The following is a 60,948-nucleotide window of genomic DNA, read 5'->3' as shown; positions in this document are numbered from 1 at the left end:
TTTCAAACATCCACCGACAAATACATTAAAAATGATTACATATCAAATTAAATATGATAAATAAAAGCATATTTACATTTTTTTCCCTAAAAACCAAACTTAATAAATTCAAAGTGTGCAAACTGAAGAACATCCAACATTCAGATGTTAGTCCTTTAAACTTCACGTATTACCAATCTTACAAAAACCTAATATTTAAAAATACGCATTGCATCTATTGAGACGTAAAGAAACTGCAAAAATGTTTTAAGACTAGGAAAAGAGTTATTACACAGGCACTTCACAGGTAAACAATCTACAGTACAACTGAAAAATATTTTGGCACCAATCTAGAATACTGGGGGGGGGGGGGAATCACACAATTTGTCCTTTATATTGTATACTATTCTGTTATCGCCAGCATACACCCAACTAAAATATTGGAAATGATACATTGGTAAGTGGTGCAAAAAATGAAGGATGCAAATCTTCTCAAAACTGGTCAAACTGTTTCTGTGATGCTCGTCCGGATTTTCTACTATGCTAGAGTGATTTCTGATTATTTTGCAAATGTACATGGAAATGATACCTGTCAAAACATTAATGCAAATGCCGTATTAAGAGCTGCCTTGCTCCATCGCGTCCATGAAAGGAAAATGCATGTCTCCCCAGATGCCACCAAAAAGCCTGCAACGGGTTATGCTGCCCCACCGTCAGCCTTTCTCAAAGCTCCTGTGCCTGGTTTCCTGCTTAAAGGTGTGCTGCGAAATCTAAGAGGAATTGGGATGCAGTCAAATGCTCCTTTAAAAAGTCCGTTAAAAAAAACGAAGGCTTGACGGATGGTTGCGGGGCAAACGCAGGACGGGTTCTACCTGGGAAGAGAATCTGACGGCCTCAAAATCTCTTATGGCTCTCGTGGTAAACAAGAAAATAGGATTTTTTTTTTTTAACGCTCCCAGGGAATTGTCAGCTGAAATCCCGGTTCCCAACATACAACCCAGGAGCCCTGGACAGCCCTCACGGCGAATGGCTTGGGAGGTTCCCCTGGACGGAGTCGAAAGGCCTGGGATGGGTCCAACAGGCGCAGTGGCGGCCCGTTCCTTCCGCAGGGGTCCCGTTACAGGCAGGACAGCTGTGAAGCTTTGGAAGAAGGGATCTCAAGCAGAGCCTGAACCGTGAGTCCAACTTTGACCAGTCCTCTCTCTTCCAAAATGTGATGGGGCAAGCAGAGTCTTTCCTGGAAAAGGAAGAGACCCCAACGTCAGATTCTCACACGGAAGAAAACCCGAAGTCAAGCGACATAGGAAAAGAGCTTCCTTTAAGGGGGTGATTCAAAGACCGAGGTTCCAAAGGAGGAGGACCCAAGGCACCCTCTAAAGCAGGGGTCTCCAACCTTGGCAACCTTAAGCCTGGCGGACTTCAACTCCCAGAATTCTGAGAGTTGCCAAAGGGCAACATGCTCTAAAGGGCATGACTTTCTTTGGGACACAGATGTCCACCACTACTGGCGTTGTTAAGCACCTCAGCAATTTACCTGTGCCACGCCAAGTTTTTTGCAAGCGTCCAGGAAATTTTCAACATTTCTTCGGCATTTTGCCATACTGAGCTTAGGCTGTTGACAGAGAGAAAGAGAGAGAGAGAGAAGCAGAACCGTCAAGAGAAATAATCCAACCAAGGAGCAGAAGAAGAAAATCAGCTCCGTCTAGTCCTAAGATTAAGAGAGATTTACTTCAAAGCAGGGGTGAAATCCAGCAGGTCCTGGAGAACCAGTAGCAGAAATTTTGAGCAGTTCAGAGAACCGGCAAATACCACCTCTGGTTGGACCCAGGAGTCGGTAGGGAATGGGGATTTTGCAGTATCCTTCCCCTGCCACACCCACCAAGCCACACGACTCCCACCAAGCCACGCCCACAGAACCAGTAATAAAAAAAATTGGATTTCACCACTGCTTCAAATGCTGGTCTGGAGCTCGTCTGGACTTAGGGAGGCAATGCACGCAGCTCACTCACCACAGCTGGTGACGGGACGTGAATGCTGGCCACAGAGCGTGGTCTGATGTGGTTGGCCAGGTGACAGAGAACCACCCCATCCATGAGAGCGGCTCCGATATCGTCGGGCAAGCTGACCTTCAACCGCGACTCCAAGTTCTAGGGCAAAGGAGACGCACTCAAGGTCAAAAGCCAGCTCCCCCAGGAAAGCCACCTGCAGCCTCAACACCCATCCCACTGAAGGAGGACTCTCCAGCTTTGGCAACTTTAAAATCCTGTGGACTTCAACTCCCAGAATTCCCCAGCCAGAGTTGCTGGCTGGGCAATTCTGAGAGATGAAGTCCACAAGTTGCCAAGTTTGGTGAGGCCCCTGCATGAAAGGAAACTTACACTGCGCAGTTGTTTAATCTGTTCCCTTTCTTCCCGCAGGTGCTCCATTTTCCTCCTCATGGTGAAGCCGGGGTCCACAGTGCTGTAGTCTTGACGAGACCGCCCGAACGCTAAAAAGGGAAGCAGACCGTTGAAAACGACGCAGAGAACGGCTCGCGCACGATGCTTCTTGCTTGCACCTCCCTCCCTCCCTGGGCAGAATTTGTGCAAAGGAACAAAAACAGGCATTCTAATCGATAAACTCCTTTTCCTTGTGTTGAAACGAAGGGCTCTCGTTCGGTGTGGGAAGAGAAATTTCCAGCTGGACGTGATTTAGGCCATCCACCCCAGACTAGCCCAACTCCCTTGATCCAGGAATGGCAGTCCAACATCCCGCAGCGTCCCAGGGGGTCTCCATGCTCAGGCGGTGGGGGCTGCAAAGCAGGGTCTCTAGAACCGAAGGACTGGCCCTGCGATGCCCTGGCCCAGTTGGCAAGGCAGCTGCTTGGTCTTCTCTTGCTTTGTTCTCTCTGCCCTGCCCGTCACTTAAGAGTCTTCCCTTTCTTCTAAACTCAACCTCTCTGTCCTCCGACCCTCCCAATCTCTGTTCTAACCCCCACCCCAAGGCCTGGAGAACGGTTGCAGGATTTGGGTTTGGCTAGTCTAGAGAAAAGAAGGAATAGGGGTGACACGATAACAGTGTTCCAGTATCTGAGGGGCTGCCTCAAAGAAGAGAGGGGCTCAATCTATTCTCCAAAGCCCCTGAAGGCAGGACAAGAAACAACGGATGGAAACTCATCAAGGAAAGACGCAACCTGGAATTAAGGAGAAACTTCCTGACAGTGAGGACAAGTCACCAGAATTGAGGAACAGAAGTTGTGGGTGCTTCATCGGTGGAGGTTTTTAAGAAAGGACTGGACAACCACTGTCTAAAATGGTATAGGGCAGTGTTTCTCAACCTTGGAAGCTTGAAGATGGGTGGACTTCAACTCCCAGAATCCCCCAGTCCACCCATCTTCAAGCTTCCAAGGTTGAAAAACACTGCTATAGGGTTTCCTGCTTGAGCAGGGGGTTGGACTACAAGATCTCCAAGGTCCCCCCCCCCTCCCTTCCAGCTCTATTCTGACTGATTGAATTACAGTCCTCACCTGATCGGGGCTTCAGTCCAAAAGGGCCATGAGGACTCCCGTCTGCCCGGTCATAATCCTTGAAAGGAGGGAGGAGAAGCAGAGCTGTTAGATGCCACAGAGGGCACCCCAAGGCATGCAAGCGTCAAGAATCCAGGGACTTTGGGCTCAGCTGGAAAATCGCTATGCAGGGAAGATATTTTGCCATTTCCCAGTATGGAGAAAAAGAGCCTGGATGCCCACTGCCTTTTGGCCACAGCAGGGGGAATTCCTGAGAAAGGGGCACTCACTGCTTATAAAAGTTCAATTTAGTGCCAGGACCAGAGAGCTTCAAGGAAGCGGGAGGGGAGACGTTCTCTAGAAAGGTCCCTCCCAAAAGCCCTTTGATGACATGATTCTTAAAGATGGAAAGAGTTCAGAAACTTTGCTTCTTCTTCCAAGCATACGTTACACCCCTTCCATAATATATTTCCGATCACGCTTGGAATGAGCTTCCATTCTACAGGCAACACCAATTACACCAAAACTGCATGTCGCGGTTAAAATCCACTTTGTGATACTAACAAAAATAGACAGACAGACAGACAGACAGAGAGAGACTTGTACCTCGGATGACACAGGAGACTGTGGAGACACATTAGCATGATCACTGTCTTGCTACAAAAACAAAACAAAACCAAAAAGGTGGAAATTGTAAGATGAAATGTTTTAAAACGAAAAGTTTGGTCAGACAATACATTAACGTGTGTGTGCGCGTAAAAACACATATTTTCCCAAACAGAGACACGCGGCTAAACTTATGGAGATGCTTCAGACTTCTCAGGCTTGGGGATGCCCAAAGAGGGACCTCTGAATGTGATCTCCTTGCAGGAGGGCAGCTCTCTGGGCTGAGATCAGAGGGACCTCTGGGGCAAACGGGATTCCATCTTCGGTTAACGATCAAAAGGAGTCCCTGCCTTTTCCCTCTCATTGGCTAATCAGAAAAGGGACTATTAGCCTGTCTCTGTTTTTCTGCTGCCGTAGCCCATAGACGGCTCTCGTAGCATCTGCTAAGAAACTTTGCTGGCCCAACATCTACATCTACACTTGTCCTTGCTTACATGATAAGTAGCTTAAAATGTGAGATCAGTTCCTCCCTCATCCGCCTAAATTTCTCCCAGATTTATTTCTGGGAGATAATATCTAAATTTCTCGCAGATCAGATCTTCCTTATTTCTATGCCTGGTTATTTATTAAAGTATGTATAATCTGCCCTTCAGCAGACCCCAGGGCGGCCCCCATTTCATAGAAACCAACGTTTAAAACAGGGCAGAGCACTGTAAAAACCAAGAGATCATTTAAGACCGGTTCCTGGCTAGGTCAAGGGAGACATTCAGGAGACTCCATGCATCTACGAGATTATCAAGCCGTGTTGAATTCATGGGCTGTTGATGTAAATTATGCTCAGGCATTATTTCTTCGAGAGGGAAAGGGAACAACTTTGCATGGGAACATTGGGAGGAGAATTTAAAGAACAATGTTACAGAATCCTCCATTTCCACCATTAAGTTTCAGTTTGTCTTCCACTCCTCACTTACCTCATCGTTTTCATTTCCACTGGAGCTCTTCCGCGAAGACTTGTACTGAAAAAGAGACAGATTTCGGAGCCTGTTTGTGTTTAATCACTTCGGACTCTGAGTTTCATCCTCTCGCCACGTAACCAATCCATCCTGAGACAGAGACCATTCCGGAGCCATTCTGGCATGGCTGCAGAATCTTAGGGAGCTCTCTTGGAGGCTTAAAATGCTAGCTAAGAGGCAATGTGTAACGCTTAGGCTCGGTGACCAGGATAATAAAACTGGATTTGGCTTCCCAGAGGAGGAACTGCCTGGCTGACAAGCTCTCTAGAGAGAAATGTTTATTTCCAGAATAATCCCAGCTGCATTTCCTTAAGGATAAACTCTGCTACGCTCCAAATAATGCATCCCCTAGCAGGCGACCTTAGTTTACGCTCTTCGCCTATTACAGCAGGCCTGTATCTCGAGGCTTTGCAGACCCCACCATAACAAGCTCTCTGTCCCTTATGCAAAGGACCTGCAGAGGCAGAAGGCTTCAGCCAGGCTCCCCAACCACTCGCTCTCTAGATGCCCTGCGGCTGCAAGTTCCAGAGTTCCCACTGGGCCTGGCCAGAGTCAGTGGTGGGTTTCTACCGGTTAGCCCTGGTTCGGGCGAATTGGTAGTGATGGCAGTGGGAAGCTCCGCCCATCCGCCATCAGGGATGCTCTGTGCATACGCAGAAGCACCGCGCACACGTGCCCCCAGTTCCAAACCGGTAGCAAAGGTAAGAGGAACTCACTAACTGGCCAGAGTCCATATTTTTGCTACCCCTGTAAAAAAAAAAATTCTGCACTAAACTCCAGGCCTTCTCTGACCCTGAGGAGAAGGTTCCTGAGCCAGGTATGGTGAATTCTTCCCTGGCTTCCTTTTACCCAGAGCAGACTTTGCCCTGGGGGGCCAAACTTAAGAATTTCATGGGAGAAACAGATCTAAGGATCAAAGGATCACAGAACCACCTTGGGCAAAAAGTGGCTTGGATCAGGGGTGTCCAACCTCAGTGACTTTGTGGACTTCAACTCCCAGAATTCCCCAGCCAGCTTGTTGCCCTTCACACGCATCCTCCCTGCGTCAACTGTCTTCAGCTCAACAACAAGGCTGGGCTCACAAGGCCTTCTGTTTTCCAGTTCCTCTGTCGAAGCACGCAGCCGCTGTACTCAGCCAGAGACAAACAAGCGGAAAGGGCTCCGTGCCCAGAGAAAAGAAGGCAGGGCTGCCCCTTCGTGGGAGGCTTCTCCTGAAGGCTTCCTGCTGCTTTCCCTTTCTCGTGGCAGACAGAACCGCAGTCAGAGGCTTCTCAAGGATGCTCTGGACAGGAAATGCCAAGACAGCTGTGGGCGCTGGGGATGGTTGTGCCAGGGGAGATCAGACACACTGCAAGCATCGCTCAGTGGCTGAATCCAGATAACGTTGATCCAAAGCCAGACCAACCGAGACCAGAGATTCACAGGAATTCGAGTAAGTCAGAATAAGGCTGTGAGAGAGATCTCATGAATGTCACAAGCACAGAGCCATCCATTGGATGGATACGGCACTTCTGGCCTTGGTCAAAAACAGCTGATGCTCACCAACTATTATCCCTACAGCCCAGGGATGAAATCCAGCAGGTTCTGGAGAACCGGTAGCGGAAATTTTGAGTAGTTCAGAGAACCAGCAAATACCACTTCTGGCTGATCCCAGAGTGAGGAGGGAATGGGGATTTTGCAGTATTCTTCCCCTGCCATGCCCACCAAGCCACACCCACCAAGGCACACCACGCCCACCAAGCCACGCCCACAGAACTGGTAGTAAAAAAATTTGGATTTCACCTCTGCTTCAGCCTCCTCCTAGACCTGTTTCTATTGTGTGTATTATTCTGTATGCCAGAGATCGATCTGATCTTTCAATGTAAATACTACCCTTAAAATATTTTGAGGTGCTTCCTCTTTTACAATAATCCTTGGAAACTACCTTCAATTCCATTAAGGCTTGGCTTGCATGAGAAAAAAAAAAAAAACCCTGCCAGACAGATTTTTAAAATTTCAGTTATCAGGTCTAACTGAGCTTGCTGTTCAAGGCAGAAAAACTAGGTTGCTTGCAGGCATTTTAAAAGGCAGGATGTGGTTCTGTCTGGGACTGGAAACCTTTTATGGACTGAAAAAGTCAAAAAAAAAAAAGTACAGTACGTGAATTGTGGGTTTGATTATGGGAAGAGGGGAGTTATGATGTAAACTCAAAAGAGAGAAGATAAAATTCAAACACATTTGTAATTGCTGTAAAGAACACTGTAGGCCATTTTTCTCTTTTACTTCTCTATTCTTTTCTCACCAATTCCCTTTTTCTTTTAAAAATTTTTATTCTGTTAATTTTTTTTCTTTAGGAAAATAATTACAAATGTGACTTAAGTTGCTTTTAGAGGTTTCTGACACTTTCTAAGGGCAGAAATGGTTTTATTTTCTTAGGCTGATATTTGGTTAGTTGGCACGCAGAGAAAAAGGGGGGCCTACCTTGAAATACTCCCTCCTGATCTGCTTGCTTCGCCGCCTTTCCTCGTTCTGCCAGATGACCGGCTGCACATCTGGCCAACGTGGGCCGTCCGGGTGGCCCTTCTGATTTTCCAGAGACTGCAGAGAGAAAACAAACTGTAAGGCTTTGAGTCTATTAAGTTTACCAGGATCGCCCCAAATTTCCAATGAAATGAGCAGTGCTTTTCCTAAACTAGCCTTCCGGCTTTTTTGCCATCAAGGCGATCACAAATAAATAAAATCCAGAAGGCAGGGGAGTCACGGATATTTTGCACGCGTGGCGTTCACTCAGGTTCTCTGCTAAACTTATTGCTCAAGAGCGATTAAGAGCTTTCACTTCCAACCAAGAACAGGAGCAGCCCTTGCAAAGAGTGGAAATGGAATAAAAACATGTCCACAAACCAATCAGCATTTACACTGAGCGTGTTATACAGCTGGCAAGGCTTAATTCTACTTCACTTTATTATTAAATCAAAGTACTGACATTTACAGGAAAAACTAGTGACTAGTTGATATATTGTTCCATATATTGATCTACCTATTCGCTGATAAATTGATGCAATTCATGAATTCACCCATTTAATAAACGTTATACTGCGTAATTGGTTTGAATTAAAAGTCTATAAATGCCACAAAGAGTATGACTCTAGAGGCAATCTGCAGAAATTCCACTGCAGATCTCATTGCTGGCACAGGACACCTGTGGTTTTTACCTGGAGCACTAAATGGCTGAGGGGAAAATGCATAAATGCCATGTTTCCCTGACAATAAGACCCTGTCTTATATTTTTTTGAACCCTGAAATAAGCACTTGGCCTTATTGCCATGCACTCAAAAGCCCGACTGGGCTTATTATCAGGGGGTGTCTTATTTTGGGGGAAACAGGGTATGTTCAGCAAAATAAGGCAAATGGTGAAGCATTTCGGGCTGCATTTCTTCATCCAACGTTATTAAAAACTGCTGGACTTGACAAGCTTCCCTCATAGCAAGCTGATCAGAATTTGGGGGCAGTTGTTCAAATGCTCCACAACGGCAGAACGTCACGCAATCTGTCACAACTACCGCACAGCACAACAGATGGCGCAAAGGAATCCCACCCAATTATCTGGCGCCAGGCGCACTTTCAACAAGCGAAGGCGGCTCATTTGCAACCAAAGCTATAAAGAGCGATCACACATGGTAGCGAAGAAACATTTGCGATGAACAAGCCGAACAATTACGGCTGCCCAGGGAGAGACGCGGGAGGATTTCACGTCTCTGCCTTACCTGCCAGCTGCAGGGGGAAGACGGAGAATTTGCTTCGTCTGCAGAAAGGCTGCACAAAAAAAATAAATAAAAATAAAATATAACAAAACATAAAAGTTGTTAGCTTAAAAAAAAACCACCCATCTTTCTTTCTTTCTTTGTTAAATGCGTACGGATCTTCACTCAAAATGTACAACTTTTCTCACTCTTTCCTGGGACCAAAGGAGCCAATTTCTAATATGAAATGAAATACTACCAATATGTATTTATAACCAAATAATCTGTGCGTTGTAGGACTCATTTTAAAAAAATCCCTAAAGAAAAGCACAAACAATGTGGGAAATTATAAACTTTTAAACGCTTGCAGTAAAGGAAGTATTTTTTTAAAGAGATCTGCGTTTCTTCAGATGTAACTCCTGGGAGGTGTAGTTTTTCTCGTTTCCTCCTTTTCAATAACGACAGGATCTCAGGGTCTCCCTCAGGCCCACCAGGGTTGTTCCGTGGCCCCTCTAAAGGCCAACGTCTCCCCTTACAAGCTTTGGTCAGCCAAATTTTCTATTGCGGGGCACAGGGAGTGCTCTGCTACAGAAAAACACCTCTTAATCCATGTTATTTTCGCAGGATTACTTCTCTTTGGGGCATCAAGAGATCTGGAAAGGTGGAACACAGGTGCGTTCCTCCGGATGAATAAACGGAGTGAGGCAGCAACGCTAATTGTTTTCTCAAACACTCCAAAGCAGAGAAAGGTGTTTGAAACGTGGCAGGAATTCTTAAATTACGAATGTTTAAGCAAAGGTTCTGCCCAAAGGGCGGGTCTCTCAAAGGAGGGGAGAAACCGGAAGGAAATTCCAACTTCCCACCGAGAGGACCGAACCCTTTCCTGTCAGCCCCAAACCATAAAAATCTGCTTCCTTTAACACAGTGAAATCTTATTCAGACCATTTGTGTGAAAGGATTTCTGGGCTGCACCAACCTCACCGCTCCGGATTCCCTGCAGTCGGATCAGTTTTCAAAGAGTAACGGGGGGCCCTCCAGACCCCCCACCCTTTGTTTCGGCCCACCTCTGCAAAATCTTTTCACACAACAGGTTCACACAAATGGCTTCAATCTATTTCCCCCCCACTGCCTAAAGCCCCGTCCATACCTTTTTTCTGTGTCCACAGTCTGTTTTGGCCGGTTTCTTGTGCTTGTTGGGGTGGAGTGATTCAGAAGCCTAAGAACCAATAAAAATGCCCCCGAATGACACACAGGCTCACGTCAGCAGCCTCAGCTCTGGTCTGGTCTGAGGTTTCCTTCTGCTGAGCTGAGCTCCTGCAGCCTTAGCTGAGGACGGCCCTTCTCCCCAGTCTCTGGTGAAGCCCCCGGCTGGGCTGCCATTCCCTGGTCAAGCTGAGGTTGCAGGGGCCGTCTGGGAAAGGGACTCGAGAAGGAGCAAAGTCACGAGCGAAGGAATAGCAAGGAAAGACAGTCTGGAACCAGGAGTGTGACAGGAAAGGCGGAGAGAAATGAGAAGGAGCTCCCTCAGCAAAGGTTGTCTGAACCGGATCCCACCCTAGTCAGGGCAGAAGAGTGGCAGGAGGGTTGAGTGTCTTCCATCTGGGCAGGGGGCTTCCCAGATGACTAGCAGGGTCATTCTCTCCCCCCCCTCCAGGAAATGGCCCAGAGTGCATCACTGACCCCCGTGTCTCCTTTTCTTTAAATAACGCCAAAGACTCTTTTACACAAAAGCGACTTTCATCTACCATGGAACAGCACCTTAAGGGTCCAGAATTTGGTTTCCAGGTAACCATTCAAGAGAAACGCATTTCACACTCTGGGCTGCAGAGCCCTCCAGATCCTTCTCAGAGGTGGGCGTTTTTCCAAGGTACTGTTTAACCGGGGAATCCCTGAAACGGGGATTTCCACAGGTGTGGTCACCAAAGTTAAGGCGGCCAACGTGACGGGGCAATTGAGGCCCCTGACTGTATTGTAGCGACTGCCCTTTTGACCGCACACAGAGGAGGATCCCGTTCTTATGACAGAGGCAGACAAATACTTGGAAATAAACAAAACAAGTTTGCCTCCCCAGAGTTGTGGTTGCGCCGTCACTGGAGGCTTTTAAAAATAGACTGGACAACCCTTTGAGCGGGTTGGCATAAGGTCTCCTGCCTTGAGCAGGGGGTTGGACTAGAAGACCTCTGAGGTCCCTAGCAGTCTATGTTCTAAGATGGCCACCAGGCTTCTGAGGGGAGTTTAGGGCACCCAACTTTGGGGCTTTTCTTCCATTTTCCTCCTCAGACTTTCCCGTTACACCAAAACTGTTATCCAAAGGGTTGTTATGGGCTGGGCTCCCACACGATTGTGTGACATCCCGAGGCCTTGAGTCCCAAGTACCTTGAGGCGCGTCCTGCCACCCTGGTCCTCTGGAAAAGCTTTTCACTGAAGGAAGCTCTATAGCTTAAGGGCCTCCGTCTGAATTCGTGTGCCACGTACCCCAAGATGGAGGAAGGGAGCCGTGAAGAGTGACAGGAGAGCCGTTAGTAAAGTCAGCGGAAGAGAGAAAGAGGAGAGTGTAACACAGTTAAGACAAGAGAAGACAAAAAAAGGTTTTACGGCCAAGCTGTGGAAGATAATCCTTCGAAGAGGCCAGGAGCTTTTTGAGTAGGGCAAATGTCACAGGCTTTCGGGATCCATTTCAGCAAAGGACCGAGGTGCTTATTTTAAAAGGTAGAAGCCAGATTAGCCCTAAACCAACTTTTCTTCCTTCAGATCATCGTCTCCCAGCTTGGACGGCACAAGTTTTCAAGATGTCATGCAAATAGTGGGTGAGGGAAGACCCCCACCGATGTCCCCTGCTTCCGGTGGGACCCACAAGCGTCCTACCTGTTCTTCTGCTCCTGTTGCAAAAGCTGGGCTGCAATTTTCCTCAGGTCGGTCACCTCCTTCAGGTCATCGTCTTCTTCTGCCAGGGCCTTTTCTTTCTGAATGCTAATCAATCAATCAATCAATCAATCAATCAATCAATCAATCAATCAATATATCTCGTTGGATAATGTTAGGCTTTCCCAACCTTGGCAACTTTTAAGATGTGTGGACTTCAACTCCCAGCATTCCCCAGCCAACATAGAATTCTGGGAGTTGAAGTCCACACATCTGCCAAGGTTGGGGAAGCCCGATTAAATACATCTGCCAAACAGATCGTGAATGGTCCCCAGTAGATCACCCGCAAACCCTGCCGGGGTGACTGTCAGGGACCCACCTCTTCTCCTCTCGCCAATCTTCACGTGGGTCACTCTTCTGTGGCTTCTCAGCTGACTTGCCTCGTTCCTTACACAGCACATTGGAGGTAGAGGAAAGAGGGGAAAAAAGCATAATGTGTGAGCGCGCAGATATCACTTTTTTAAACTTTAGATCTAGAAAGTCTCCATGACTCATTCACTTTGCCTTATTACTTTTAAGGCGTGGCTACCTTAATGTAAGAGACGGATGATCCGGTCTGGGGATCTCCTTGGTCACATGCAGCCACATCCTCTGAGCTGGGATCCAGGTAATCACACACATCGGGGTCTAGGGATTTGGTTAAAAAGGAAAAAGGATATATGGTTAGATTGACTGTATAAAAGCTTCTAAGGCTCTCAAGCAGGTTTTTCTCAATCTTTGTAACTTTTAAGACGTGTGGTCTTCCTCCCCAAAACCACCTGGACGTGGGATTTTACCTTTATGCAACTCGGGTTTGTTCCCTAGCAACTGATTGTCATTTCGGAGCGTCTGTTCCCTTGTCGATTCCGACACCTGAGAATGGAGGCTGACCGTGTCATCATCGGATGGCTGAGGAAATACAGTGGAATAGGTACATCACAAATCCTTTGCATTTGTCTTTCATTGCAAAACCACCTTCGTCTGACTCTGGGATCCCAACCAGAGCCCTTCTGAGGAGGAAGTGCCCTTGTTCCTTTCATGGAGCATCCAAGTCAGACATTCATTCAGTTAGTAAATAGTTGTCACAACTCACAACACATCCAGAAATGCTTCAGTTGGGTCTAGTTTCATGTGCCTAACGAATAAAAAAAAAATTCAGGGAAATTTGATTCTTTTTTCTTTTTTGCTATCAAATCTGAAACTTAAGTTAAGATGGCATTTCCCAGCAACTTGCTCACCAATCATGCCGATGAAATTCCTGCACAAGCAGGCCACACAACTGAGAGCTGTGAAATCACAATACACTTGAGGCCGCCAGATTAGGGAAGCCTGAGGTATACAATTTCACTGTGCTTGAGAGTAACTTCTAACACCGTGATGGCAAACCTATGGCACGCGGAGCCATATCTGTGGGCACGTGAGCATTGCCCTAGCTTAGTTCCACCGGGCATGCACACGCTGGCCAGATGATTTTCGGGCCTTCCGGAAATTGGGAAATGGGCCGTTTCCGGCCTCTGGAGGGCCCCCGGGGGGTGGGGAAGGCTGTTTTCGCCCTCCCCAGGCTCCTAGAAAGGCTCTGGAGCCCAGGGAGGGTGAAAAACGGGCCTACTGGGCCATCGTGTGCCAAAAGTGGGGGTCGCAGGGGGGGGTCGCGCACACATTCGCGAGGTGCATTGATTTATGGATTTTGGCAAGCACGCACGCGACCCCCCCACGCTCCCCCTGCTTTTGATACACAACAGCAAAAAGGTTAGCCATCACTGTTCTAACACATCATGTTAATTAAATGGACTGCAAAGATTTATCAATTAATTATCATGTAGTTCAAGGAAAGAGAGAGAGAGAGAGAGATCTCCATCCAAAACTGATAGTAAAAGGAAAGAAAAACATCCGTTTCTTTCTTTTTCAACAACGTAAAAAAGAGCTGACTTACTTCCGTTGTGGATAATCTTTTATCCCCATTATCACTACCAATTCCAGAGTCTGGGCCGTGGTTTTTATTGGGGTAAAAGTCTTCTATACTGTAACAGAGAAGAACATTGGTTACGGACACTAGGAAACGATTTTCAGTTCCCTTGTTCTAGTCTGCGATGGTAATAAGAGACTGATTGAAATTTTTAGTTCCTCAAAGAACAGCAAACAATTTCCCAGAGACAGGAAATTGAGAGGGGGAAATAAACCTATCCCAAAAGTTCTTTGCTGAAGAGAAGATGTGCTCTGATTTTCTTCGCCTTTGGACTAAAAATATAATGAAATTGGTTTGGCAGTAGATGGCAGACTTCTCCTTCAGTTGAACTGTTCTGGTTACAAAGAAGAATCCCAAGATCCATTCAAGCCTTCAGGCTATGAGGAAAGCAACACTTAAGTGATATTTAACTTTGGGTGAAGGTAAAGGTTCCCCTCGCACATATGTGCTAGTCGTTCCCGACTCTAGGGGGCGGTGCTCATCTCCGTTTCAAAGCCGAAGAGCCAGAGCTGTCCGAAGACGTCTCCGTGGTCATGTGGCCGGCATGACTCAACACCAAAGGCGCACGGAACGCTGTTACCTTCCTACCAAAGGGGGTCCCTATTTTTCTACTTGCATTTTTTTTTTACATACTTTCAAACTGCTAGATTAGCAGAAGCTGGGACAAGTCACAGGAGCTCACCCCATTATGCGGCAGTAGGGATTCAAACCACTGAACTGTCGACCTTTCGATCGACAAGCTCCCTGTCTTAGCCACTGAGTCACCGCATCCCTTTAACTTTAGGTATAGTTAATTCCTGGCTCTGCTCAGAGGTGAGCAAAGACCTGACCCTCCGTCTATGGTTTGGGCCCCCATTCTCTTATTATGGACCCATTCCGTCTTGATCGAGATCTAACATTATTGTATTCCATTCACGATCTCCAAGGAACCCAATCCAGATCCAAACCTATGCTGATTTAGCAGACAAGAGTAAGTCAGTTCAAGACCCCAAAGGACTCCCTTTCTCGCGTTTTGCTGCAGTTCTGAAGACGAGTGGAGCTCCTGGCCCCAGCCTGGCCTGGCCTGGTTCATTTCAACCGACCGTGATGTGGAAGCCCTCCAGTGCAGGGCCAGCAGTGAGAGATGACCCAGGCCAGGACTGAGCAGCCTGTGAACCAGTTTAGACGCCATGACAGGCTGCAGCTGGCGGTGTAGGGGCTCTGCTCTCATCCACACAGAAGAGAACAGAGAGGCCGTCCCTGATCCCAGGCCCAGCAAGCTCACTCAGCTCTGTCTTAGCCTGACACGCAAGGGGAAGAGAGAAGGCAGGCAGGGGAGGGGAAACTGGGAAGACAGCCAGAGGCAGGGCCAGGAATAGGACATTGGATGACGTTCCTGGCGTGACGTGGGACTCAGAAGAGACTCTCGGCGATTACAAATGCTCAGTTTTGAGAAGGAAAGGCAGCTTTACCTGTCGGTGAGCGGCTGAGAAGGGATCCTTCTCCCCAGGGAAGGCAGATCCAGGGAATCCGGCTTCTTATCCATTCTCAGGCATGCTTGGACACTGAGGAACTTAAAAATGTGCACTTTGCCCTTTAAGCAGATCTGTTAAGAAGCAAGACAGGAAAGAAACCAAAACAAAATTTGAGTCAGGTAGGTTGACAAGAAATCCTCTGGAACTCCTTCGCTGCCTTTGATGTGTCTGACTCTGTGTGTGTTTGCGTGAGTGCATGTGTTGACTGATAACAGCTTCACGTAAATCTCCCGAAACTACCAGCCCAACCTGTTCACCAACTACATCCAGGGAGATGGTGAATTAGGAAACAAACAAGGCTGATTTGGCACACAAGATTTGGCGGTTCCAGGAAAGACCTTCCAGGGCCCCAGAAACAGAGGCCGGCCCCTCTCCGGCTACCCCCGAGGGAACCAGGCAGAAAAGGTGCTTCCATCTGATGACAGGAGCTGACTGAAGGATGAAGCTGAAGGTCCCCGGGATTGAAGAAAAGGGAGATCAACACACCTGGGCCGGCGGGATCTGCATTGGGTTATTATCCAGAACGATGACTTGCAAGTGTCGCAATTTCCGAAAGCCGACGGGGATCTCTGTGACCTTATTACAGGAGAAGTCCAGCTTGACCAAAGGAAGGTCTCCTAATTCTGTTAATTGTAAAGGAGGAAGACATTACGAGACGCGTGTCTAAATCAAAGGTCTCCAATCTTGGCCACTTTATGACTTGTGGATTTCAACCCCCAGAATTCCTCAAGTCAGCCATGCTGGCTGAGGAATTCTGGGAGCCGAAGTCCACCTGTAGTAAAGTTGCGAAGGTTGGAGACCCCTGGTCTAAATGGATTCAAAGGGAGTCTGGAAGAAGATGGAAAACTGCTTACCGTCAGGTAACATGTGGAGATTATTTCTTCTTAAATTGAGTTCTTTTAACGAGTGCAATTTTCCTATCTGTTGGGGAAGGACCTGGATCTCATTGCAGCTAATGTCCTAAGGTAAGAAACAGAAAACCAGAATGCCCAACAGTTACAACAAGCATTTTCTGACCTGAATGGCTTTACCAAGGAAAGGGGCTTCTTGAAGAGAGAAATGCCTGTTTTGCTAGAAAGGGAAGAAGGAGGATTCTCTTAAAACAGATTTTTGTTCCAAAGGAAAATGGTTTCAAAAGGCATCTCTCTGATGCAGCCAGAAATCAAGCGACGCGGGCTTTGATCACGCCTTAAGCATGAAGCCAGTTGGATGACTTTGGGCCAGACATGCCTTCTCAGCCCTAAAAAGAAAACAAGGGCAAACCACTTCCAAAGATCTTGCCCAAAACCTGTACGGACACGTCTAGGCATTCACAAGGTTAAACTCAATAGTACCCACCCACCCCCCCCCTCTCTCACACACACACCGAGACAAACCAACAAACACTGACTCAACCAAAGTGAAGAAATCAATCAGGTGAGATTTATGAACCTGGGGCCACCGGACTGGAAAGCTTGAAGCTTGCCCGTTACTGTTCTAGGCAACTAATTTTTCTACACAAGGTGTAGTTCAGTGTTTCTCAACCTTGGTAGCTTGAAGATGGGTGGACTTCAACTCCCAGAATCCCCCAGCCGGCAGCTGGGAGTTGAAGTCCACCAATCTTCAAGCTTCCAAGGTTGAGAAACACTGGTGTAGTTCGATTTGTTGAGTGAAGCCAAACGCGTTCAGGGTAACAAAGGACAGAGCAATGGCACGTACCAATTCCATTAAGTCTTTCGACTTCCCAATTTCTTCGGGAATAGACACCAACTTATTATTGCTGACAACCAAAACCTTCAGTGGCAGATCGAATAGGTATTTTGGCAATGTAGATAGGAGATTTCGGCTAGGGAGAAAGGAAGACATTGGGGGTTAATATCCGGCAGCTATGAATTGTTCATGTTCAAGAGATGCAGAAGCCATTAAAACCACTCTGGGCTCCACTTAAAAAGGACTCAGCGTTCAGCTCTTCAGTTACAAGCCCTGCTGGTGGATCACAATACCCAAACGGCCTTCCCAGCAATGCGTTTCTTCTCGTGTGCGTTCGCGGAAGCAGAATAACTCAGCGTCTACAAAAGCTTGAATCAGGGGTTTAACAGGTCTTTGTAAACTCTTCCCACGTTTTTTTTTCCTCTCTCCTCCCTGAACAATTTTTGTGGAGCTGAGGGGCAGCTTCACTTTTCTCTGATCCTTTTTTCCTGCTTTAATTTTTCCTCCTCTGGTGCTAATTTATCGTCTTTGCCCTGCTGTTAAGATGTACAGAACCTGAGTTGAACCCATGCACGTCACTTTCTGGGCCTCCTTGCTAGCCTAACGGGAAAGGAGGCACTGTGCATGCTCTAAACCAAAAATAAAACACAGTGGATCTGAGAGCAGCCGCCACAAAACGGAGCAACATTCCTTCCACTGAGGAAAAAAAGCTGTTCTCCAGTTCTGTGGCCAGCTCAGCTGCTTTCCCACCAGAAGTCAAGAGTAGCAGGGTTCTTTTCAGTATTCACCGAACTCCTAGAAACCGAAACTGAAATGTAAAGAGATTACATCCGCATCTCAAACTTCATATTGTGAAGGAGAAATATCAGGAACCAAGGAAGACTCCCTTATACACATTTATCTTCTGGCAATCTCTGGGCTGCAGGGAGCAGCAAATATTTTTGCAGTCCTCTTGAGCAAGAAGGAGCTCTGACGTGAAACTGGGGGAAGAAAAATGCGCCTACCTGATATTAAGATATGTTAACATCTGTAGGTTTTTAATGGCTTCGGGGATAGATTTGATGCAGTTGTGATACAGGTTCAAGGTCTCAAGCGGAGCAAACTGCCACACATCTGGAGGGATTTCAGTAAATCTGTTCCTGGAAAGATCTGAAAAGGGAAAGGAGGAGAAGGTGCTCATCCTGAAGGAGAAGACAACGATACCCAACTGGTCATCGGCCGTTGCACAATTCTACAGTTGGAATTAGAGGCTATAAGTTGGAATGGGTTACTTTCTGCTAGGATGCCAAACCCAACACGCAGGTAGAACTAGACCTGTGATGACGAACCTATGGCACACGGAGCCATATCTGTGGGCACGCGAGCGTTGCCCTAGCTCAGCTCCAGCGCACATGTGTGCACCAGCCAGCTGATTTTTGGGCCTTCTGAGCCCACCAGAAGTTGGGAAATGGCCATTTCCGGCCTCCGGGAAGGTGGGGGAGGCTGTTTTCGCCCTCCCCAGGCTCCAAGAAAGACTCTGGAGCCTGGGGAGGGCGAAAAACGGGCCTACCGGGCCCACTGGTAACTTCTTTGCCGTTGCGTGCCAAAAGCATGGGAGCGTGCGGGGTGTGTGTGTGTGTGTGTTGCGCACACATGTTCAGGGAGCATCGAATTATGGGTGTGGGCACGCGTGTGCACAACCCCTTCACGCGCTCCCACTTTTGGCATGCAATGGCAAAAAGGTTAGCCATCACTGAACTAGACGCTCACCAGGATCTGCCCTTCTAGGAGAAGACAAGAATCCACCACGGTCCACTGCTTTTCCCCAACATTCCCCTCCAGGAGAAGAAACTGGTCCCTCCTGACCAGCAAAGGCCATCTCCGTCCTTCCAACTGAACGGAGCCCAACCACTTCGTTTGGCCTCTCCGTTTCTGCCTAGCCTCATCAGCCTCCTCCAGTTGAGTCAGGGTCCCATTATCTTTTTTGAAATAAAACCTTTTGAACACTGCGTGCGCACGGATGGCGCCGAACAGACAATATTATGAAAATCTGCTTGCTGCCGCTACTGTTCTACAACAGCCTCTCCCGGCAATCTGGAGCCCCATAAAGCCAGCCTGTGAAATAGCCATATTGCCTTTGGAAGACATGCATTTCTTTTCGAGCCTGCTGGTTTCCTAGGCCTCCCGCAAACAAAGGTAAGAGGCAAGAGCAAGAAGTAGAGCCCCGGTGAATGCCAAGCATTGCAGAGACAAGACGCAGAGCGGGCAATCTTCGCCTTCATCCCTTTGTGTCCTTTGTTGTCACATGCGCAGCCGGCACAGAAAGCGGATTAATCCTTCCCAAAGTCACCGCTTCCCCTTCCTTGTCTGCAGGCCCATTTCATTCCGTCAGGGGAAAAAAAGGGGAAGCTGCTTCCCCCATTTCATCTACCAAGGGGCCTTGTATGGGCTTAGAAATCTCATTTACACACAGAAGACACAAAACTTTATGCAATAAAAATACCCTCTGGTAACCCTCCTATTGAAATACTGTCACACCCCTCGAGATATTTCGGTGGGAAAGGTTTATTGGCCATGCTTGACTCTAGCTGCTCTAGTTAGAATAATTTCTAAGAATGGACAAAAACAATGTTCTGACTATATTAACATCAAACCTAAGTATTTTAAAATGCTACATAGAATAAGGAGGCCCTCCAATGGCACGTCCAGAGGCAGACTGAATGCCCACACTGTTGAAGGACCAAGCTAATCTCCAGTTGGGGTCTTTGAATGCTGGCAGTTCCATGGGGAGAACAGGGCAGCTTCAGGGACCCAGTGCAGGCTCCTGTGGGACACAAACACAGTTTGCTGTGTGGGCAAGTGGCTTTCTTCTACTGTTGGGTTCCTCCCATCACTGGGGGGGGGGGGGCGCTGTATTTATTCAACTGCAGGCAACTGTTGTTGAGTACCATTGAGTGGCTAGGAAAAAAATTTGGAGAAGAGGAGAAGCTAGCTGAGGAAAAAGGGTTGCTAAGGGATGTTCACCCACCTAGTCAAACATTCTCCTCTGAGAGCTTTCTAGTGTATGCAGAATAAGAGGCAGAAGCCCTGAACACACAAAATAATCTGCATTTTCCCACTTTGCCTGAAGGAGATCTCGGGGAATTCTTCAGGGATTGAAGGGCTGTTTCTCCTGCTGGACTTCTTCCCACAATTCTGAAAAGTATTGCAGGTTAAAAGTAGAAGTACCTGGGAACAAAAATTCCTTAATTCTTCAAATTCTACATATTATTGTTACCGAGATAATAGCCAGGGGATCAGGGGAACAAAAATATAGACATGAGCGGATTCCAAGAATAAATGCCCTGAGTATCTTGTTGCTGCTATCGAAAGATCAACTGGATCTTTCACTCGAGATCCACCAGGTCGACAAAAACCTTCAGCAGGTATTACTCTGCATTTCTCACTGGAGAGACAGCCTTCAAGCTTCCGCCTGTATCTGAATACATCTTTGTCAGGCTCAAGGCTAATTAGCTTGATCGGGTTTTCATTCAACCAATTAAGTTCAGATTTATTCCTTTGCATGGTGCCAAACCTATGAGCCACCAGGATCAGAATCAGAAATCCGTTTAATCTTAGTACTTCTGCAGCGATGAGCAGAAAGAAATAAAAATAAACCACCAGCAATAATATAATTAGGTGCAAACGTTTAATGGGAAGGGGGGAAAAAGATATTGCACATTTTTAGCACAATGCCACGTGCATGTAAATTCAGGAGAAAGTCACATGGATTCAGTTGGGTTCCTTCCTAATAAGGGTGCGTAAAATTGCAAATCACATGCAAATTTGTTGGGAGGTTCTATTTAATATGGCCAGGCTTATTTCTGAAAAATAATATGCACATTACTGATGTTAATCAGGAAAGGCTCGGCTCGCTTTGCATTGCATTGCACGACTGACATTCCACACACAGCAATTTCTGCAATCCAAGTTCCAAGCATTAGTGACACCGATATTATCTTTGTTAAGCAGCTGAATGAAAGCTACTTAGTGGGAAACCGCCACAATAGATTAGGGTTAGGCAGGATGAGTTTGTATCAGTTGTGCCACTCACCCTTCCATGGGACAAGACGTTTGTAGTTGAACAACACAAAAAAGCTGGCTCTACCACCAGCTGCAGAGCTACCTTCCTTCGGCTGCAGTTAAATTAAAAGCGCCAAAGTTACGAGGATCACAGGTTCACTAGCAGTCAACTGGCCAGGATGCCAGCCCTCCCCAAGTCACCAAAGCCTTCTAGAACTGCCCTCCATTTCTCTTTCAAACGCAGATCCTCGGGCCCTGCCTCACCTCCCCAGGACAGATACGGAGACCTTTCCATCCACATCCATCAGCAAAGTTCTTGAGACCCTGATGCGACCTTTGCATCTTTACAGCACGCAATGAGAAGGGATGCGAGGTGCCTGCTACCCACTTCGGATGGAGCTCCTTTCCCGAGAAGCCTCCCTCGCCTTTGTTCCAGAGTAAATCCCCCCCCCCCATTAGTAACAGCTCTGCCATCACGTTCCTAATGCAACCTGACATGCTGGCAAGCAAAGCTTTATAATCCCAGAGAAGGCCTCTTTGCTGCAGGAAGGAACAGGAAGGAAGCGTAATTCTGCACTTTCCCAGATCCCCAGCACGTTTTCTTCCAGATCAGGCCTTAAAGCGGAGGGAGGCTGGGAACATTGAGGGCAAGCAGCAATGAATGGCCCATTTCTGGGCAGTTTTTGTAATTCTACATCAAAGTAACATTTTTGGTAAACAGTCCAGCACATTGTTTCCTTTGAAAGCAAAAAATATCACCCCCTAACTCTAAAATTTGTCCACCCTGAGTGAAGAGGCAGATGTCATTTCCCAAATCTGACATTTTAATTACAGAGAATAATTGTTGTTCCGGGTGCAGATAATGCTGGGAAGCTTCTGGAGTGTGAAAGGAGCTTAAGCAGCTAAATTACAGCTCAGTGCATTAAGTTCAAGGTTGCTTCTCCCTCTTTTGAGGAAGCTAAATTCAGGCTGGATTCTCCCTGGGGTTCAACTGAAGTCTCCCATTGTCAGTTAACACAAAGGGAGGAGAGGCATTTTTAATCCATATCCAGAGGAGAAGCTACCTTAACTCCGAGAAGAAACAAAGAATCTTGTGTGTCTATATGTTCTCACCATGGGCAGCTGAAGCCAGGATTCATTTTTTGGCAGGTGGAGGCCCAGAATCCCAGGACAAACACTTAAGAAAAGCCATAGAGAAGCTTGTCTATTTCTTGACTGTAGAAAGAAGTGGGGGGGGGGGGCAGGTGCCCCAATTCGTCTTTGCTCTATCATCATCCTGAGCTACAATCTCGACTTACTGTGATCTGTGAAAAAGCTTCAAGGATTATGCAGACGGGAGGGGGGGGGGGCAAGCCGAGATTATGGCCCACAGTCTCCCTAACAGAATTATTTAGGAAATTGCACCTGTCGCCCTGAACGGATCTCCTCCTGGAAATCGAAGCCTCTTAGATCCCCAGGGCTCTTTGCAACCTTTTCGCCCACATCCACTATGCCATCTTTGGGGGCCTCCCTTGGAGAGGCCCCTTTCTGCAGAAAGTCAGCCTCCTTAGGAGCTTTAAACCAGGGGCTTCTACCCTCTGTCCCCATGTCATTGACAATGCACGTTTGAGCTGAGATGCTGCTTGTTCTCAGCAAGCTTGCATGCCACTAAAGATCACGTTTCCAAGGGCTCAGCTGGTGTTAAATCACGGCGTCAGGCATTTCTTTCACGTTTTCTTTGGACGTCCTTCTACCAATCTTTGGAGAGACTCTTTACAGAACTGACATTTTGACAGTTTGGACAGCAAAGGCAACATGTATGACGACCGATTTAAGAACGGCTCATGCACGTTCAAGGCGAGTACTTTGACGTCTGCAGGAAGGAAGCACACGTCAGGACTGCCATCCGTGCCACTGCCCTAGAAGGCCCAGAGATCCGCTTGAGAGCTGCCCGCCTGGCGCAGGGCTCTGGCCTGGCATGCCTCCCACCTCCCGAGCTTTATATCCAAAGGAGGCAGCTCCATCCCTCCACTCTAGCTCCCCACTTCATCCCAGCCAGCCTCTAACCGCCGGCAGGGCCTCTGCGTTGCTCTCTGGGCCTTGAGGGGAAAAACTGCCTGCAACGTTCAATTTCGCCTCTCTGTAATTATCAGCCTCCCAAGTCCTTTCAAAAGAAGGAGCCTCCAGGAAGCCACAGTCTATTCCTGAAGAACAAATGAAGACATGGGAAAGGGACCTCTCCCTGCAACAATAAATCTGCCGGCATAATAACTGGCAGCTCTTAGCTTGCCTTTTTTTTGGGGGGGGGGGGCATTCTGCTGGATAATGGTCTTTAAGATTTTGTCTTCAGAAAAGAAAAAAAAAAATACATTCCAGCAATGCCTTGGATGAGCTCTTCACGGACAGATGCTCCAGGCAAGCCCCTCTCAGCATTTATTCCTACGAGGTGTATATCCCACCTTTCCATCTGACGGAAGTCTCAAGGGGAGCAAAATAACAAAACGGAGCAAACTTTTAAAAGAGACGCTTCGATAATAAAGTAATTATTAATTCAGACGACCGAGCCAAAGATGTCACTGTTGCTGGCAGGATTTTTTCTGGAAGGAGGTTAAGATTAGAAATGAAACAGACTGGAAAACCAAGGAAGTACACTTCAAAGCTACGGAACGGAAATTCATCTGTGTGTCATCCAAGCTTCTCTGCTTATTATTAATGATGTCTTAAGATTTACAGATAGAAGAATTTTGAAAATGGATTTTTACTTCAAGCTAAGCAAGGCCTGATAATACAAGGTTTTAGGCCAAATCTGATTCATGGGGCTTCAGCTATAGTTAAGGGAATCCAAGTTAACTAAGTCAAGATTAGACGGGCTGCAATTGCTGAACCTGAAGATGTCTACGCTCTTAAGCAGTAAGCAAATTTACCAGTAATGATGCAAACCATAATCTAATTCAGCGTCCCTCAACCTTAGCCATTCCAAGCCATCTGAACTTCAACTCCCAGAATTCCCCAGCCAACCATGAATTCTGGGAGCTGAAGTCCAAACAGTTTCAAGTTGCCCAAGGTTGAGAAATCTCATTTTTCATCTGACGCGCTCAGGTTTTCAGAGCAAAATTTTTCTGATGTGACTGCAGAACAAATTAGGACTCAACGGAAACCACCAGAGCGCTGAGCTCTCCTTTGCAAAGTCACTTTTGAGGGACAGAGAAGCAAGAGGATAGATTTAATGTAATTTACATCGCTGAAGGATACCAGGTCCAACTTCGATCCAACTACTGAGGCTCGCATAGCATAACAAAGTGGTTTTGACTCACTTTCTCAATGGCTCCATCGTAACCCTCCTCCGCAGCCAATTCACACCCCACCATAATATCCGCCTATATTAGAGGAAATGGCCACTGAAGGGAGCCTCCTCCCATCTTTGGACTAATTTGCTATTATCCACTCTAATGATGCAGCCTGCTGCTCCCCCTCCCACAATTCCTTTTGCTTAAGCTCTTCTCCTATGACCTGCCTCCCCTCCCCTGTATCCCAAACTACCCCAAGCGCTTCTACCTGCTCACTGCCAACAGCCCACCTCCTTGGGCATAATTCTCCATCTCCTGCCCATAACCTGGGCATGTGATCCCACCCCAGCCCTCTCCTCACTTGCACCGGCCAGCAGAGTGAAATACCCCCTTCCCCCATTTTTCCACTGTCCCACCCCTCGTTCTTGCACACTTTGGAGGCCACCCCCATGGCCACCCTGCCCGCCACACCCTCCCGGCATCCCCCCCCCCCCAAACGATGCCAGCCCTGTGGGCATCCCAATGCAACTTCGGTTAGGGTAACTTTATTACCTGTTACGTAGGGCTGCCTTGCCCCCCCTCTTGCAGACCCTGGCCCCTTCCCCCATCTCTTCCATCCTGGAAACCACCCGCACTTAAACCCCTTCCTCCCCAGAAGCTAATATGCATTGGGGGGGGGGGGCATTAGCACCCCTGAAGGCAAGAAATGCTGCAAAACAAGAGCCCCTCCAGCCCCACCCACCCCAGTTAAAGAGCACAGGAACATAGCCTATACAGTCAGGCAGGGCATGATGGGGCCTGGTCAGCAGGGCATGATGGGTGTTGGTAGAGAATTGGGCAGTACAAGGGGTGATGGGCCTGGGGGCAGCCCTTTTGGGGGGGGGGAAGGAAGAAAGGGGGACTTGGGTTGAGGGGATCTGCAAAGCAGGACATGGGGTGAGACTGGGGATGGGCAGGGAAGTCCCTGGGTGAGGATGATGGGACGAGGTGCCAAAACGGCCAAGGACTCAGACAGGGAGGAAGGGTCTGGTTGTAGGTGGGGATGATGGGTCCTGGGAGCAGAAAGGGGGGAGGGGCTGGGGTTTATGGGACTTGCAGGGGCTGAGGCTGTGGATGATGGTTCCTGGGAGCAGAAAGGGGGGGCTGAGGCTGTGGATGATAGGCCTGGGAGCAGAAGGGGGGGCTGGGGTTGATGGGACCTGCAGGGGCTGAGGCTGTGGATGATGGTTCCTGGGAGAAGGAGGGGCTGAGGCTGTGGATGATGGGCCTGGGAGCAGAAAGGGGGGGCTGGGGCTGATGGGACCTGCAGGGGCTGAGGCTGTGGATGATGGTTCCTGGGAGAAGGGGGGGCTGAGGCTGTGGATGATGGGCCTGGGAGCAGAAAGGGGGGGGGCTGGGGCTGATGGGATCTGCAGGGGCTGAGGCTGTGGATGATGGTTCTTGGGAGCAGAAAGGGGGGGCTGAGGCTGTGGATGATGGTTCCTGGGAGCAGAAGGGGTTGATGGGACCTGCAGGGGCTGAGGCTGTGGATGATAGGCCTGGGAGCAGAAGGGGGGGCTGGGGCTGATGGGACCTGCAGGGGCTGAGGCTGTGGATGATGGTTCCTGGGAGAAGGGGGGGCTGAGGCTGTGGATGATGGACCTGGGAGCAGAAGGGGGGGCTGAGGCTGATGGGTCCTGGGAGCAGAAAGGGGGGGCGGGGACGATGGGTCCTGGGGGGAGGGGAGGGGCGCCGCGCACCATGGGCCCTCGCTCGCTCGCTCGCTCACCGGCCTGCGTGGTGTCGCTGAGGTCGTAGGCGGCGGCGGCCGAGAACTCGCGGAGCTTCCTGCCGCTGAGGCAGAGGAGGCCGGAGCTGCCCGCCTCCTCCAGCGTCTTCTCCAGGCTGCGGCCGGGCGAGGGGGCGGCGGCGGCGGCGGCGGAGGCCGAGGAGGCCGGGAAGAAGGGCGGCGTCAGGTGCGGCGGCATCAGCAGCGGGAGCCCCGGGAAGGCCGCGGGGGGCTCGGCGCAGGGGGGCGGCGGGGGGGGCGGCGGGGGCGGGGGGGGCGCGGGGGGAGGGGGGCCCGGCGGCGGCAGCGACGACGAGGAACCGCCCCCGAGCCCCCCTCCCGCCCCCCCGCCCCCCCCGCCGCCCCCGCCGCCGCCCCCGCCTCCCTCGCTGCTGGCCGCAGGACCTCCGCCTTGACCGGCCGCCATCGCCGCCGCCGCCCCGCCACAATGCTCGCGGCGGCCGCCTCTGCGCAGGCGCGGCGGGGCGCGGCCCGTGCGCAGGCGCGCGTCCAGGAGGCGGGGCCGGCCGGCGGAGGGGCGGGGCCCGGATTGCGCGGGGCGGAGTTTTGGAGTTTATTTCTTGGCTTATTTGATTCGTGCGTTTATTGAATTTATATGCCGCCCATCTCGGCTTCCCCTTCGCCCTTTTGCTCCGATGCACGGAAAGGAGTTGGCTTGGAAAGAGGAATTGTGGAAGCGACCGCCGCCCCTCCGGCTGTCAAAATTCGGGGTGGGGGGTGGGATTAAAAGTAATTTATTTTTTTTTAATTAAAAAAGGGTAATTAAAAGTCCGTTGAAATGTCCCAAAGGTGCTTCTCCCACCCCCACCCAAGAGGCAGCCGGACTTTCTGGTTTTCCTTTGAAGAGGTTTCACTTCTCATCCAAGAAGCTTCTTCAGTTCTAAGTGAAGAAGCTTCTTGGATGAGAAGCGAAACCTCTTCAAAGAAAAAACTTGAAAGCCCAGTTTGACGCTTGCGGGGAGAAAAAAAGCACCTTTGGGACTCCAGTATTGGAGCAGCACAACCCACAACTTTGGAAGGCAACTCCTTCCACTGTTTAATTGTTCTCCTATGTTGTGCCCTGCGGTTATTCCCTTCCCATCATCTAGTCAGAGCTGAAGAAGCTTCTTGGATGAGAAGTGAAACGTCTTCAAAGAAAAAATTAGAAAGCCCAGTTGCCTTTTTTGGGGGGGAAAAAAGCACTTTGGGAAAACCATCACCTGGAAGACAGAGAATCTCCATAGATGTCCAGTGAAATGAAGAAGATGCCAATTTAGGACTGCCGCTAAATGTTAACAGTGACTGAGAATAATTAAAGTTGCATTGATGGTTAGAAAATAAAAATAGGAAATATATAGATCAAAACAAGACATAAATTGTGTTTATATATATTTGATCAAGAAGGAATATCTGAGGATATATGAATAGAGCTAAGATTTGTGTACTGTTGGAATGATGAATTGTACAACTATCATGGATGTATTTTTGTTACAGATGTATTTATATTAGTATTTTAATATTTTAAATTTTAATAAAGGTTTTTTGAAAATTAAAAAAAAGCTGCATTGATGGGCTGATCTTGAGGTCCTCCTGCCCCAGATCACTTTAAGAAGTGCCCCGAGTCCTCCTGGTGCTTCCTCTGAAATAGACCCACCAATCTATTTCTGACCTGGAAGGAAAACATCCCCCCCTCCTCCTGGCAGACCCCCTGTTACTCCAGGAAGGCCAGGAAAAAAGGAGGAGTCGACAGCCCCCCAAAAAGTTTTAAAGCTGAATTGGTCCTTCCTTGCCCCCTTCCTGGGTCAGGGGGCATCCCAAGCCACAAGGCTCAGACCAACGGGTCTCAAACCTGGCAACTTTGCAACGGGTGGAATTTCTTTCTGCATCTTTTTAAGGGGTGTGTTTAATTTCTGGCTGGGGAATTCTGGGGCTCGCAAATCCACACATCTTAAAAGTTGCCAGGCTGAGATTGTGCCAGTATTGCACCACCAGAAGTGTTTCAGAAACAGTCCTGATACAAGACAGCCACTCTGTGTGTTTAACATGGGGAAAACATTTATCATATATAGATATCAATAAGTACATTTCAATTAATATAGGCTTCACAGGAGGGTTCAAACTACACCGGGGCTTTAGACGACAAAGGAGAGTGTCCTGTCCTCTGGCCAAAGCTGAGAAGGTTTAAAGTCCATTTGTGACCATCATCCTCAAGTTCCCTGTTTGAGAACTTGGTTTAGTGTAATGTGTGAACCTGGAATGCCCGTAAAGATGAGCATTCACTAGAAGGATCTTGCCCAGAAGACCTGCAGGAAACACAACCAGGTGAGTAATTCAAGTTTATTGTAAAGCTACATTGACAGAACATTGAAAGTACTGAAAGTAAAATTCTTAGACACCAAGCACACTTTTGCTCTATGGGCCAAGAAAGTAGGGATGAGGGTCCAAGTGGGTTTCTAGATTTTTGCAGGAAAGTTGTGGAAGCTGGATGTTTTGGGCACCTCAAATGATACATCCAGAACAACTGAAGACTGAAAAAGCCAACATTTGTAAGCAGATAAGATGTTTTCCAGTATGATACACACTAGAAACCAGTGGTGAAATCCACATTTTTTTACTATCGGTTCTGTGGGTGTGGCTTGGTGGGCATAGCTGGGGAAGGATATTGCAAAATCTCCATTCCCACCCCACTCCAGGGGGAAGCATATTGCAAAATCTCCATTCCCACCCCACTCTGGGGCCAGCCAGAGGTACTATTTGCCGGTTCTCTGAACTACTCAAAATTTCCGCTACTGGTTCTCCGAACTGCTCAAACTTTCTGCTATCAGTTCTGCAGAACCTGTCAGAACCTGCTGGATTTCACCCCTGCTAGAAACTGCTTAAACTTCACTGGGTCAACTCTGGGACCCCCAAGAGGTTTTTCTTGGCTTCACTCCAGGTTGAATTGAAACCAAAATCTGATGGCCATAATAGCTGAGAAATTCTGTAGGGCTAATTATGAGGGGTGGCAGCAGGTGGGAAGACCCTGGTCTCCAGCTCCCCTCCTTGCAAATCTCTGTACCTTTAGGAGCAGGGGGTCCCATACCTGAAGCAGGTGAGCTGTTCTTCTAACTTCCCTCCAGGCCAAGGCCCTTCACCTGTTTTTTTGCTGCTGTTAAAGGACCGGAAACGGGGCCTGTTCCAAACGCAGAACTCAAAAGGGGCTTTGAGAGAAACCTGGAGAGACTCAGCTGCAGAAACCCAGAGAGGACCTTTGTTGGGAGAAAAGGCCAGGAGGCTGAAATGAATGTTTCTCCCTGTCCAGCTCCAACCTACAATAAAAGGGGCTCATGAAAACTCAACTCCCCCCAGAGGACGCAGACCTAAGGCTGCAGGGTGATTCTTCTCCCAGCAGGACCAGTCCTGGAGAGATCCAGGAGGGGCTTAACCAAATAATTAGGAGCTCATTGGCAGAGAGGAAATCACCAAAGGCTCTTATTTATTTGGTGGGGGAGTTATAAGGAAGCAGCCTGACCCATTTTTGAGAAACAGGGTTGGGGGCATTTTTGGGGAAGGCACAATGGATACGGGAAAGATCTCAGAATACCTTCCTGATGCAGCTACCTGTACTTTATGCATGAATGTCTTCCACGACCCAGTGACTTTAACCTGTGGCCATAACTACTGCCACACTTGCATCCAGAAGCACTGGGGAGGGGCTCAGAGCAACGTGGTTTGCCCTCAGTGCCAGCAGAGTTTCGATAACGTGACCCTGACGGCCAACAGGCAACTGGGCAACGTTGCCTGGCTAATCAGAAAGCTGCAAGAGAAGGGAGTGTTGAAGAAACCCAGCCGGGGAGTTTGCGAGGCCCACAAGCAGCTGTTGATTGTCTTTTGCCAGAATGACCAGGCTCTCCTCTGCGCCGAGTGTCGGAAGTCCCAGGATCACACGGACCACGTCCTTGCTTCTCTGGAAGGGGCAGCCCAAACTGCCAAGGTAGGGAAGGTCTCCTCTGGCTTCAGGTGAGGCGAACAAGCCTTCTTTCAAAGAAACCTGATTCCCACAGGCGGTGGGCTTGGGAGGCTGACCTGAGCCTGTGTGGCTCCTGTGACTCCAGCAAAAATGAGCTGTCACCTGTTGGATTAAGATAAGGTTTGCTTAACCCTGGTGAGTTTAATAAGCCATGTGGGTTGAGTTGATGGACAACCTGTTAAGGCAACGAACAAACCATGTTATGCCTTGGGACAGGGGTCTCCAACCTTGGCAACTTTAAGCCTGGAGGAATTGAACTCCCAGAATTCCCCAGCTAGCAAAGAATTCTGGGAGTTGAAGTCCGCCAGGCTTAAAGCTGCCAAGGTTGGAGACCCCTGCCTTGGGATGTACTGTGGTCCTGTTTCAGCTACACAGAAGTAGCTCATGTTTGCTCAGAGGGCAGCAGCCAGTAAGCCCAGCAACTTCACAGGGTGAAGGGATGTACTAAAACTTTGCCCCATGTAGAAGTTACCTGCACTCAGGTGCAGGCATTAACTGAGGAGGTTGTTTGTCTCCAGACTGGAATTTAGGTGCAGCCAACTCAACTACCTTCCTCTGGCCTGATGGTAGCTTTGCCAGGGCCACCAAAAAAAAAAAAAAAACGAAAAAACCAGGGCTGGGAGGGGCCTAGCTCTGCATCTCTCCCAGATCAAAAGCAGCACCTGGTCTCCAGTTGCAATGACAGCTTCTTTCTTCCAGACCGAAGTCCGAGTGTTTCTGGACCTTCTGAAAATCCAGAAGGCCCACATCCGAGACAGCTTTTTAGATGTGAAAATGGAAAAAGAAAACCTGGAGGTAGAGTCTTGCTTGGCTTCTCTCTGGGGAGGAGCCAGGGCTGCCTTTTCAGGGGGGGTCTCCTTCCTTAAGATGGTTTGGGGTTATTTTTAGAAACTTATGGACCGTGACAATCAGAAGTTTAGCTCGGGATATAAGGAGATGTATGAGATGGTGAAGACGGTTCAGCTGGACCAGATGAGGGCAGCCAAATGGATCAATGAAGAGATGGAGCAAGAGCTGGCCATCCTGGCCAAGAACCACCACGAAGTCCGGGCCTTCGCGAAGGAGCTGGAGAGGAAATTTGAAGAACCCGCTTATGAATTCCTGAAGGTAGGCTGGTCGGGAGCCTCCAGGAAGCGGGGTGGGGCGGCAGGGGTGCTATTCAGCAGGTTCTGACAGGTTCTGGAGAACCAGTAGCGGAAATTTTGAGTAGTTCGGAGAACCGGCAAAAACCACTTCTGGCTGGCCCCAGAGTGGGGAGGGAATGGGGATTTTGCAGTATCCTTCCCCTGTCACGCCCACCAAGCCACGCCCACAGAACCAGTAGTAAAAAAAAAACCAAACCCAAACGAATGAGGTTCAGGGATGAGCAACCCCCTGCCTGGGTGGTGGTGGTGGTGGTGGGAGAGCCAGGCCTAGCCTCCAGCTTTCTGTGGACTTGTTTTGCTCCTCTGTATTGAGCGAGAATTCCATTCCAAGCCCAACGGATCTGAAAACCTTGGGAAAAAAAGGATTCCGAGCCCTTCAATGCCAGGGTGTCCATCTTTGGCCACTTGAAGACTTGTGGCCTCCCAGAATTCCTGAGCAGCCACGCTGGTGGGGAATTCTGGGAGCTGAAGTCCACAGGACTTCAAGTGGCCAAGGTTGGAGGATAGCCCTGCTTTTGATCAAAAGGGAGGATGGGCCTTGCTTGCCCTTGCTATTATGCCTGTTTTACAGCTGATGACTTTCCTGTCTTTCCTTCCAGGATATCAAAGAGGTGATGGCCAGGTACGTTAAAATTTTCCCCCTCGCAGACCCACAAAACCTGGGTGGGCATGGCCAACTCAATGTCACTCACTTCCACCAGTCATATGACCCCCCCCCAGTCACGCCTACCCAGCCGGTCATTAGGGTAGAGAACCCCTGATTTAGTGCAATGCATGAGAATCTACCAACTCGATTTTTCCGGTTCTTCTCTTAAAGCTGGGCTCCTTCCCAAATCTGACTATTCTTGAGGCACCTTATTTATTTCTCCCTTTGCTCTAGATAGAAAGATTGCTTGCACACTCGTGGGCAGGGAAATTCTACAATCCGCCTGCTGTTCCCCGAGTCCTGAAGGTTTCCTGCCCACTCTGGCAGGCAGATAATCCTTTCCCTGCTGGGTGTTTCTAGGTGCAAAGAACTTCTGGCTCAGTTTCCCGAAGGAATCTTCCCTCCCTTCAAAGAGAAAATGTGGGATCTCTCCCTCAGAAGTCTTTTTGTGCACAATACGTTGAAGAGGTGCAAAGGTAAGGATTTGCTCTGGAGCCGTTTTGGAAGCCAGGAGGACAAAGAAAGTCCTGCTAAGCAAATACCACGAAGCAGAGTGCAAAATCGAAGGAATTTGAGGGAAGGTGTGAATCAGGGCAGTGAGGTTTAGTTAAGTGCAGGCTCTAACCATTGGGCAAAGAGCCACTTGGGGTGCTTTGCTGCACCCCCAGAATTTATTGGGCAAGGGCTGTACCTTCATGCTTGGATCTCCCAAGCCCCACGAGCAAATGTGTTTGTAATGCATGATTGAGAGGGACCCCATCCAAGGGTTTTGCTAAATTGTAATCTGTTGAATAAGCCGCGATTGCTTGGGTTGTGGTAAAACAGGCTGAGATGGACAGATCCAGGGACATTTGTGGTGTTTTGTGTATGTAAAGGTGGCCGCTCTTGTCAGAGTGACTTGGGGGGGGGGAGTGTTGAATAACTGACAACCCTTGGCCAGGCCAGCCGGAGGGTGGTGCCTTTGAGCTGTGCAAGAAAAAAAAGCAAAAGGGGGGAATTCTGGGTAGGGACCCCCCTCCCCAGGTGATTAGCCAATAGTAGGCTTGTGTGCAAACTGCTGTCCAAAGAGCATTTTTTCCTCTCCATACTAATTGGAGCAGGAGTCAGCAACCTGCGGCTCTGGAGCCGCATGTGGCCCTTTCATCCCTCTGCTGCGGCTCCTTGCCATTCAAAATATGTATCACAACCACCAATGTGCGACACTTGCCAGCATGCAATTTATTGAGCTTTTCAACCCCCAGTAGGCCAACCATGGATAAATCCAAGAAAAGAAAAAGTTTCAGAAGAAAAACAGAATGTTTAATTCAACTACATATGCTAGTTTTGTGGCCGCTCAAGAAATAGGCAATCATAGAAAGGGTTTTGTGGCTCCCGGTGTTTTCTTTTCTGTGGGAAACAAGTCCAAATGGCTCTTAGAGTGTTTAAGGCTGCAGACCCCTGAACTAGAGGGAATGGCAGGTCTCTGCATTTCTTGCCATTTCCCCCCCAAAATACCATCTTTCTATTTCTCTTGTCTGTCTCTCCAGATGCCCTTCCACTGGTGTCCCTGACGGAAAGAGGTGAGTCCTTGGAAGGGTTGAGGGTGGGGAAAGTGGACCCACCATCATTTAATTGGCTAAATCAGGGGTCTTCAACTTGTCAACTTTAAGACCTTGTGGACTTAAGCAGCCCCCAAGTGCAGAGGGGAGGGCCCCTTCCTCCTGCCATGCCTGCTGGCTTCCGGATGGGGAATAAAGGTTGCCCCCCACGGGCCAAGGCTTCCTAGCCTGTCTTGTGGGACAAAAGCCAATGCCTCTCCAGGGATACCTGGACTACAACTCCCAGCACTCCCAGCCATCGGAGCAAAGCTGGAGAGATTAGGATTTAGCTCCCTTAGTGGTGGTGGTGGGGGGTGTCAACTTGCCCCACCCCACCCCACGAGGCTGTTCCCCTTGCCCTTTCTGACCCGTGTGTCTCTCCTCCTCCTCCCGAAGCCGACGTGACCATGGACCGCCTGACCGCTCATCCCCACCTGCTGCTGTCCGCCTCCAAGAAGATCGTGACCCACGACGCCACCCCCAGCGGCCTGCTCCCCGGCCGCCGGGCCTTCGACACCACGCCCTGCATCCTGGCGGAGAAGGGGTTTGGGGCGGGACGGCACTGCTGGCAGGTGGAGGTGACCTCGAGCGGCCAGGGCTGGGCCTTCGGGGTGATGAAGGACTCGGTTTGCAGGAAGGGGCCGGTGACCATCTCTGAGGACGAGGGCATCTGGGCGCTGCTGCCCGAGCACTTGCCCGCCACCGAGCCCAAGTCCGGCACCTGCCGCTTCCGCCTCTACCTGGACTACGAGGGCGGCACCGTCCATTTCTTCGATGTGGCAACCCGGGAGCCGGTGGCGCTGCTCTCCTACGCCGTCTTCCTGGGCGAGAGGATCTTCCCCTTCTTCAAGCTGGAGGAGCCCAACTCCCAGATGCGCATCGTGCCCTGAGGATGGGGGAGATGGGGGCTGGCCGCCTCAGTCTCTTCTGGAGGGACGAAGGCACTTCGGGTCTCTAACACCCGGGTGGGGCAGGGAGATTTGGTGTCTGCTTGAAGGGGGACCGTGGCCACAATTTGGAAAATGAAATGAATAAAGGTGACGACGTTTTTAACCTGGGAGCTTGGCGGTGCTTCCTTTCTCCCTGGGAGCTGGGCGATCGGTGGAAGGACAGGTGGGGCCGTCGTCCACCCGGAGTTCCCTTTGGTGGGAGGGGGAGCGGGTGGGTGGGGGCTGCTGCTCCTCAAATGGGGGAGCCCCCATTGCACCAGCTGCAGCGCCTGCCTTCTCCCTCCCCCCCTCTAGCAGAGGAAGGGGCGCGATCCCCGTCAGCAACTTCTTGGCTTCTGCCATGGCAGGACAGCCTGGGCTCCACTCCTGGGGGCGGGGGGGGGGACCGGCAGGAAGCCCCCAGGCCACTCGAGGGGGGCGAGCCTTCAGCCGGAGGGGAGGCACCTTGGCCGCGGTTCTGGGGGCTGCCCCCCCTTCATCCAAGGGAGCTGAATGGAAGAGGGCTGGAAGGGAGCCGGAGGAAGGAAGGAGCCCGCTCCGTCCGCGGCTGCTCGCCTGGCTTTGCGCTCTCCGGGCCGGGACGAGGCGGCTCCGAGCGGCCAGGCGGGCGACCCCCGGGGGCGGGGAGGGGGCGGGGGCTGGGATGCCCCACGGCGGTTAGGCCGGCCCTCTGCCCCGTCCGTCGCCAGCCATGGAGGTGCCGGGCATCGGGCAGCAGGAGCCGGGCGCGGCCGCCGCCCCCCGCGAGGAGATCGACCTGTCCCTGGGTGAGATGTGGGCTCCCGGGGAAGGGTCGGGGGCTGCGCCTCATTTGGAGACAGGATCGGGAGGGGGGAAGGGGGGCAGCCGCCGCTAAAGCGCCCTCCGACTGCCCTTCAGTAGCCAGGGGGGCCCCTGGGGCGGGGCGGGGGGCGTCCGAGAGTCAAAAAAAGTTGGTTCTCGCGGTGCTCCGGATCCCCCAAACCCTCTTCCTGGTCCATGCTGTTAACCTGTTGGGCAAAGCCAACCCCCATCCCGAAAACAGAGACTTCACCCCCCCCCCACCCCGGGTCGGCTGTTCTCACTTTTCTGCCTCTTCCAGACCCCTCCAGGCTGCCTTCGGTCTCTCCCCCCCCCCACAGCTCCTCAAAGGGGCTCCTGGGACCCCTGCTGCGCCTCCTCCTTCCCCTCCCCCTCCCAAGCGCCCATGGCCAGAAATAGAACCGGCGCCCTGCCAGCGCCTCTCTGGAGAGGGATGAGCCGCGGTGCCAAGCATTTCCCTGGCACGGGCTCTGCTGGGCACCATCCTAGCCCTCCTGAAGTCAGCCGGCTGGAAATATCTCCCAGCTGCCGGAGCTGTTTTGCAAGCACCTCTCTCCCCTTACCACCGCTGCCCTGGAAAGGGTTAAGCTTCCTTATGCTGGCAGTTTCATAGGCAAGGAAACTGCTGCCCCCCTTCCAAATATTTGGGGTACAATGTCCGATCTTGCTTCTGGCCAGGGTCCTTGTTTGTCCTTAACCAAAGAACAAAATTTACCAGTATGGTAATGGACCCCTTGCAACCTGCCTTACCTCTCTGTCTGGGCGTTTTGTCTATTGAGCTGCCTTGTGAGTGCCAAGGAAAGTTTGGGCATCTGCGTCTCTGCCCTCTTTAGATGACATCATCAAGCGTAACCAGAAGGCCCAACCGAACCGGAAACCCTGGCGGCCCCAGCTGAAGACCCGGAACCCAGTCTCTGGCAACAGGAGGCCTCGATTCCAGAACTGGGGACCACCAACCCTGCCAGGTGGGTGGAAGGGACTGGTGAAGGAGAGGGCCAGCCAAGGGGGCTTGTGCCCTTCGCTCTTTGGAGAGAGGTCTCCCCAATCTGGTGCCCTGCTGGTGAAGGGTTAAAATCTGCTTCAAAAGTGCCGGCAAAGAATACCCCCCCTTCTGGAGCAGAGGGATGCTGGGGAGCATTGCCAGGAGGTTGCAACTGTACCCAGACTGCGTTAGGGGGCTCCCCTTGGGGCACCTGGATTCAATGAATTTTGGGTGGGCTTGGCAGGTATTAAAGGTCTCAGTTTGGGAAATACCTCATTTTAAAAAACGGCCTGTGGATGACAGCAACCTGGTTGCATTAAAAAGAAGGAGAAAGTCTTGGGGTCTGGAGCAATTCCTGCCAAGGGTGTGGGGTGTGTGTAGATGAATTCCACTAGACCAGGGGTCTGCACTCAAAGAGCCATTTGGACCGGTTTCCCACAGAAAAGAAAACACCAGGAGCCACAAAACCTGGGTGGGCGTGGCCAACTCATGTCACTCACTTTCACCAGTCACATGACACCCCCCTAGCCACGTCTACCCAGCTGGTCATTAGGGCAGAGAACCAGTTGTTAAAAAACACCAGGAACCACAAAACCCATTTCACATCTCTTTCTCTCCCCTACCTCCCTCTCTCCTTCTCTCTCCTTCTCTCTCTGTATCTCTCTCTCCCCCCCTCTCTCTGTATCTCTCTGTCTCTGCCCTGGCCGCTTCTCCATCCACTGCCGCCGTTCTTACCTTCTCAGGCCAGGCAAGGGGTGGCTGGGAGGGGGAGGGCCAGCCAGTGGTGGGATCACCTGACAGGGAGCCACAGCAGAGGGCCCAAAGAGCCGCATGTGGCTCCAGAGCCGCAGGTTGCTGACACCCGCACTAGACCTTCTACCCAGGAACTCAAATCAAAAGGGGCGGGGTTTGTTTCCTTAGGCTCTAGCAGATTTCCCAAAGGATTTAGGAAGCCACCCTGGGCCAGGAAGCCTTTCTGGAGCAGGATGAGCACCCCAGGCCCAAGAGCAGCGGGGCAGATGCAGGGCAGGAGCCCCCTCAACCGGCCAGCCTTTGCCCAGCAGGTAGGAGCAGACCCTCCTTCCTCCCCTCCCCCTCCAAGGGGCTCCAAATCGACAAAGGCCAGCCCTGCAGAGGCCAAAGCTGCCGAGGTGAGTTGCTGGGCATCTTTTCCAGGACAAGCCAGGGACAGGCCCCGCAGGCAGGAGCGGTGATGGAGCCCCCCAAGACTCTCAGCCAAAAGCACCCGCAAGAGCCAAAGCTTTCCGAACAGCAGGGACAACATTTCGGAGGTCGGTGGGTTTAAACACGATCGAGTTTTCACGAGGGTGAGGAGTTGGGGGAGAGGGCAAATGTGAGGCCCCGGTTGAAGGTCCAAGGACTACGTCCGTGTACCCCCAAACTTGGGAATCTCAAATAACAAACTCTGTCCACGCTCCAGTTCAGATGACAGGAGTTGGGAACAGCATTGTCGGCTGAATTTAACTGGAGACCTTTTTCTTTCCGCCAATTGCAGACCCTTCCGATTAAATCAAGGACGAGCCTTCCGCCAGAACCAGGTCAAATTCAACTTCAACCAACGGGTCAGTTTCCTTTCATTTGCATTTTTCCCACTGGCATCTTTTATCTTCCTTCACGTCCTGCAGTAACTGTGAAACTCCGATCTCTGTTATCTATCCATTTTAAAGATGAGGAGTTGAGGTGTAACCAGCTGCCTGTGGTTACCGCTGGTTTTTTTCTTTCCCTTCTCTGCTAGAAGCATTCAGAAAAGTGTGAATGGGGTCCATGTCAGGGGTGAAATCCAGCAGGTTCTGATGGGTTCTGGAGAACCGGTAGCGGAAATTTTGAGCAGTTCGGAGAACCGGCAAATACCACCTCTGGCTGACCCCAGAGTGGGGAGGGAATGGAGATTTTGCAGTATCCTTCCCCTGACATGCCCACCAAGCCACGCCCACAGAACCAGTAGTAAAAAAAATTGGATTTCACCAGTGGTCCAAGTTCTATCATTGTTTTAGAAATGCTGCTCTGACCTGCATCTCCCACAATTCCTGTTTCACAGGAAGCTGCCTTTGAACAATGAATCTGCATCCATCCATGCATTTTTCCCCAACATTTGTCTAATTCTAATCCCAAACTGGCACGGCACCTGGAAACCTTCCTGTTTTAAGCCATTTAACAAACTGTCTCCTGTAAGCGCTTCGCTTTCGGTTTTTTTAATGCTTGTCCTTCCTGTTTCTCCAACAGCAAATCAAGTCCAAGATGGAGCAGAGAGTTACACGGGTGAGAAGGTAAATAAATAGCAAAGAAGAGACCTTGTTCAGCTTATTCATTGTCTCCATGGATTGATGATGGCTTTGTTCTTCTGGCAGATGGAGAACGCAGCCCAGTTCCGGAGCTGTCCTGACAGTCTCGGTGTCCAACCCCCAGGCTGGCCACCCCCAGGGGTATGTTTCTTCCTTAAGACACTTGGATTTCAGGCAGTGGTGAAATCCAAATTTTTTTACTACCGGTTCTGTGGGCGTGGCTTGGTGGCCGTGGTGTGGTGTGGTGTGGCTTGGTGAGCGTGGCAGGGGAAGAATACTGCAAAATTCCCATTCCCTCCCCACTCCTGGGGGAAGGATATTACAAAATCTCCATTCCCACCCCACTCTGGGGCGAGCCAGAGGTGGTATTTGCTGGTTCTCCAAACTGCTCAAAATTTCCGCTACCGGTTCTCCAGAACCTGTCAGAACCTGCTGGGTTTCACCCCTGATTTCAGGACCCCGGGACTGTGAGTCTTGGACTAGTAGCTTTGTCTCTGAGATCTGCAGGAGGATGTCTGTGGAGATTCCCAATACTCCAGGTCATGGTTGTCCCAACGATGCTTTTTCAAGAGGCAACTGGACTTTGTTTTTCCTTGAAGATGTTTCTCTTCTCATCCAGGAAGCTTCTTCAGTTCTGACTGTATGGTGGGGAATGGACTATAGAATCCTTCCTTTCTCTCCCGTTCATTCAGTCAGAACAGAAGAAGGTGCTTGGATGAGAAGAGAAATGTCTTCAAGGAAAAGCAAAGTCCAAGTTGCCTTTTGAAAAAGCACCTTTGGGACGATCCGCAGGAGGAATGTTCCCCTGCAAGCAAAGGAGACACCAAAGGGGTCTTGCGACCCACATAGACCAGGGGTTTACCTCTCTGAAAATGCTCATCACCCTTGATACCACTGGGCAACCCCTTGGTGTGTCAGCAGGTGAAAAAAGAACCACGTGGCTTGGATTTTAGGTGGCACACAAGTCTAATGAATAAATAAGATTTTGAAAGACCAGATTAACCACCAAGTCGGAGGGCCTCTTTTTTCTACATCTCCCCAGCCCAGAGTTTCTCAGCTTTGGCAACTTGGAGGTGTGTGGAGGACTTCCAGCTCCCAGAACTGTGTGGCTCTTTTGCAGGCCAGGACCGAAGCGCCCCTTCCTGAGAAGGCGGAACAGCCAGAACCCGCAGCTCCGCTGGCAGCCGAGAGGAGTGATGCTAAGATTCAACTTCCGGGCTATGGCTAACCAGGTAGAGAATTCCCCCAGGCCAGAAATGACCCGCTGGGGACCCCTCAGGACCTCCAGGGAGCTTTGGAGCGAAAGGAAAGAGGGGGCTAGGCGCCCTTCTATGTTTTCCCCCAGATGAATAGAATAGAATAGAATTCTTTATTGGCCAAGTGTGATTGGACACACAAGGAATTTGTCTTGGTGCATACGCTCTCAGTGTACATAAAAGAAAAGATACATTCATCAAGAATCATAAGGTACAACACTTAATGATAGTCATAGGGTACAAATAAGCAATCAGCAACAAAGTTACAGTCATACAGTCATTAGTGGAAGGAGATGGGTGGTGGAAACGATGAGAAGATTAATAGTAGCGCAGACTTAGTAAATAGTTTGACAGTGTTGAGGGAATTATTTGTTTAGCAGAGTGATGGCATTCAGGAAAAAACTGTCCTTGTGTCTAGTTGTTCTGGTGTGCAATGCTCTGTAGCGTCGTTTTCAGGGTAGGAGTTGAAACAGTTGATGTCCAGGATGTGAGGGGTCTGTAGATATTTTCACAGCCCTCTTTTGAGATCCAAATCAGGTATTTGGGGGGTTAAGCGATGGGGGGAGGTTGAGATGGGGGCCATGAGACTGACAGTCCTGTCATCAGATGCTTGATGGAGATGGATGATGTGACCTTCCGCAGCAAAAGGAAGGAGCAGTGTAGGTTTCCCAGCCAGATCACAGGCACCTTTGGTGATCTTTTCCTCCTGGAGCTGCCTAAATGTTCCCCTACTCCAGCAAGATCATGCAACTTAGTGAAGAAGGAACTGGATCAGACAGGTGGTCTGGTCTCAAAATTTTAAACCAGGCTTCTCCACCTGGAGCCTCCCCAGCAAAGGATTCTGGGAGTTGAAGAACCCGAAGATGGGGATGGTCGGACGAAGCTAATTCCCATTCAGGGAGGGATCCTACACGCACATCTGGCTCCTATCCGGGGAGTTTCCTCTTAGCTTCTCTCTACAAACACAACTTGGCACCCTTTGTGTCTTTCTTCTTTAGACCAGCGTGACCCTGAACGAGCGATTCTCTGGACTGAGGCACAAATGCCATTTTTCAGCAGAACGCAACATCAGCCGGATGGTCACTCTGCCGTAAGCCTCTTCCTCGACGGGACCAGGCCAAAGCTGGAAAGAGGTCAGCCCTCCAAGGCCACCAATTGCCTGGGACTACCTGGGGAGGTCCCTCACCAACTGCAGCTTAGGAGGAGTCTTCTCAATGGAGATGGTGACCTCCAGAGGTCCTTCCTTCACCTGAGCAGTGTCTCCATAGGCCAAGTCTAAAGGCACCTGCTGAGGAAGATCTCCAGCTCTTGGTCCTCCCCCGGAGAAGGCTTTTTCCTCAGCATCTGGTATCTGCATCTCTGCCTCTTCATGGCCTCACGTGGATGGGAAGGGAAGTCCTTGGTTACCACCCAGGGTCACCCTTGTGACTCAACTGAACCCAGAATTCCAACGGTTGCTTGTTTCTTTCTGTGTTTGGCCTGGAAAGCACTTTTTCAGACCTGTTTTGAGGCACCCACATCCACAGGATTGGGGTGATGACATCACCTCTTATCATGCAGTCCTTCTGCAAATGATTTAAATGGTGCCATTTACATAAATCTCATTGGGGGTGAGGAAGTCGGGATGTCTGACCTCATCACCGTGTCTCCCGGATGCCTATACTTGGAGGAGTGGGTCAAATTTTAGCAGACTTTATTCTTAGAAGGAATAAAGCCATTTTAGAATCTGAATGAGTGGGGTGATTCTTGTCAAAATAACCGAGGGCTTCCTTCTTAAAGCTGGTTTGTTTTGTACCGTGCCTTTAGCCAGCTTTCTTGTGGGCAACAGGTGATGCTGAATTTTTCTTCACCTGCAGCTTCCTTGCCTCCATCTCCCATCTTGTCTCCCTTGGCTGAGAGTGAGGAGAGGGTCCAGCCCTGAGTCTGATGCACGGACCAGGCTTTCTCCTGGTGGGTGCAGAATGGCCTCCTCACAGCTCAGTCTTGGACCTCCCCTCCTCCATCAGGCCCTTCCGTTTCTGCTTTCCTTTCAGCAGAACCACAAGCTCTTCCTCCCGACTGCACTAAACCTGGTGCTCCGTTCTTACCTTGGTTTGAGAGCCATGCCACTTTAGCAACTGGGACAGCCCACCTGCCTCTGCCCCCACCCCACCATCCTAAGCAGGGATCGGTCATTGCCTGTGAGCCGCCACCAGGGGGCAGCAGCTGCCAACCCTCTTCTGAGCCTTTTTTTCCTGCCAGCTGTTCTGCTCCAGAACACTTGCAAAATAATAATAGTAATAGTAAAACAAAACCTCACACAACGTCTGCAGCGTCTCAGGATTCAAACCTGTGAGTTGCACATTGCATTGCGGAGAAAGGAAACACAAGCAGTACGTGTGAGAGAGAGCTGCCATCCAGGGTGCTGGGTATTCTGAACAGTCCTTGCGTTATTCCGTTTTAGCACGCGTTTATTAAGTTTTTAACATTGGTGAATCAGTGAAGCCTTTTAAAAAGAAGCCTCAAACTCCTTGGGGATTCTCTGATGCCTCCTTCAGGGAGGGAGGGGGGAGTGTGTGTGTGTGTGTGTGTGTGCCAAGCAGCCTTTGCTTCCCCAGCTGCTCAGTTAAATGGTCCGGAAGAAGGAAGGAGCATCTTCTCGGCCGGCCTTCCCTGCTCACAGGTTCCTCCCAAGCAGCCGGTTGGTGGAGGAGCCAAAGAGAGGATTTCATAAAGATGTAGCTCGCTTGGTTGGCAGACACCCAGTGCTGCCATCTGTCCAACGCCTGGCAAGCAAACCAAAGCGCGTAGCCAAGGCTTGTCCTGCCCGCCTCCCTGCGAGAGAAGAGGCCGCAAAACTCCCCTGCTAATGGCTGCCTTTCTCACAGGAAGCTCAGCGGGCCGGAAAGGACCACGAGACCCACAAAAATGCCAGCCACCTTCTCTGCTCCCCCCTCGCCTCGCTCACTTCCTCTCAAATTTCCGGCTGCCCCCTTTTTTCTCAAACTCCTGGAAATGGTTGCAAAGTTAGCACACACACACACACACACACACACACACACACACACCTCAGCTTTCCATCTGCAGGCGGGGAATTGGGTGGGTGGGGGTGGGTGTCATGAAGGAATTGGTAGGCGAACCCAGTGCCCCTCTCAGGGGAAAATGACACCCAACCTAAGGAAGTCTTCAGACATCTCACATGTTTCTCCAACGGCCCCATTTCTAGCAATGACTCAGTTCTGCCCTGGGGTTTTTCAAGTCATTTCTTGCTGCTTGGAGGAAGCTCCACTGCTTGAAAGCTTCATGCCCACCTACCCACCCCCGCATCGCTCTGCTAGGAAGCTGATTTTGCTCCTGATCAGACCTGATCCTCCACATACCGCCCAGGACCCCCAAATGGGACGTTCTTCCCCAAATTGGGTCCATCTGGCATGGGGGAATCAGCCCAGGGACACAGCCCAGGCTACACCACTTTTAGTGCAATCACCGGCTAGGAATGCTGTTTTCTTTGGGATAGGCAAGGCTGCTGCACCCCAGCTGACTCGCTATTCAGACAGTGACAAGGAGCCAATGGAATATCTGAGTAGCCATCTGCAAGCACAGGCTTTAGGGCAGGGTGTGGAACGGCGGCCCTTTTGGAATTCTGGGAGTTGAAGTCCACAAGTTGCAAAGGGGCCGTGGCTCCTTTGCAACTTGTGGACTTTGCAACTTGTGGAATCCAAGTTTTCAAACCGTTGTCCCATCTCCTAGGAACCAGGCCTGCCATGAATTCCTCTTATCTTCTTTTAAAGTCCTGTGAGGAAACGTTGGTCCCAGTGGTGGGTTTCAAAATTTTTTACTACCGGTTCTGTGGGTGTGGCTTGTGGGCATGGCAGGGGAAGGATACTGCGAAATCTCCATTCCCACCCTACTCCAGGGGAAGGATACTGTAAAATCTCCATTCCCTCCCCAATCCAGGGGAAGGTTACTGCAAAATCCCCATTTCCTCCCGATCAGCTGGGACTTGGGAGGCAGAGAATAGATGGGGGCGGGGCCAGTCAGAATTTTTACTACCGGTTCTCCAAACTACTCAAAATTTCCACTACCGGTTCTCCAGAACTGGTCAGAACCTGTTGAAACCCACCTCTGGTTGGTCCGTATATCTTCTGGACCTCAGTTCCACATTTCCCTGCACTAGGAGAAGATGATCTTCCTTTCACCTTTCTTGTATCTCCTGCCCATCATAGGAAGATCCCCCTTGATCCTCCGTCTTGATTCAGTTCTCTCCTTATTGGTTTTTTGCTCTCAGATATTTCCCAACTTTACCCATTTTAACAGGTGTGGACTTCAATTCCCAGAATCTCCCAGCCATTTCTGGGGGTTGAAGTCCACGCGTCTTAAACTGGCTGAAGTTGAGAAACCCTGGGAGAAACGAACTCGCTGGCTCCTCTCCCAGCTGACCGGCTCTTTTCCTGCCCAAGTTGAAGGTCTTCATGAAGAGATGCAGCCATCCAAATAATTATTCACGGAAACTCACTTCTCATGGCTGCCAAACAAGATTTATGTGTCTCCCTTGGCGTTTCTGATCACTCAAATCAACTCAGGCATCACCTGTGTGCCCATGAAGGAAGTAGATTTTTGCTTCAAAAGTGTTTCCGTTGATGTTGGCTTCAACAGAAGCTGCCCAGATGTTTTTGACACCGTTGATGGACACCCAACTCCCAACTGGGAGGGATTCTTTTTCAGCTCATCATGGTCTGTGAAGTTGAAAGCGTTTTGGTGGGCATCCACTGCTTCCCCTTGCCCCTCTTTAGGAAGGCCCCCTGGGTGTGCCCTCTTTCTCTGCCAGACACCCAGTCACTGCCACTTTTCTACTGCCAGCCTTGTCAACGTCTCCTTGAAATCTCATGTGCACATTTGCCACATGGCTTAACAATAAATAAAGTAGGACAACCCTTTGTAGAAATCAGGCCAGTTCAACTTCAGCGACATCCGTTCTTCTCTAACATTAATGAAGGAAACATACACTGAAGGAAGTATCTGACAACTGAGATGTAATGTTCTCTCTGGATGATTTGTCAATTTTTCATTTGTTAACAAGGCTTCATCTCCTTCCTTCCTTCCTTCCTTCCGTCCTTCCTTCCCTCCCTCCCTCCCTCCTTCCTCAGTTTAGGGGTGGATCCAGTGGTGAAATGTAAAATTTGTTACTACAGGGTTTTGTGGGTGTGGCTTGGTAGTGGGGTAATGTGACTGGGTGGGCGTGGCCAACTTTTTTTTTTCTTTTAAAAGCATTTTTTCTGCAACCAAAGAGGTTGTAGAAAAAATGCTTTTAAAAGGCTCTGACGATCCCGGCTGAGTTGCCTGATCATCAGAGGCTTTTTTTTTTTTACTTTTAAAAGCATTTGTAGAAAAATGTTTTTAAAAGTAAAAAAACAAACAAACCTGATGATCGCACGGCTCAGCTGGGCATGGGGGGAGGGTGGGATTTCTACTACCGGTTCTCCGAACCACCCACCGCCATCGCTACTGGATCGGGCGATCCGGTCCGAACCAGGAGCATTTCACCCCTGGGTGGATCTCCTTGTCCGTTCTGAAGACCAACTGTTGTCATTTAGGAGAAACGCTTGAGCTGGTTTGAACAGGCCTCTTGCTGTTGGTTCCATCCAGCTGCATGTTCCTTCCACCTTGATAAACAAACACCTGATGCGGGACGTACGGTGCCTTTTCCTTTTGACAGCAAGACTCACAACGGCTGTCCATCCACTGGCCAACCATGCTTGTCTGCTTTTAGAAGTTGGGGCAGCTTCCTCTATTGTTACAGATATTCCTCCTCCTTTTCGGTAACTTACACTTTCGGAGAGCTTGTGGGCAGGAAGTGGCCACCCTTCATTCTCTTTGCTACCTTTAATATGCTTTTCTAAAAAAAGGCCTGCTTTGGAAGAGGATGTGATAATTGCAGGGGGGGAGCACAGCCATGCAACAGTGGCAGAGGCAAAATATACGGGGATTGTCCTTGGAATGTGTCAAACGGGTTACGATGGTGGCCAGTGATGCACCCAGAAAAGGGGCAGGGTTGTGACTTCAGCAACTGAGTGGTCAATGCCTGGAATGCACTACCTGACTCTGTGGTTTCATCCCAAAATCCCCCAAATTTTAACCTAAGGCTGTCTACTGTTGGCCTCACCCAGGGGTGGGTTCTACTTACCTTTACTACCGGTTCGCAGCGGGGCCGCGCACACTCTTCTGTGCATGCGCAGAAGCATTTTGATGACGTCAGGGTTGGTGGGCGGAGCCTCCCACCAGTTTTACTACTGGTTCTATAGAACCGGTGTGAACCGGGGGTAACCCACCACTGACCTCACCCCATTCCTAAGAGGTCTGTAAGGGGCATGCATAAGAGCACCAGCGTGCCTACCATCCCTGTCCTAATGTTTCCTCTATTTACCTTATTACCTAATACGTTCTTGACAAATAAAATAAATAAATAAATAAAATGTTGCCTTTTGTTGACAAACACATATAACCCACGGAGGCACCTGCAAATACTTCCTGGTATTGTTCTAAAACTTGCTTTTGTGTCCCTGTTCTACTTAGTTTTCTCTTTCCCCTGGAATTCGGGACCCCGTTTAGAACAAAGTTGGCTTCAAGAAATGCTCGGCCCTTGGTGTCCCCTGGCATTGTCCATGCCGCTTTCTTGGAAGTCGTTGGCACTGCCTGCCTGCCCTTTTTGCCTTCTAATTCTCCCCAAGGAAAACACCTCCCCAAGCCTCTAGGCCAGCCCTTATACCCACCCTGCTACAGCCTCACAAATCCATTGTCCAGAACAACGTCTGGGCCTGCCACGCACCCAGGGACCCACCTTGCTGAGTAGAGTCCAGCAGACGGAGTCTCCAGGGCCACCTGAAATCCCACCTTTTGCACTGCAGGCGACTTCTGCTGATCACGGGCTGCCAGCAGTTTGGCAGTTGGGTCTCACCAGGCTCAAGGTTGACTCAGCCTTCCATCCTTCCGAGGTCAGTAAAATGAGGACCCAGGTTGTTGGGGGCAAGAGGCTGACATTGTAATATGCAGAGCCTGTAATATGTAATATACAATATCAATATGCTTAGAGAGGGCTGTAAAGTCCTCTGAAGCGGTATATAAGTCTAAGCTATTGCTATTTTTTTTTTGCACTGATACTTTTGGAGAATAGCTTCCCATGAAAAGAAAGCCAAACCTTGGGTGAGGTGGCCCACCTGATTGTTTACTTGGCACGGAGCTAAGCCGGGAGTACAAGAATAAAATAAATTGCAGTCCCTTGTCCGCTCTGGAGCTCAGACCATTAATCTGGCTGCAAGCTGGAAATTATTTGCACTCCATATACTTGCACGCTTCACTTATTGAACCATAAGGCTTGCTCTGGGCATCCTTCAGAAGAAGAATTTAAAAGTACAATCTCGCCGCCGTCTTTCTCATTCTTGGCTTGGCTAGCTTCTGTTTGACTTGCTCTTCGTTCAGTTGGACTGAACCTCCTTCAAATTGCCATCAACTCATGCTGGCTTCAAGGTCACCTCTGTGGAGATGCCTTCAACAAATGTGAGGACGTGATTTGCCATCCCCTTCTTTTCAGGATGGTTTAAATGTCTACTTTAGAAAGTAGGCTGTACTTCCTGAGAATGCTCAGGAAGATAAATCTGTCTCAGCATCTCCTTCTGTCCTACTATCGCAGCACCATCGAGAGTGTCCTGACATACGACATTCTTGCATGGTATGGGAGCAGCTCTGTAGCGGACAAAAAAGCTCTACAGAGAATCATTAAAACTGCCCAGAATATCATTGGACTCCAGCTACCAGCCCTGGATGACATCTTCAAATTTCGCTGTTTGAGAAAGTAGCATAACATTCTAAGAGACTCTTCCTATCCTGCTTACAATCTTTTTGGATTGTTGCCTTCTGGCAGAAGATACAGAACAATTAAAACTCAGACCACACGTCTTCTGAATAGTTTTTTCCCCAGAGCTATAATTGCACTCAACAATGAACTAAAGGGCCACCATCAGTGAGCTGTTGGACAGCATGACTTGGTCTGTTGTGTGGATATTTGGGTGGTTTAGGGGTGGGGAATTTTTGGGTGGGTGGGGGTGTTTTTGGGGATTGTTATGTGTGTTGGACCTGGTCTTTGGGTGTTAAGTGAATTTTGTTGTATGGGTATAATGTGTATACATGTACAGTGACAATAAAATTATTATTATGAATATTATTATTATTAAAGAAGGATGTCCCAACCGAATGCTAAAGTAATCTGACTCTGCAGCTTCTCCATCCAGAGAAGATCAGCCCAGTGGGATGACATGCAGATGTTACAACACCTGGACATGGGAGAAATTCATGTGGGCGTCAATCACGCTGCCTTCATGCGCCCTCAATGTGAACTGAACGAAGCTGTGCAATGGCAACAACTGAACAACTCTGTCACACCACACTGAAGACCAGCAATCGGTGGTTTCCTTGGGTGAGGTTCCTGGCCTGCTCAAAATCACCAGCTTGGAAGAAAGCTACCACCAACTGCCTCCAAGAATGGGTTTCAGGGCGGTGCTTGGATGCTCCGGTCCAATCCAATCTTTACTCCTAATATTTTGCTAAAGAATTCTAGATGCACCACTAGATGGCAGCAATGGGCACTTCTGTCCCTCTAGGCTGCCCTCTGCAGCTGCAAACAGGAACAGTTCTTAAGAGCAGGCATGCAAGGAATGGAATTTGGAGCGTGTGAAAAAGATGTGAAGCATTCTCAGGAATTTCAGCTGCTTTTTCCCAAGTAGTAAGCAGTCTGCATATTGATCCTTCAGTCAGGAAACTGCTCTAAAGTGAACACTTCCGGCCTGAAAAACTCTCAAAAGTTAAAATCTCGCACGGTTTCCTCCCTGGCGGAAGTTGACGGGTGGCGTCTTTCTCTTGACTCTTGGAACCTCGCTCCTGAGCAGCCAACTGGAGGATGCTTTCAGACCCCCCCACACAGACCCCTCCCCGTGGTTTATTTATGCCCTCGGCTTTTAGTCCATTAGGTCTCCATTAAATCCTCTCAGACTCAGAGAGGCTGAAAGCTGGTTCAGCTCAGAGATTTGACACTGAGGATATGCAGCCAGCAAACGCCAGCAGATAAAAAGAGAGGGGGGGTTGCAGGGGGGCAGCAGCCGGCAAGAGGGACAAAGGCCTCAGCTCTCTTTTCAAAGAACAGAGGCAGAAAATGGAGCCTTTAAAAAAAAAAAACAACAACTCCGCAGCCTCTGGGGTTTTTTATTTTTAGAATATGCCACCTCACCAGAGGCAGAATTGTGGGCTGGTGCCTTTCAAGCATTCTCCTCCGCTGGATACGGAGGCCAGCTGGGCTGAGGCCGGCAAGACAAAACCCCGGTGCCCCTCCCAAACTGGAGGTGGCATTTAGCCCCAGAACCTCTTTAGGGAACCAGGGCTAAAATCTCACTCTTCTGCCCAGGAAGTGAGCCATTGAGGCTGAGAAGGCTGTTGCCAAAATGGGCACACATCTGGAAACTCAGCAGAAGGAAGAAAGAAAGAAAAAAGAGAGCGAACGGGCCGTCCTTCTTAGCAAACCCCAACTGGATCAGGACGGAGCCTTCTCTGCTTGTGCCGAAATTCTGTTGGGGAAGAAGCAGAAAACAGGGAGGGAGGGAAATGGAAGGGAGTGTCATGAAAAAGGGCCGGGCCAGCTGGCAGGAGCAACAGCCCATCCTGCAACCCTGTGTTGCAGTTCCCAGCTGGGTCGGGTTGAAAAGAGGATGGACGCTTTGAGAAATCAGGAGCCAAGACGTTGCCTCAGAGCTCCCTGGGTTTAGCAAGGCTCCAGAGGAAGCGATTTTCAGGAAACCTTCCTTGGGTCACACAGTCACACAGTTCTTCTCGCATATGACAGATTGCAAAGATTCACCAAGAGAGCCTGAAATGCTAAGTTTCAAAACCTCCACACTCCGGACCACTGAAGTGTTGTCATCTTCTGACAGTGCAAACCCTGAGAAACTGCAGCATAATTTCCTGCCAGTTTGTTAGTCGAAAACAGGCTTAAGTTGGCCAGCAAATGATGCAAAGTCCTTCTTTTTGCTGAAAGTGCCAAAGAGCCCCCCTCTATTCCCAGCTGTGTGTCACAGTTCCCTCCCCCCACCTAAAAAGACAAAGGCACACACACACACACACACACACACACACACACACACACACACACACACACACACAAGCATCCAAGATGAACCCCACCCTGACTTCTCCAAGGTGGATTGTTGAGGTTCAGAACAGAAGTGGCTCACCCCGGAACAGCCAAACTCCACCATCTAAATTTAAATCTCCAGCCCTGCAGAGCCCCAAGAAAACCAAAATGCCCTGCTTTCACAGCCCAAAAAAAAACACTGGGGGAGAGAAATGCCCCCCCCCAAAAAACCCAAGCCTTTTGCAGAGGCACCAGCTGAGCAGGAGGTCCCCAAAGCTGAATGTTTTCATTCAGGGCCAGCAGCTCGTCTGCTGCTATTTTTGCAGACGTTTGGCTGAGATCCGAAGGCTGTTCTTAAGCACGAAAAGCCGAGTGCAAATTTGAGAGGTAAGAATTTCTTCTCATCTCCCCAAACCACGGCCTGGAAGGGGGGGAGGAGGTTAAATTTGGCTGTTTTGAGGCCGTCTTAAGAAACCTGTCTCCTATTTCTGCACAGTTCCAAAATAAAGAGCTATATCCAGAGCCCCTCTTTAGCCTCTGTGTTTGGATATCCCGCCCTCCATGCGGTGAAAACACAAGTGGATCTGGCCCTTCCTTGCCAGGGCAGCTGGTGAGGAAGGTGGCCGACCCCTTCCTCATCTCAAGGCGGTCTCGAAATAGAAAGGGTTAGATTAGAGGTGGGTTTCAGCAGGTTCTGACCAGTTCTGGAGAACCGGTAGCAGAAATTTTGAGTAGTTCGGAGAACCGGTAGTAAAAATTCTGACTGGCCCTGCCCCCATCTATTCTCTGCCTCCCAAATCCCAGCTGATCGGGAGAAAATGGAGATTTTACATTATCCTTCCCCTGCCATGCCCACCAAGCCACACCCACAGAACCAGTAGTAAAAATTTTTGAAACCCACCACTGGGTTAGATGTCCTAGGATGAGCCGCAGGATTATGGCTGTCAGGAAAGAGAGCTCAACAAGGGGCGCAGTGGTTCATACCAGTGGTGAGTTGCTCCTGGTTCTGTCTGGTTCTATAGAACTGGTAGTAAAACCGGCGGGAGGCTCCGCCCACATGCCACGACATCATCATTGGTGATCTGCACATGTGCAGAAGAGTGCGCGCACACACGAGTGAACCAGTAGTAAAGGTAAGTGGAGCCCACCCCTGGTCCATACAGGATCTTCAGCTGAGCCCCCCTCCCCAAATGGAACCAAGATTCATGGTGAAGCTGAATATTTGCATAGGTGTCTTTTGCAAACATTTATTTGAGATATTTCTGATAAGAAGGCAAACTCTATGTGCACCAAAAAAGTGAAAATCACGGACCCAAACAGATCAGATTCCACAACAGGGGAAGAGAAAAAGTTTCTTTCTCCAAAATTCTGCAAGTGTCCATGACGATGGGGACTTCTCAAAAGCCACCTGAGATGATGGCAGCACCGCTGGCTTCTTCTACCGGCGCCTGTGCCATAAGCACAACACACACTGCATCAGGGCAAGGCTTGGCATCTTCTGCTCCAGCGTTGGTAGCGGAGGGTGGTGGAGCTGCTCTGGTCCTTCAGAGGAGGAGATGTGTCTGTGATGTTATTACAGGGGCCCAAGAAGGTCTGGGAGGGAGCTTTGTCTCCAAGGGGGAAGTGGGGGAGACAGGCAGCCCTTGGGAAGGGGAAGCAGGAGACATCAGCAGAAGGGCCTGGGTGGCTTCCTCCTTTGGCAGCGAGACCCAAAGCCTTCAGATGCTCCTCGGCTCACTTTGCAGCCACTTTTGAGGACGACAATGGAGGAAATTAGACATTTTGTGGTTCAGGAGGGAACATTTCTCCAGGGCAGTCATTTCAAAACCATTTTAGGTATATTTAGCTTTGTCTTCTGCAGCTTTTAGCCTCCTATTGATCCACTGGAGGTGTTTTTGGAAGGCTTCATCGGATGCACCACTTCAGCCTCCTTGTCAAGGGCTTCTTATCTTTTGGAAGGCAAAGTTGCTCTGCCAAACAGAATATGAATGTAAGATCATCTCATCCATCTCCTCCTCCTCCCCTCCTCCCCAACCCCAATCTCTTCTAGCACTGATGATGCTACCTAGTTTGGTAATGAAATGAATGCAAGAAAACAATTAGGCTCAGAGTACCAAGTACACCACAGTTTTCCTCCTCCTCCTCCTCCTCTTCTCCTCCTCCTCCTCCTCCTCTCCTTCCCCTTCCTCCTCCTCTCCTTCCCCTTCCTCCTCCCTCTCCTCCTCTTCTCCTCCTCCTCCTCCCCTTCCCCCCTCCTCCTCCCACAGTTCAAACTTAAGCTGCAAATATTGTCTGCTAGTTGAGGATTTCCCTTTTCGGGTGCAGTGACCGGAACAGCAAACAGCCTAGTAGTTCCACCTAGATTTTACAAAGGGGATTATTATATTGCAGGATCCAATCTGGGTCGGTCACTGAGATCAGAGATTTACTCTTCTGAGGATCTGGACTCCTGCTGGAGCTCATCCTCTCCAGGAGAGAAAAGGGAACTTCCCTCTAATGCAGGGGTCTGCAACCTTAAACACTCAAAGAGCCATTTGGACCCGTTTCCCACAGAAAAGAAAACACCGGGAGCCACAAACCCCTTCCCGTCCCTGACTATTTCTTGAGCAGCCACAAAACTAACATATGTAGTTGAATTAAAGTTCTGTTTTCTTCTGAAACTTTTCTTTTCTTGGATTTATCCATGGTTGGCCTACCGGGGGTTGAAAAGCTCAATAAATCGTGTGCTGGCAGATGTCACACATTGACAGTTGTGATGCATATTTTGAGTGACAGGGAGCCGCAGGAGAGGGGTGAAAGAGCCACATGCGGCTCCAGAGCCACAGGTTGCTGACCCGTGCTCTAGTAGAACGTGGGCTTTGGGCTAAGATTTGCAAGATTATCCTGGGACACGTATATTTGTCTTCGTTCTATGGCAGTTTCATTTCCAGTTCTTTAATCTGTCCTACCATGGACTTTCTGCTCTTCTTTTTATAGCAGCCACAGACCAGGGAGACATTTTCCGTGTGCCTGAAGAGGACTTTCCTTGACCAGATCGACCAGGTCTGGGGGAAACAAGTGTTTCTAGAAGTAACCCATCTCCCTGAACTTGTTGTGACCTAGGCTTCCCGAGTCATTAAAACACACGAGTAGTCCCCAAAACCTCTTTTATTGCAACAGCTGTGAATTACGTTCATTCACAGCTGAGTCCCAATTAGCTGCAAAAAGTCTTTCAGGATAATCACCAACCTTTATCTCCCTTGACACCCTGCCAAAGACCTACTTGGCAAAGCCACACGGAGTCCAGAATCAAACAGAGATGCCGACTGGGAACAGAATTAACAACGTTGCTTTCCTGCAAAGAGCCCACGTGCCTTTGCTCCTCTTTTAAGCCTTATGGGAGGGGCCAATCATCTCCAGGTCTTACTCCCAAGTTGTCCCTTTTGTTTTAACTGTTCTTGCCTTCTGGCAGCTCTGCGCACTAGGAACAGGCTCCTCCTGTTCCTGTGCCTGTCTGATGTCCAACTCTGGAGGCTCCGGAGTCTGCACATCGCTCCAGGATGGCCCTGATCCCATCTCTGCCTCTGATGCAGAGCCCTCGTCCGAGCCTTCCCCAGACTCCAGGACTGGCCCATGTTCCTCCCCAGCCTCCTCACTGTCCGACTCTGCTGCCAGTTCCGCAGGCTGCTGGCGGACCACAACAGAACTCCTACAGGCTAGAAAGAGGAATATATTTCAGGAACAGTCCTGAAAATAGCCAAAATGGGATAAAATAGGATGTGAAACTCTTGTTCTCTTTCCATTAACCTCAAGGTCTGTGCGAGCATTAAGCCTCCGGTAGAAAAACCCACCATGTTCCTCAACTCACATCTGTTCAAAAGGGAAGGGAGTTGAAGGCATAAAGCCTGAACATCTGGCACAGAATTCAGTTTTATCTGCCTGGATTTTCCTTCTCCCCTTCCTCCACATGAATTTTAGGGAGAGGGTTTTTTTTAAAGGCCCCCACTCCCATTCAAAGTGGCCTGTTATCTGAAGGGAGTGGGGGGAGGGCTCTGCAAGGTGGCTGGGGGTGGGGTGGGGGGAGCAGCCCTCTTCCTTCTCTGCTGCTTGGAGGCTGCAAGCGAAGGGCTGCCCCGAAGCCAAAAGAAACCACAGGAATGCAGTTCTGTCTCTGAAGGGGAGCTGGGGAGGAATGCTTGGCAGTTGGAAATAAGAAGTCTGCCCTGCAAGGAAGATGGAGGGAAGGGATCATTTCGTCCTGGTGGAGAGGAAGCAGGTCCCAAGGAGCTGGGATGCAGGCTCAGGCAGATGCAATGGGAGAGGGGCACGTCCTATGGATGAAATTGCAATTACTTTCCTCCCTGGTTGCAGGGGGATTTGGCTTCAGGGTTTAAGCAGGTTCCTTGGTTCGGAAAACAGGTGGATCGTCCAACCTGGGGAATCTGGTGCCTTGGCTGTCAGAAAGAACCTTCAGCAAAGATCCAGAGAAACTGGTCCAGACTCTGATGACAACAGAGTCTGAACCAGATCAGGGAGGGAAGTGAAGCCCTCCTGCCTGGGGGAGAGGAAGAGAGCTGGGATGTTGGCCTTAGAGACAGGGGTCTCCAAGCTTGCCACTGGCTGAGGAATTCTGGGAGTTGAAGTCCATAAAGTTGGCCAAGGTTGGAGACCCCTGTGGTAAAAGGAGGCTGCTGTGTGATAGCACACTTCAGGAGGTTACAGGGAAGAGAATCAAGAAAGATGGTCCACCTTTCCTCAGGGTCCTGTCAGCTAAACAATGCCGGCTGGGGGGCCCGCGGGGGAGGGCCTTCTCTGTGGCTGCCCAGCTCTCTGGAACCAGTTATCTCCTGAGGTCCAAACCATCCCCACCCTATTGGCCTTCCGAAAAGCGGTGAAGACCTGGCTCCTCCAGCAGGCCTGGGGCCGTTGATCTGGGAGTTGTAGTCCACATCTGAAGAACTATTTAGGCCGAGGATGAACTATTTCCATCCAAGTCCATCCATCAGTTGACCTGGAAAAGGAATTCCGGACTAGGAGAGTCAGAGTGAGGCCCTCTCCTTCATAGATATACCGTCTGTTTTCTGGCTTTTGCTTTGGAACTGAATTGAAAATGTTTTTTAAAAGATCCTTTCATGTAACGCGAGTGCTACAGGGATGAATTTTCCAGAAGGACAAGGAAAAAAAAAAAGAAAACAAGAGAGGGAGAGATGCTAAAAGAAATCAACCACAGACAAAGACTCTTTAATATAAAAAGGCCCCACAAGAGGCTATTTTTTCTCGTAGCTTTAGTCCCTTTGCTTTTCCGATGGAATTAATTTAGAAAGTAAAAAAAAATATATAAAATCCAAAGTATTGAATGGGCGACTGTAAAATTTCAGTTTACTTGATACTCCGATGATTAAAGATTAAAGCAGCCGAATGAGAAGGAAATGAAAGAAATGCGGTTAAAGGATGGAGAATGGAATTTATGTTAAAAATTATTCAAGCGGCTTAGTTTACGTCAGAGCAGACGAAAGCAAAGGATTTTTGTTTTTATTGTCCCTGGTATACAATTTGCGGGTGTGTGTGTCAGCAGTGAAACTGAACAGCAGTTAAACAAGCAGAAGACTTTTAACCAGCATTGTAAATTCTTCTCTTCCAAATAAAACTGAGGTCAGAGTCTGGGTTTTCTGAAATTCACAGCTGAAATCATCAGCGCATTTGTTGTCTGTCTGAATTCATACAATGGGTTCAGCCGAGTGAGTTGTAAACCTGGTGGTTGCCTGCATTACACAACAGGTTGATTTCGGTCAGTTGCTCTTTTGAGGGGCGAAGAGTCGTGCAAGAGGCTGCTCAGGTCAGCAACCCCCTTTTTCATCTGGCTGCTCCAGGAAGGAAAACTACAAGGGGGAGGACCCCATGCTGTCCCCCACTATTTACTTATTATGTATTTATTATTTATTGGGTTGATATCTATCCACAGAAGTGTGAAAATACCACTCTCTTATCAAGGAATATTTACTGTGCTCCAGTGGTGAAATCCATTTTTTTTTATTACCGATTCTGTGGGCGTGGCTTGGTGGGCATGGCAGGGGAAGAATACTGCAAAATATCCTTTCCCACCCCACTCCAGAGGAACAATACTGCAAAATATCCTTTCCCACCCCACTCCAGGGGAACAATACTGCAAAATCTCCATTCCCACCCCACTCTGGGGCCAGCCAGAGGTAGTATTTGCCAGTTCTCCAAACTACTCAAAATTTCTGCTACCGGTTCTCTGAACTACTCAAAATTTCCACTACCGGTTCTCCAGAACCTGTCAGAACTTGCTGGATTTCACCCCTGCTGTGCTCGCTCTCTTTTGCTAACCCCCCTAATTTTGAAAAAAAAAAGGGAAAGAAAATGACTGCAAAAGCTCTTAAGAGCTGGGAACAAAAAAGTAGATCTAAAATATGGAAGTAAAATATGGAACTAAAATATTTGTGAGCTTCCCAATTCACAGCTTGTTCCCAATATGTGTTAAAAATAAGACTTGCTCTGCCAGAGTTTCGGTAGCGTGACGCGAGTATTAATTCCACCCAGGGCATACAGAGGAACCCCTGAGTGAATATGGATTGGGCTAAATGAAATTTCACCTAACAGCAATAGCAATAGCACTTAGACTTATATACCGCTTCACAGTGCTTCACAGCCCTCTCTAAGCAGTTTACAGAGTCAGCATATTGCCCCCAACAATCTGGGTCTTCATTTTACCGACCTCAGAAGGGTGGAAGGCCGAGTCAACCTTGAGTTGGTGAGACTTGAACTGTCGAACTGTAAGCAGCTGGCAGTCAGCAGAAGTAGCCTGCAGTACTGCAGTCTAACCACTGCGCCTCTTGCCAAAAATCTACGTTCTACGGCTACGTTCTAAATCAGCGGTTCCCAACCCTTCCCGTCTTACAATCTGGTAGTGGCGGCCAGCTGTGGCAGGGGAGAGGGGATGGATTCAGGCGTGCAAATGGAGATTTGCACACTTGCCCATCGCTTGCGTGGCCCTGTTCCCAATGGGACACAGACTGGTACCATTCTACAAACTGGAGGTTGGAGACCCCTGTTGTAGATGATTAAACCCTTTTCATAGCTTGCTGCAATTCAAAGATCCTTAGGAGATGATCCCAAAAGGTGTAATACAATCACAGTTGAAACATGTATTGTAAAAATACAAACTTATATAGGATGAGACAGGTAAAAACAAACAAACAGTTGCAGGACAATCTCCTTGCTGAATTAATTTGGTTTCCAGTCTCTTCCTGAGGGCCTCGAAAGAGAGGGAAAGTCAAGGGAAAGTCAGTTCTAAACTTTAAGACTTGTGGACTTCAACTCCACAACTCCGCAAAGCTGGCTGAGGAATTCTGGGAGTTGAAGTCCACAAGTCTTAAAGTTGCCAAGGTTGGAGACCCCTGTTCTAAGCAACAGTTGTTACCACAAAACATCAGCAGTGCCTCAACTCAGCTCCCCTGGAATGTGGGACCCCCAGCTCTTGTCCCTACACAAACAAAGTGGACTTCTCAGCAGCGTGATAAAGAAAAGGGAGACATTTCTGTGGAAAAGTCCCAATTCAGGTTTTAGAGGATCCTCATCTTAGGAGAGGTGGCCCATTCGTTGGAGATTCAGTTCCCCTCTAATAGCCTTGACCTTGGGAAAAACAGAACAATACCAAAAGCTGAAACAGCTACCTCTTTTTCTCATCGTTGTCATGAATTTCCACTGCAATTATCAAATGTTTTTTGTGCGTTAATAACACGGGGAAGTCCAGAGTTTCCCCCGCAGCCTCTTTTACTTCTCTGTCTCTGCTTTAATGATTTCCTTTCACTGGAGCGATTTGGCTGATTTCCTTCGCTTGCTTTAAGAAAGACCCGATTTGGGGCATTTTGCAAATCAAATCAAAAAACAGGGAGAGGCACTTCCAAGATAAAGTTCCCAGGTCAGGGGCAAAGTCAAAGTCACGTTTTCTGCTTTTTTATGAAAGCAAAATTTATGAAAAACCAGCAGAAGCCTGAAGGTCAGCTTCGATGGCAAGACATGATAACTTATTAACGGTCCAAGATCTCGTCTTTCACTAGTTTTATTCTCTTAATTCACCCGTCATACAGACAGCCTAAGTGGAGGTGCTGGAGCACGGGTGTCAAACTCGATTTAATTGAGGGCCACATCAGGGTTGTGTTTGAACTGGGGGGCCAGGGGGGCATGCCCAGAGTGAGCATGGACAGCTCGACATCACTCGTCAAGGCTCCGTTTTTGGCCGTGACGGCCTCCTGCAGCCCTCGGCCAGTGAAAATGGAGCCAGGGAGCCTCCTCGGGCTCCATTTTCACTGGCAGAGAGCTGCAGGAGGCTGTCATGGCCGAAAACGGAGCCCGGGTGTGCTGAGCTCAGCCCTCCCAAGCAGAGGTGGGTGGTACTTACCTTTACTACCGGTTCGCAACAGGGCCACACGCACAGAAGCTACCTGATGACATCGGGGTCGGTGGGCGGAGCCTCCCGCCAGTTTTACTACCGGTTCTTGCGAACCGGTCCGAACCAGGGGCAACTCACCACTGCTCCCAAGCTCCATTTTTGCTGGCAGAGGCACCACGGGCTGGTTCTTCGTTGTTTCCAGGGCAGCCCCAAGGGCCAGATCTAAGTACCCCATGGGCCGGATCTGGCCTCCGGGGCCGTGAGTTTGACACCCCTGTGCTAGAGGGAACCCCGATCTCACACAGACCAGAAAATTGGGTTCAGGAAGGGACAGAGATGAAGGGTCCCTCTTTACTCCCCAGATGTTCAGTGTGTTAATGCTGATGAGGTCAATTGCACGAAGCTCCGTTGATGGGATAGAATGATTTGTTTTTGCTTGCTCCTCATGGGTTTGGAACTGAGAGGGTGGCAGCGAAAGCTTTGATCCAGAGCAACCTCGGGAGGACCTCCTCCCCCCTTCAGTCATGGGGCCCAAGGTCGTTGGGCCCCTGCAAGAGATGCTCCTTGTTCTCAGGAGCAGTCGCTCACAAAGGTTATTCCTGTAATCGGTTGTTCTTCCTCTGGCCATTGTCATTGGCTGATGGCAATCACTCTTCCTCGATAAGAGATCAGAGCCAGTTTGTATCTGAATTTTTTTCTGACGTGTCACAAAACTCTTGCGGCAAGAATGGGCGCCTTTAACTTTGCATATCACTAGCTTTATTCACATTTTCTCTCCCTCTCGAGCTGTTAGCCCAGCCGTTGGGCAATGTTCTTTGGGGGGGGCGGGGGGGGAGAGCACCCAAACCACATCCTCCCTCCAGTTTTGTCTCTTTTCATCACCTTTTAAGTACATTTCTTGAGGCCCCAGGAAGTGGGAAGGGCTGCGACACAAATCAGATGTGGAAGGTGATTTGATACTGTATTATCAGCCTGTGGGAGGCAGAAGTCAGCCTTAATTCAAAGAAAGGGGTCAAAGATCGCCTCATCCTCCTCTCCCCCCACCAACCGCATCAACCCCCTTGCACAGGGAGGAGCAAAGATCAAGGTTTTCCCCGGCCATGAAAAGGCCTTAACAGTGATCAGCTGATGGCGGCCATTGTTTACCGGACTTGTGATCAGCGGGAGGGCTGGGCTGCAACCGGGAATTTGAAGCTTCTGCTACCATGTGCCAGGGCTGTATTTGTGTGTGTGTGTGTGTGTGTGGAGAGTCCTAGATAAAGTCATAGCTCCTCAAAAAGGAACCCTTGAAGAGTCCCAGTTTGGAGGAAATGAACTTGCAATTAGGCGACTCCAGAAAAAACACAAGCGACATTTTCATTTCGGCTTAAGCCGAGAACTCTTTGCCTCCCTTCCATGTTGAAGAAAGAAAATGCACAAACGTGACTTCCAGCTGACGAATATTAGTGTAGGACTTAACTCTTCCACAAATCATCAAGATAAAAATATGTACAGATTGTCTTAAAGCCCAAATACAAAACTCTTTTATTGGTTCCTAACCTCTTTTTAATAATTGATCTTTGTATTTGTCCTTGTTTGTTGAAATTCTCTTCTTCTATCCCCATTTCTAGCAGAGCCGTTTGGGTACTGTTTTATTTCTCCTGATGGGTTGTTTTTGTAGCATTGCTATTTTTTTTTCTTAAAGTACCTTTATACTTTAAAAAAAAACTGTTTAAAAGCACTTCTAAGAGGGCAGTTGGATTTTTTAAAACCCTTCCACAGCTGTCGCTGCCTCCAGTCCCTCTTCACCCCAGCCTTGATCTCCAGCGGAGGTCTTGGAGGGTCCTTGGCTAATATTTTTCCTGGCCACGTTCTTTCTTCTGCTGCTTTGGACTTTTTTCATCCAGCTGGGTACCCGGAGGGCCCCAAGTTCCCCTCCCCAAGCCTGGATTTTCTGTCCCCCCCCAACGGCTGCTGAGCAAGTGGCTCTCAGCCTGCCACCAGCTCTGTCTCGGACAGCTGCCGAGGGACTCATGTGGCGTTAGAAGAGAGGAAACCCCAACATTTGTTTCCAGGAACAAAAGATGTTTGGTTGCATGAAATCTGTTTTTGGCTTGGAATGCTAGGAATTCCGCTGCCTGGTGCACACACACACGCAGCATGCTTTGCACCATCAGGGACACCAGGCTGCCATTAGAGTGTGATCAAGATGGCAAGTCACAATAATGGGATCAAAGCTCTCCCTGGTTTTTGGGTGTATCAGACTGTGGTAGCTACCACCTTGATGTGTGTTTTTAAATATATATTTTTGATGATGTCCTGTGGATTCCCCTGCATGACTGCAGAAGGCTAGAGCTCCTTGGGTGATCTCAGTCCCCGCAGCTTCTGGACCAGTTGAGCAGGTGCACTTCCACCAATCGTGGCTTATGGAATGATGGCCTTTTGAGCCCCCCGTGGTTTATGGGATGTCTAGACCAGAAATGAAAGGCAACGGGCCTCTCCCACAGGAGAGAGAAGAGGCCCCCAAGGATAAAGAGGAGCATCTTTAGGAAAAACAATGGTTCAAGCAGTCCCTGCTTCAAATCAAGCAAGCCCACCGAACTTCAGAGAAGGCGAATGGGTGAGAAGGAAATGCTGGATGTGTTTAAGGGGCACCTGGGAATCTCCAGGTCTGCTGGATCTGCAGCTCGCCGAAGCTACGCAAGGGACCCACTGGATTTTCTGAATTCAGATCGGGCTGCTTGTGGTTCCACATGAGGAACTATCAGAGAGGTTTTGAAGGACTCTCAGAGTGGTTTGGTGGCATTTT

At 49.5% G+C, this 60,948-nt stretch overlaps 3 protein-coding genes across 7 annotated transcripts; 2 read left to right on the top strand and 1 right to left on the bottom strand.

Annotated features, from left to right (window-relative positions):
- Window positions 1–229: 229 nt before the first annotated feature.
- LRCH2 (leucine rich repeats and calponin homology domain containing 2) lies at window positions 230–26,258 on the bottom strand. Of its 4 annotated transcripts, XM_060683939.2 has the most exons (22): window positions 25,947–26,232; window positions 17,876–18,020; window positions 16,881–17,007; window positions 16,037–16,142; window positions 15,669–15,805; window positions 15,120–15,253; window positions 13,636–13,723; window positions 12,500–12,611; window positions 12,253–12,350; window positions 12,043–12,110; window positions 11,667–11,771; window positions 11,178–11,255; window positions 9,949–10,017; window positions 8,826–8,874; window positions 7,543–7,659; window positions 5,041–5,085; window positions 4,070–4,120; window positions 3,485–3,542; window positions 2,358–2,467; window positions 1,989–2,126; window positions 1,514–1,591; window positions 230–1,216 (listed from the first exon to the last, which is right to left on the bottom strand). In XM_060683939.2, the coding sequence occupies exons 1-22, from the start codon at window positions 26,143–26,145 to the stop codon at window positions 1,097–1,099; spliced, it is 2,232 nt and encodes a 743-aa protein (XP_060539922.2). In that variant the 5' UTR covers window positions 26,146–26,232; the 3' UTR covers window positions 230–1,096. The 4 variants fall into 4 exon arrangements, with proteins under 4 accessions (XP_060539922.2, XP_060539924.2, XP_060539923.2 ...); XM_060683941.2 differs by lacking the exon at window positions 11,178–11,255 and having other exon boundaries at window positions 25,947–26,258; XM_060683940.2 differs by lacking the exon at window positions 4,070–4,120 and having other exon boundaries at window positions 25,947–26,193.
- A 3,244-nt stretch (window positions 26,259–29,502) lies between these two features.
- On the top strand, window positions 29,503–34,383 carry LOC117679556 (zinc finger protein RFP-like). Its single transcript, XM_087877671.1, has 7 exons — window positions 29,503–29,919; window positions 30,655–30,750; window positions 30,844–31,062; window positions 31,700–31,722; window positions 32,107–32,222; window positions 33,273–33,305; window positions 33,720–34,383. The coding sequence occupies exons 1-7, from the start codon at window positions 29,503–29,505 to the stop codon at window positions 34,211–34,213; spliced, it is 1,398 nt and encodes a 465-aa protein (XP_087733797.1). The 3' UTR covers window positions 34,214–34,383.
- A 495-nt stretch (window positions 34,384–34,878) lies between these two features.
- LOC117679608 (UAP56-interacting factor-like) lies at window positions 34,879–41,346 on the top strand. Of its 2 annotated transcripts, XM_034441688.2 has the most exons (10): window positions 34,879–35,040; window positions 35,908–36,039; window positions 36,978–37,120; window positions 37,233–37,348; window positions 37,573–37,639; window positions 38,301–38,344; window positions 38,426–38,500; window positions 39,480–39,591; window positions 40,614–40,748; window positions 40,884–41,013. In XM_034441688.2, exons 1-9 carry the CDS (start codon window positions 34,965–34,967, stop codon window positions 40,707–40,709), a joined length of 861 nt encoding a protein of 286 aa, XP_034297579.2. In that variant the 5' UTR covers window positions 34,879–34,964; the 3' UTR covers window positions 40,710–40,748; window positions 40,884–41,013. The 2 variants fall into 2 exon arrangements, with proteins under 2 accessions (XP_034297579.2, XP_034297578.2); XM_034441687.2 differs by having other exon boundaries at window positions 34,880–35,040; window positions 40,614–41,346.
- Window positions 41,347–60,948: the final 19,602 nt, after the last annotated feature.

Source organism: Pantherophis guttatus, chromosome 12 (genome assembly GCF_059756535.1).
Source record: "Pantherophis guttatus breed Tessera chromosome 12, ASM5975653v1, whole genome shotgun sequence".
Classification (NCBI taxonomy): Eukaryota; Metazoa; Chordata; class Lepidosauria; order Squamata; family Colubridae; genus Pantherophis; species Pantherophis guttatus.
The sequence above is the reverse complement of the archived record's forward strand: the minus strand, read 5'-3'. Positions and strand labels throughout refer to the sequence as shown.

Coding starts and splice junctions, on each gene's coding strand:
- LRCH2 (XM_060683939.2), bottom strand. CDS start 26,145: ATGCCGCCGCACCTGACGCCGCCCTTCTTCCCGGCCTCCTCGGCCTCC. Junction 15,254..15,668: donor TGCAGATCCCGCCGGCCCAG/GTGTGTTGATCT, acceptor GCTTCTTAACAG/ATCTGCTTAAAGGGCAAAGT. Junction 12,351..12,499: donor CAAACCCGAGTTGCATAAAG/GTAAAATCCCAC, acceptor CCAAATCCCTAG/ACCCCGATGTGTGTGATTAC.
- LOC117679556 (XM_087877671.1), top strand. CDS start 29,503: ATGGATACGGGAAAGATCTCAGAATACCTTCCTGATGCAGCTACCTGT. Junction 29,920..30,654: donor GGGCAGCCCAAACTGCCAAG/GTAGGGAAGGTC, acceptor TCTTTCTTCCAG/ACCGAAGTCCGAGTGTTTCT. Junction 31,063..31,699: donor CCGCTTATGAATTCCTGAAG/GTAGGCTGGTCG, acceptor CTTTCCTTCCAG/GATATCAAAGAGGTGATGGC.
- LOC117679608 (XM_034441687.2), top strand. CDS start 34,965: ATGGAGGTGCCGGGCATCGGGCAGCAGGAGCCGGGCGCGGCCGCCGCC. Junction 37,349..37,572: donor GCAGGGACAACATTTCGGAG/GTCGGTGGGTTT, acceptor CGCCAATTGCAG/ACCCTTCCGATTAAATCAAG. Junction 38,345..38,425: donor AGAGTTACACGGGTGAGAAG/GTAAATAAATAG, acceptor TTCTTCTGGCAG/ATGGAGAACGCAGCCCAGTT.